We start from the raw sequence: 72,089 nt of genomic DNA on the forward strand, positions 1-72,089 counted from the left end.
TAATTTAAGGCTTTTGATGTAAGTAGATGGATACATTACTATATGGAAAAAAAATTGCAACATAAAGAGGTTTCACCAGGCAAGAGCTGTGTTTAGTCATCCAAATTAACATGAATTTTATGAATTTGATTGATTTCCAGGTCAACTCAAATGCAATGCTTTATAATAATATGTGGTACAAAACTTACTTTGACAGGCAGAGACTGTACATCAGGACTCAAGAAGTAACTTCAGGACTCAAGAAGTAACAGTACCTGGCACACTAAATAGCTCCACTGGCTTTGCAGGCACCGTACAAAACAGCATTCCATTGAACAAATGTTGTGGTGGTATAATCCACGCTGAATAATTTAGCACCGTTCCAAAAATTTTGCTTATTTTTTGAGGGAGGATCAATTTTTGGAACACTTCTTTCTTTGAAAATGCATGACTATGTTCAAATACTGTGCTTGGCTCTGGGATCCACAAGATAAGAAGGACGTGGACCTGTTGGAGAGGGTCCGTCCATGAAGATTATGGGGGCACTGGAGCATCTTTTCTGTGATACGCTGAGATAGTTAGGATTGTTTAACCTAGAGAAGAAAAGGCTTCAGGGAGACTTTATTGCAGCCTTTCAGTACCTAAAGGGGGGGTCTAAGGAAGATGAGGAGAGATTCTTTATCAGGGAATATAGTGATAGGATGAGATTTAACACTTTTGAACTGAAAGACTGTAGATTTAGACTAGATATGAGGAAGAAATTATTTACTGTGAGGGTGGTGAGGCTGCCTAGAGAAGCTGTGGATGCTCAATCCCTGGAAGTGTTCAGGGCCAGGTTGGATGAGACTTTGAGCAACCTGGTCTAGAGAAAGATGTCCCAGCCCATGGCAGGGGGGTTGGAACTAGATGATCTTTAAGGTCCCTTTCAACCCAAACAATTGTATGATTCTATGTTTCTATTCTATTACTTATGTGAGCTTCATTTAGTATAGTTGAGGAGGTACTAGCCTAAGTATTCTTTGAAGTGATCTTTAATTTTTAATGTGCAGAGATAATTTGTAAAATGGCTTCATAAAAATTTCAGATCTTCTTCTTATGAGTATGCAGAATGATAGCTGCTCACTTTTATGCCCAAGCAAGTGGTAACAATGTTTAGATTTGTTTTATGGAACTAAAACACTAATGGGAATTTGTAGTCTATTCTGACCCATGTCAGCAAGTGATAAATCAAAGTCGATCAATTTACTTCTAATACTAGTTCATCTACAAATCAGGTAATGAATTTTGGCTTTCAAGTCACAGTTTTGACTACTCATAGAAGTCAGAAAAAGCAGGATTATCAATGAAGCAAACTGAAGCAAACTTGATGTCCTTTTTCAAAAGTTTCCCAGACTCTTGAAATGCCTTATTTATTCTGAGGGAAGTTTCACATTTAGATATGCATATATCAGCTCTGTGTTGTCCCTTGGTATGGAAGTCAGGAGGAAAGATAATACATATCAAAACTGTGTCAGACTTACAAAAATTATGTTCCAAGTAGAGACTCCATTAATAGTAGTTGCTACGTTTAGCTACAATGTTTTTACTGTCTACCACCAGGCTAAAATTGTCCCATGTCTTTCTTACCCCCATTCACAAAGTTTTCAGCTTTCATCAGACTACTCTTGCTGACTCCCAGGGTACCAAACTTCAGCGATTATCAGAAATTATTAGAGGAACATACAAGAAGCCACGAGAATCATCACATTTGTTACTTTGTTGTAGTTTACATAGACTTTTGGCAAGAAAATTAAACATTTAAAATACTGGTTCTTTGATGGTTATCTGTAAGTATAGCAACAAAAGGGTGATATTTAATATGTCTTTATGGCTTCAGAAGCAGTATTTGGCTGTAAAAATTAGCATTAGTACAAAAATACTTTTCATAATAGCCAGATCGGGAAACCCAAACTGGAATGTAACAGCAACCTGAATTCCTCTTTTCCTGCTTCAGTACCTGAACAGTGCTACTAAGAATAATGTGCGTTTCAGGTCTAATGATAAAATAACTTCGCTGACTGTGTGTTTGCACATAGATCCCTAATCTGATTTAGAGATAATGCAAACCACGTTGTGCAAATAACTATGAAGCTGTGGGGCATAACCCAGATTGTAATCCAATCTGTACAGTCACTGCTACAATGTGTTACCTGAAACAGAATAAATCCAGTTTGGGTTTGGGCTGAGTTTGAAAAGAAAATGGAAAAACATCCTTTTATTTTATGAACTGTGCAAATACGACCTGAAGATACACTAGTTATGGGATTGAGATCACCTGCCTTTGCCTGAAATGTGTCTGCATGAGCTGCCCAATCTCTGTTACAGTTAATGAAGATACAGTCAGTGAGTTCTGTCTGTCACTTCCCCTGACTGATAAGGATGCCCATTTCAAGATAAAATTAATAATTTCCTGTTACTCCATGGACTACAGTGGGAATTTAGAAAATAAACTATGTGCAAACACCTACACTGGAGACATACCAAATTAGGCAAGATTAATTCCTGTCTAGCTATCTAAAGTGAGAGGCTTGAACTAGTAATGAAAGCTCATTCTAAAGTCAATGAGAGGAGATCAGCATCTTCACAAAGCAATTAATCTCATCCTTGGATGTGTGTTTATAACAGATGGAAGGAAACATATCTCCACTACAGGGAACCTTGCAGGTCAATTAAGGTTAGACATCAACTGTGGATTTTGTTCAAAATTGGATGTAGGTAAGTGAGGCAAGTGTCTCAGATACCATTACTATCAAAAGGGTTTCTTCTTTGGTCTAGTGTCATTTGAGATGATGCAGGATATCCTGACTGCTGTCCAGTTGTCACAGGTCATATGCCATAATTTCCAGTCTATTGTAAAGGTATAAGGTGTGCTGAAGTGCATGAAATGACGCTGGATGTAAATGTTTAGGTGAATAAATGGAGTGCAATTAAAATTCAGTCCTCTTTAAAGGAAGAATATTGCATAAAGTAAATGTGTAAGAAATCAACCATTTATGTTATGGTATCTACCATAAAATCAACTGCAGAATATGAACAGAGTAAATACCCTGTATTCCTAATCTCAATGTATTTAATTATTAAAAACCTGTGAGGAAAGACTCATATGTTCATATTTGCTTTTATACAAACATTCTTCTCTTGAATTTACCAGTTTGATTTAAAGATACTACTACTGCCACCAGTACGTGCACAGAAATGTGGTTTGGCTTATGTGTGGAAAACACTATCTGCTTCACTCTCTTTGTTCAGATACAGGAAGGAGGACAATCTCACCCTGCAGCCTTGATGAGTTGCTGTGCCCATAGACAAGTACCATCACTACATCTTCTAAGAAATGAGTCCTGACTTTGTAAGAAGAACACAAAACTACCACTGAAGTAAAAAAAATGCCTCATTTATATGTCCAGGAGCAGAGTTCAGCTCTCAGAACTAAAACAGTTTGCACTCACCTGCTGCTTTACTTCTGAAATGCGTTTTCAATTGCTAACTTGTATAAATCATGAATTGAAAGCCACGAGCTTTATCAAGGAGACGGTATTCCAGTCACAAAGTTTCATCCAAATGGAAAGCCCCCCAAAGTAAGCAAGAATGACCAGAACATCACAGCTGTGTTCTTGGAGTTCTCCAGGACAGACTCTTGCATTGATTATCACACATCTACAAGGTATCAGTTTTCATTTGGTCATTGTTGTTTAAAGCAGGAGAAGGCTTGCTCTTCTGACCATCGGTCCCTCCTTTGGATGTGTCCTGGAAGAAAAGCCTTGGCGTCCACAGTGACATTAAAATCCGTTTGTATTCATTACGAAAATTCTGGTTAAGAAGTCCATATATTATTGCATTAAGGCAGCTGTTGAAATAAGCCATGAAGTAGCTTATGATGAATAACCATTCAGGAACTTTTGGTGCCATTTCCATAGGATCAATGGCTACAGCCAGTCCAATGAAGTTTAGAGGTGCCCAGCAAAAGGCAAAAATCACAAAAACCACAAACATAGTAAGAAAGTTTCTGAAGTCACTTGGCTTCAGTCTTGGCTTTGTTTCTGACTTGACTCGTCTTCTGACTTGAAGCACTAAAACCCAAATTCGAAGGTAGCAGAAGCTCACAATGGTGATAGGGACAATGAAGTGAATTACCACAACAGCTATCGTATAGTAGGAGCTTGCAGTCTGAACAAATGTACAGGAATAGACTCGTGGATCATACTTTAAAGAGCCAACAAAAAAATTTGGCACAATTGCAATTACTGTTAATACCCAGATTAAGGAGACATACAGCATTGTGTTCCAACAGCTGTACACTTTCTCATAGGCAAAACTGTGACATATATAGCAATATCGGTTTATTGCAATTGCAGTGATGTTGAAAATAGAGCCTATTACACTGAGTCCCATCACAAAGCCACTCGCTTTACAATGCATTTCACCCAACGTCCATCCATTGTGGAAAATAGCTAAGAGCACCAGTGGGTATGGATACAAGGCCACCACCAGATCAGCCAAAGCCAGGCTCACCACAAATGCATTACCTGGGGAAAAAGAAAAATATATAGGCATAATTCTGACAGCAAGCATAGTTGTGGAGAAGTAAATATATTATTTTGGCTATCTGCAATGCTAAATTTTTGATGATGTCAGCACGCAGCAGGTATATAGGACCAATAGGTAGAATACCACAGAAATATCTGCAGCAACATGATATTTCAAATCTGTTGGTGACTTGATTGTACCCTCCTTTCTACTTCTTTAATAAACAACCGTCAGCAAGCACATGTTGAGTTGCTTCAGTGTAGTTAACTCCACAGCTGGACTGAATGATGTGAAAAAGAAACAAGTTTAAATTGTGGCAGGTAGGCAGGCCATTATGCCATTCTAATCTATCCCTGAAATATAACAGGCTCAACAGGCATCAAACGAAGAGATATGCAAGTACTAGGTCTGTAGGGATTAGAAGGATGTGTTGGTTTATGTCTAAATTGCTACACAATAGTCTGTTATATAGATATTTTCTGCATGAATGACCTACCCATACTGCAGTTATTTTCCCACTGGTTTGACTAAGAAAGTGGATATTGCCTTCACCATCCACTGCAGAAACACATATTTAATTATACCAAGGAAAAATGCATGAATGCAAGATAAATAATTCAAATTAATGGGAGGAGCCTTTAGGTTATTTTTTGCTGATGATGTTTAAAGAACTTCTAGTGATGTAGTTGCCACTATTGTCTGTCTTTCAACAGTGTCGTTTTCGAAAGTTTGAAATTTCTGAACATTGTATCTAAGGATACTTTAATAAAATATTGAGATAGTAAACTATATTCCCGAAAAATGAGATTCTTACCATGGTAAGCACTGCTTTCCTTGCTTTTTAAGAAAAATATGAAATCATTCTCTAGGAACTCCCCAGGAGACAGAAAATAGAGGTACTAACTTTAGATTCTTGACATTTAGGTAGCATAAAACACATTTCTGGTTTGCATACTCACTTTTTTGCTTCTAGTCCTTCACAGTATGAATAGAAGTGCAAACAACCCAAGTAGCTTTTAAAACTGTGTTTAGAACGTAATTATTTTTTTAAAAGAGCAATTAGATGCTCAGTCCTACAAATTCTGAGCTTTATAGTCATCATATAGAAAAGCATTTCTCCACTTAATTTTAATCACAGAAATAATGCTGTGATTAATATCTTCATCTGGGAGCCAGAAAACCAGCAACTCTGTAGGATTTAACTGGTTGCTCCACCTGCTCTATATCTGTAGCTTGCTTAACCTGAATTAAAGAATGGGGAACTCCCTTTCTCCCAGGGGAAGACCATGCTCATCTGAATCTGTGCAGCAGCAACTGAACTTCACAGAAAGCAGAGTTTTCCATCTGTAGATAGAGAGATATAGCACATCTCAGGAGTGGTGTGCAACTTATTTTACACGGTTCCTTGCTCTACATTTAGCAGCCTGTCTCACACTCTCCTTATACTTCAAAGGCCAAGTGTTATCATAGCTACAGTTGGCTGTGAGGCAATTCCATGCTATTTGTCTTAGAAGCAAGGTGCAAAACCAATAGTATTGCAGTTTTTTGTGTCCTCCCACATCACAGTCCCTCGCTGCTTTAAGGTTGAGGGGGTCTAAGTATGTTGTTGGACCTGCACAAGGAAACATTTCCTGCTAGCTTTATATGTGCTAAACTGAGTAAATTTCAGTAATGTCACATTGTTCTAAAAAAGGTGAACATGATTTTCAGATGCATAACCAGAACTCTTTGAAAATACATAAATTATTTTTTCTGTCTTACTCAGGATTGCTAAGGTGTTGGAGAAATGTCTCTGGTTTGGGGCTCCACACTTCAGGAAAGAAGTAAACCCTAAATAGATCTAATCTAGAGCAAAGAAAATATCTAATAGTTTACTAACTCTGAGAAAAGATTGAGCAAACTAGGGAGAGGATTAAGGGGGACATGATAACCTCAGATAAGTGAAGCTGAAAGGATATTATCCATTCTTACCACTGTGGTGGGCACAAAAAAGCTTCAGTCACAACAAGGCAGTTTTAGATTAGACATTGAGAAAAACATTTTAAAGGCAAGAATAAGGAAGTACTGGAACATCTTGGTTTGGGTCTGCAATTGGAGCTTGAAGAAAAAGTTATATAAACATTTGTCGGTACTGGCCTAGATACACCTGATCCTTGTTTTGAGCATAGGAAGGATGAGATGAGTTTGAAGGCCTTTTCCAGCCGTATGATAAATAAGATAAAGGACAAGACTAGCAATGAATCAGGGGCACCTTTATCAGAGCATATTTACATCATGACAACAAGAATTTATCTTATGTTTTTTCATCACTGTGTCTGACATTAGACGATAGATAAGTCAGGAGAAAGAAAATATACTTTTTACTGTTTTAAAATGCCTTTTGGAGAAAGATAGAGTTTAGTCCAGAGTGTGTGTTAAGAATAATCTCTAAGGCCTCCAGCATCAGTTTATACATAAAATGGAATAGTTCAGTTAAAATCAAGTGGGCATTCAGGTCTTTCAATCATATTTGGAAATTTATTGTAAAGTACATTTGGCAAGAGAATTTCGAAATTGTGTGTGTAATTTAGGACTTCTTGAAAATTCCAGCTGCAATGAATAAGGAGAGTTAGCAATGAACTTGTCAAAAACTTAATATACCACTTTACAACATAGAAGAAAAATGGTGCAATATCTATAAAAGCCTCAAGTGATTTGTCACTTTTACGGCTGTTTACAGGGTCAAGCGTTCACACTGTGCACTGCAAAATAAGGTCCGGTGTTTATTTTCTTTCGATTTGGCTGACTGCAAGATGAAGTTTAACATTATATTACTGCAATGAATAATCTACAAAAATAGAGAGAAACTGTTCTAATTCATTAAAAAGGCATAATCAACATTTTGAGAAATTGAAGATCTTAGAAGTCTTGTAAGTGCTTGGAGAAAGTAAATCTTCCTTGATACACCTAAGACACAGTGGTTGGAGTGGTTATAATTACATTAACAAGGAAATCAAAGAGGTAATTTTTTGCTAACTGTGACAAAATAGAAACCACAAATGCTCATCTAGTTGGAATGATTATCATTATTTCCATAATTTACTCAATGGACTTTGTTCCTGGATTTTGGTTTTATCAGACAGAAGATTATATTCATTTAGAAGAAACACGTGCTCACTGGAATGGAAAGGCTCCTTAATTACAAGCAGTAGCTACTAAAAGCCAAATATCTAACCAAGAAATTGAAAAGATACACATCTGCACTGTTTTAAACATTGATAGCTGGGTGCATAGAAAAGAATATAAGTTCTGATATTCACTTTGGGTGCAATGGAACTGGATCAATATTTCATGAGGCATTCTTGCATATTGTTTCTTTTACCTCAGTTAACAGGAAAAAAAAGAACTTTCACACCCTCTTGCAATCCTGTGACTTGATATTGTAGGAATTTAATCACAGAACAAACTGTTTGGTAAGGTCGAGACTTTTAAGGACTGAGCATCTGCCTTCTGCAAAGACAACTGAGTTCTAATATCTCTACAAAAACCAAACAATTGCAATCATCAACCACTTTTTTAAAGGTTTTGCTTCTTGGTTTCAAACTGGCTGAAATGGATCATTATATAAATCATGAAGTTTTACTTTTTATCAGATGGTGTTTTGATCATTACACTTTTGAATAAGAAATCCTGACACATTGCAAAAAGGTGTCACCCTCTTAGCTCTGTTTCTCCCTGCAGCCACAGTCATGTTTGTCCTCATGTACTCTTCTTGTGCATCCATCGCTGTTTTCTTCTTTAGCATTCAGACGCCTGGTTTCAAGACAGGAAAAGTATTTGAACGCAGCCTGTTGTGCAGACTGTTGTGTTTGTCTCTTCCTCTCCTACTGTCAAACTTGTGTCGTTGTGGAGAAACCCAGGTAAGGAGTAGGGACAGGAAAGGCAGAAAGTGCATGAATCTATTGGCAGATTTTTTAAAATACCGATGACTGATGACTCAGGATAATTGTTTTATTCTTCCATTTCCATATCCTAACCTTAAGGGAAAACTCAGAGTCACTCTTGCAGATTTCTTACTTCATTATGTCTTCAGTTCAAATGTAAGTGGGAAAGTTCTTTGTTTGAGCTTAAGTCTTAAAAACACCTCTAATTATCAGTACTGTGTTTATAAATAAATAGCCTTTTATACTGGTTGAGAATGATAAGAACTCTACGATATCACTACCTGTAGTTATTTTTATGTAGTACAGGAAGAGGAGCAAGATTTTTACTTAAATGAAGTAAATAAGAGTCCTATCATTATATAAATTGTTCCTCTGCAGAGTTCACAGTGATGGACATCCTCAAGAAGGAGTTGAACTAAAAACTAGGCATTTTTTAGTGCTAGCTCACTCTTCAGACCCCTTTTTTATTCCTCTGCCAGATTACTGTAGCCCCTGTACTCAAAATTAACTTAAAAAAAGAGATTTCTTGTGCAACATCATCTTTTGAAAACCAGGCCTAATATAATTTCCAGGCCTACTGAATTCTCATTAGAGTGAGCCTCAAGGTCAGACCAGACAAACCAGGAGCATACTCAACTAACAGCAAATTGGTATAAAAGTGACTTCATGTGTCTATGTCTCCACTCCTGATCGTATTAGAACAACCCTGAAACTGAAACTAAGGACCAATTTGCTCAGCCAAAACATTTAAGCACAGATTGTTCTAAGCACCAGACTGAGTGCAAACTAAGCTGGTTATGAGTGGTTTTCCAGATGAGAGTCCAGTATTTTGACAAAAAAGATTATTACTGTAATGAAACTGTGCAGCTGGTCCCACTCCTGAAGCTACTTCATTATATGTATGCCCATGTACACAGGGATACTTGCTGTTTCTTCACCTGATAATCTTTCCCAAAATTTCAGTTAGTTTTTAGCATATCTTATGAAAGGATTGCATAATAAGACAGAAGGCTATGTCATCAGAGCCAGAACTTCTGCTAAACTTCCAGGTGGTGGCTTTTAAATGGAAGCCCTGACCACTTTATTGCTGGTTCTTGAAGCTGCCAGTGACACCTACCTTTTCTGACCTATCGTATTTTCTACTGTGCTTCAGTTCCTACAGTTCTTGCAGCTCTTTAATGTGGAAGGAAAAACATGACTCTGGAGGGACTGAAGAACTGGCATGAAGTAGGCTGGCAGAACTAAGGACTACGTAGGTTTTTATTTCTCTTTCCAGAGTGGCTGAGCATATTTGGTTCAAATGGCACGCAGGGAGATGTTAGCTGATGGAGAAAGGCTGATGTTTCTTATTTCTTCACTACTATTTTTTGTCTCTCATTTTGGCTAGAGTGGTAATTTTTTACAGTATGTAACCTCTTGTAGTTTTTTATTCTTTGTTTAAATATATAACTTTTAAATCTGTTTAAAATTACCTGTGTTGACTCTTTTTTTTTTCCTCATAGTCCATCAGAAAAATAAAACCTACTACCCTAAATCAGATGAAACTCCATCCGTGTCAGCAGGAATGAAGCCACCAAATGTAGATAACAGCATCAGGTGGAGCAGAGAATTAAGTCTTTCACACACTGACATTTGAATTCCCCATGACACTACAAGCCAAGACCGAGGGTAATCTTTGATTTACTGAGACATGTTAATCTAGTATAATGTTTAACAATGTGTTATTAAACAGAAGGTTTAAAATAATGCTTAAAAAAAGTGACAGATGGGTTTTTGTTTTCTTTGAATATGACAGTTTAAAAATGGTGATACACTCCTTTGTGGTTATGTTTCATTATTTCAGATGTTAGTGGGATATACTGCAGAAATTGATGTAATGGAAAGGGACTGGCAATATATTTTCATTACAACCACAGTACTTTAGAGACTCCAGCAAAATATAACATAGACAATGAACCAAGACTGGTCTTTGATCTATGGAATATTCAGGTTATTTTTTTTTAAGAAAACATATGTTCTATTAAACTGTTTAAAATATTTAGTGAAAATATTTATCCTATGATACGTAAAATGAAAATTCTCTACCACCACTGGTAGTACTGCAGGCAGAACAGAAGGGGAGTATTTACTGTGGCAGTTATCCCTTTGTTGTGCAGCTCCCCAAAGGCTTCGGGAGAGCTTTTTGCTCACAAGTCCAGGCACACTGAAAGTCAGATGTCTGTGTTTTCACATAGAAGTCTGGAATCCAGACTAAATAGGGTTTAAACCTTAGTCATCCACTTTCTGGATGAAAACACTATGCTGTTATATAGAAGATGAGAAGAGGAACTTTTTGTTTTAAGATGAAAAAATACAAACACCCTACAGTGGGATAGTTTAGTGGAGGATGCTCTGTACAGCCCTTTTTCAGGCTGTGCTGCAATGCAACGAATGCAGGATTCACAGGAATAGAAGCTTAGCATGTAAAAAGAGCTTAAGATTGTAGCTTAGTGACCTGCAGACTGCTGGACTGGGACAGACTTGCGTTCTTGGCCCTACATCTGCAACTATGAGTTGGTGCTGGAAGCTACATGTGCAGGGGCTGAATTTTAGGCTTGTAAGCCACAGCTCTCAGATGTCAACATAGTCTTGCTGAAAGAGGCACCTCAGTTGCACTCTTGATTAATATGTTTTTGAGATCATGATTTTGGCTTGCTTGGCAGCCAGATATGGATATAACCCAGTCAACAAAGCCTCCATTTTTTTTCTGTGTGGTCAGGCTTCTTCTCCCTGTGGTTAAATATGGAAGCACTGGTACTTGTTGAGAGTTTGCTACCATGACTTTCATAATAGACTGCAGGTGCAAAAAATATTTCTAATGCTGTGCTGTTACAAACTTAGTAAAGGTTTGAGATTTGTAACTCCTAGGTGTGTAATTTTACTCACCTGTGGCTTTCTCTGGTGCAAGTAGGGGCAGTGGTGACTGTCTTGCTACCTAGTGCACCAACCACAACAGAGACAACACACTGCATCATCAATCGGAGCAGAAAGAAAAGGCAAGTGGTTGGTTCTTTCAGAGTAAAAATCTCATCACTAATCAGAAAATATGTTTAAGGGGTGATAAATACTTTTCTGGGCTCCTGATACTTTCTGATAGTGCAGGAACTTTCCTGCTACTGGGTGTTTTCAGAGAGAAAAGGGGAAGCAGAAGAGACAAGAGAGGATCTTCTAAGAATTCCCTATTGCCTAGTGCTTACAACAGTTCCATGGTAGAAAAGCTTTTCTTTGAGAAAGGACTTGAGCCTATGTCTCCCGTAGTCCCAAGAGACTGCCCTACTCACCAGCCCTGATGCTCTTCTGGGGTTAGCCTGCTTGTCTCTTTCTAGGTTATGCTCAAGAATTTCACCCTAGAACCAGAACACACAGGTTATCACTTATATTGTAGAGTGCTCTTCATCAGTATATTTCAAAACAAAAGCAAAAAATAAAAAAATGTAAAAGTCTCATGATTTAACAGGTGGGAAACAGAGAAACTGAGACAGACAGATGCAGAGACTCTACCAAGACACAGATTAGGAAGAACACTCTAGATTAATGAGCCTTGCTCTTCTCTATTAGATAATACCACCTCTTCTTCATGGAAAAGGTTGTCATGCACTGGAACAGGCTGCCCAGGGAAGTGGTGGAGTCACCATCCCTGGAGGTGTTTAAAAGATGCACAAATGAGGTTCTCAGGGACATGGTTTAGTGGTGGACTTGACAGTGTTAGGGTAACAGTTGGACATGATGACCTTAAAGGTCCTTTCCAACCAAAACTATTCTATGATCCTATTAGGTATACCCTGAAAAGAATGACAGTGCCTGTCCAGCTCGCTGCTCCAAAATGACACCATAGTGGCATGCTGGTACTGGGGGTTGGAAGCGAGAAAAACCTAGAGCTATTGAGCAGAGCTAGTCAAATTCAAAGCAAACAAGCCAGGGTGGTTACTGCAATAGGTAGTAAACATGTGGAAATCCTTAACAGATCCTTAGCAGCTGAAAAAAAAAAAAAATATCTGTATTCAAGGGAAGTCTGGGGAAATACCTGAAAGAGACATCAGTTGAAGGTTGCTAAACAGACATATGTTTGATTCAGGAAATCCTCTGAGCTGGAAGGAATCACAAGTTGAGAGAATGCAGGAGAGCAGTATCATGTAGGGTTGCTCTGTTCCCTTCTTTTTTTCCTGAGTGCCTGCTTACATCTATACTTAAAGACAGAGTATGAGGTGGGGTATGCCCTGTATAGGTCTGTACCTATACATCTGCTTTTATGAGGACAGTAGGCTCCAGTGGTACCATTCAGAAGAACAGCTTCTTCTCAGACTCCCTTGTTGTGGTAATCTGAGTGATATGATGAGATGTTCTCATCTGGGTCCTTCCCAGGTACTCCTCTACACAACCAGCCCAGTTTTGTTGACAAAAGGCTTGAAGGAGCAATAACCTTGTTCTGTATGCCGAGCCTCCTGCACCTGTGCTGCATTTTGCAGCAGGCTGAGGACTGAAGGCCCCTTATACCAATGCCCGCACACTGGAGTCAGTGGCAAAAGGCCCTGTCGTTGCTGCAAGAATGTCTCCAGGGTACTGCTGCTTTTCATGCAGGGAATGAAGCCAAGACATTTACTCCAAGTGCTCACCACTGCAGGCACCAGTGACTGCCCAGCTTCAAAACCTCTAGTTGCTGAGCACAATCACTGAATAACAACAAAACAGACTTTTTTTTTCACTAATTCATGAAAGAAGTTTTGCTTCCTGTATCTGTCAGTACTTATCAGCTTAATTTTCTTCACTTGAAGTAATCACAGCTGTTGATTGCTTTAGCCAAGGAAGAATAGGCAACCTACATGAAAAACTGCAAGTAAGAAAACTCATTTACTGCTGACAAAGGGGCTAATATGAAAAGCTGTAAAACACAACAGGTGCCATTTAGTCAGATCTTATAAATATCTAGGCAACCTGTTATTGCTAATAACATTTTTTTTCAGAATCCCAACACTATATTGCATTTCATAGAAAAAATGAAATATGTAGCATTTTGTAGGATGCTATTTTGTGAGGAAAAAAGAAAAAAAAAAGAAAAGAAAAAACTTGGTTCAGATCAGCTATAAAAGACTGAAGTGTGGAAATAAACAAAGTAAGGACATATCACTGCTATTACCTTCATATTTGCTCCTGCCTTTAGGCTGAATTTGTGTCAAAGGAAATTATGTTGGTTTTTTTCTCTCTTAGGGCAACAAAACAGCATTCAGGTCCTTAGAATAGCTTATCTTCCACCTTCTTTTAGAAAGCAGGACAGGAAATTGAGGAATGAAATAATTTTGTACAAACAAAAGCCAGGTTTTGTGATGTTAAGTTGGTAGGTTTGCAGGTTTTTTGAGTATTCACTAGCAGATTAGTTGAATTAAAAACCAAACCAACCAACCAAACCCAGAAACAGACCCACAACAAACCCCGGAACATAAAATAATCATATTTTGAATATAAGGCCCAAGATATTACAGAATATATATAAAAATATCCAGCAGATATATTAACTGAATAAAAGTGGGACTGTTACAGACTATGGGACATACTCAGCACCAGGAGAATTGGTTAGCTATGATAAGGTGCATCTTGTAGCTCTGCCCAGTAGACTCATTTAAACAGAACAGAGTGTTTTGACCAGTACAGATGTTGGGAACTCCTCTTGTGGAATTGAAGACCTGTAAGTGGTAGCTTCCATCGTGATTTACTAAATTGTTCTGTGGAAGAAGATGAAGGACCCACAGCATGTGACAGCTGCACAACCAGAAACACGTAGATGCAAAGCATGTACAGGTAAACTAGTCACAGCTCCAAAAAGAAATCAAATCTAAGCCCATTATTACTACTATCTATTTTTAGAGGTTCCTATGTTCAACTTCCAGACATGGTGCAGGGTCCTAAGACAGCCTTGGTAATTCTATAAAATGGAGCCTGATACACTGCAGTAAATATAGCATACAGGAACATTTAATATGGGGAATATTTAGGCTGACAAATTGCTAATGTTTCTAACGCTTGCTGGAGTCTCTTCATTATGATCTTCTTTTCCCTTCCCTTGTTTCCTATTTTGTCAAGGAAGAAAACAGATGATACTTGAAAATGTCCATTATAATTTTTCAGTGAGGAAAAGTCTTACCCTTTTTGTTCTGAGCTTTTGGAAGGCCTCACCACTGTACAGGCACAGGGAGATGAATGTCTTCAGAAGCTGTTGTCAGCCTGTGCCATCTGCTGCTTTTGGAAACAAGGTCTTAAAGCAAAGTACACTGACATGATTCATCTTATAATGATACTCATAGGTTTGTAAACAGATGAGTAAATAAACTGCTTTTACAGAAAATGATTGTGTGTCCTCTTCTAAAGTATTGGCTTGTTTGTGTTTCAACTCAATACAGATGAAGTGTGTAAAGATCATTTTCTGAATTAAGGTCTTTTCTGAGAGCCAGTAAAAGCCTTGCAAAATGACTAGATAAAAACTCTGTTCTGGCTGGGCCTGTGATTCATGATAGTGGTGAGATAGTTAAATGAAGGGCAGTAGGCATAGATATATAACCAATATAATCACAGAATCATTTATATTGGAATTGTTCTCTGAAGATCATCTAGTTCAGCTCTCCCATTCAAAGTGAGGTCAACTACAGTAGGTTGTTCAGGGCAAAGTCCCGTCAGGTTTTCATTATCTCCAGCCATGGAGACTCAACCACTTCGCTTGGTGGCCTGTTCTAGTAAGGAACGGGCATATAGGATATTTACTCTTTTCACTAGGGAATGGGGAAAGATACAGTTGGTTTTCCAACAGACGAGAACTCTACTTGATCTAATAAATAGCAGAGGGTATCTAAGTTCATACCTGCTACTATGCAGGTAGAGAAAAGACACGGTCATCCACAGTGAACTAGAGTTGCTCAGTCAGAAGAATAGTTCCCAGCAGAGATTAGAGGAGGTGGGGCTTCGTGTTGTTTATGGTTGAGTCTTCAGATTCCTTGTGGTAGCAGGATCTGAACTGTCTCTGACTGGACATAAAGGTCTGAGCCAAACAGAGAATCTGGACCAACAAACATTCACAAACCTGGGGGGTAGAAGGTGGAGTGTGGCAAAAGCTGCATGGAAAGAGGGAAGAGGCACCAGATCCTAGCAAAAATATTTTTGGAAAGCAATTCCCACTAGCTTTAGCAAGGCCAGAATTTTCCTTCTTATCTAGATACTTAAATACTGGGTCCATCTTACCCAGGCTGCAGAATCCTTTTCCACATGTTACTTTGAGGATCTTTGAGCACTGTGAACTACAACCAGCCATTCAGACTAACTCCTTGTTGGGATTCTGGCTGTAACCCAAGTGAGCAACCTGGTGGCCTGTAATCCAGAAAGAGCAGTGGGTGACTTCTGTTTGCATTAAGTACCGAGTCATACCTGGGTGAATACACCTGCAAACTGGGTCAAACCAATGTAATTTTTACTAAATCAGGCTCAAATGGAAATCACTTTTGTATATACTTAATATTACATGAGAATGTTGTGTTTGAAAGTCATGTACTTCACTATTTTGTTTGCCTTCTGTAAGCAGACCAGTTATTCTTGCCTCATATTTGACCAGGAAGCTGACTGTATAGCAAGTTTTATAATCCTTACTGTCCTAGCCTACCAGACGTTTCATAAGAGTGACTGAAGATTACATGGTTTTGAGCTTATCTAACCAGAGGCATAATTGCAGGATCTCAAATCAATTAATTTTTGCTCAACTTTAAAACAATAAATGTCCAATGTTGAAATTAGACTCTGGATTGTATAGCTAGTGGTTTATATCTGGGACCACAATCATAGGTAAAATCTTTTAAACTATTTCAACCCACTTACCGGTAGATTGTTTTTTCTAGTCAGATCACTATGGTTAAACCATCTTTTTACAAGGCTTGCTTCAACATCTGACTAACACTTAACCCATTTTGCTTCTAATGACTGCAAAAGGAAGCATAAAAAATAAAGGAAAATCTTGCTTAACATGAAAACTGATTCAGAAAAAAATCTGTTGTCCATGGGCTCTAACCCCACCCGTGAATCTAAGAACAAGTATTTTTGCAGTCATTTTGGAGGTCTCAAAGGTAGGCTTTGTGTCCTTGAGTAGAACTGCTCTATTTTTCCACAACACAAAAGTTACTTTCTCCCATTACATTTTATGCCAATAAAATACTTGGAATATGCCAGTGTGCTAATTGACTTTTGGCAGGGGACCTTGAATTTTCAATTTTGTTTCTATCATGACCTCTAACTTAACAAGACAAAGGCATATAAAGATACGAGTCCCTATTAATCAAATAATTGGTGCATTATCTGAGGCCTCTCAATTTAACAGAAAGTTCTTTATGCCATTTTCTGTCAGGTGAATGTGCTGATGTAATTAAAAGTGTGAGACAGTATGTTGCTTTCTTTTCTCTTTTGGAAAATTATTTTTATGTTTTAGTTGATGGTTGGACCTACTGATGCAGAAGATTCATGGGAGTTACCTCCTGGCTGCTTTCAATATCACTGCATACCGCAAACAGAGTTCTGCCAACACAAACTATTATTTTCCTATTATTTATCAAAAGGCTAACCCTTGCTTAAAAGATGACATGCAACCAAAGCTACTAATACTACTGCAAACATATTTCCAGCTTCACTTCACTTTCCTGTTTGGTCTTTTCCAAATTGGAGTAATAAAGGAGTGGAAAACTAGTGGCAGTGAACAATAACAGACCACATTAAATTCACAGGAAATTTACCACTTTTAAACATTTGTGCACTGACAAAAAAAAAAGTGCAAGCTTTTCAGAAATCAGGGATCTCAGAAGTTAGGATGTGTCAAAGCCTACCTATGCATCAGTAAGCCAGTGCTGCCAATTATGTCAAATAAAGGTCTTTCCACCAGTACTTAGGTTAAAATACAAGTTTTTTACAGCAAATTATGTTCTCATGACAGAGTCTTACAGAATCACCATATCACAGACTCTTTCAGGTTGGTAAGGACCTTCTGAGATCAACTAGTCTAACCCCTCCTGCTCAAGCAGGGTCAGTCATATCTTCAGAGATGGAGACTCCACAGCCTCCCTGGGCAGACTGCTCCAGCGTTTAACCATTCACACAGTGAAAACAGTTTTCTTGTGTTCAGATGGAATTTCACAGGTGTTAATTTGTACCTATTACCTCTTGTCCTCTCGGTGCGCACTACCGAGAAGAGTCTGGGTGCTGCTTCTTCACCCCTCCCACCAAGTATTTATACACATTGATAAAATCCCCTAAGCATTCTCTTCTCCAGGCTGAACAGTGACAGCTCTCCCAGCCTGTCCTCATACAGGAGATGCTCCAAGGCCTTAATCACATTAGTGGTCCTGTAGTGGACTTCAGTCCCATAAGTCCACACCTTTCTTGCACTGGGGAGCCCAGAATTGGACACAGCACTCCAGCTGTAGCCTTACCAGTGCCGAGGGAAAGAATCACCTTCTTTGGCTTGCTGGCAGCACTCTCATGCACCCCAGGAAGCTGTTGGCCTTCTTTGCTGCAAGGGTGCATTGCCAACTCATGATCAGCTTGTTGTTCACCAGGACCACACGTCCTTTTCTGCCAAGATGCTTTCAATCCGCATATACTGGTGCCTGGGTTTGTTCCTCCCCAGGTACAGCACTTCGCACCTCCCTTTGTTGAACTTCATGAGGTTCCTGTCAGACCATTTCTCCAGCCTGTCCCTCTGAATGGCAGCATGACCTTCTGACTTAGCAGTCACTCCTCTCAGTTTTGTATCAGACCATTAATGAAGTTAAGCAGTATTGGTCCCAGTATTGACCTCTGAGACACACCACTGGTGGCTTGCCTTCCTACTAGACTTTGTGCCACTGATAACAACCCCACTGATCCCAGTCATTCAGCCAGTTTTTAGTCTACCTCACTGTCCATTTATCTAACTCCTACTTTGTCAGCTAGTCTATGAGGATGTTATAGGAGACAATGTCAAAAGCTTTACTAAAGTGAAGGTAAACAATATCTAGTGCTTTTCCCTCATCCATCAGGCTAATCATGTCATTCTAGAAGGCCATCACATTGGTTAAGCATGATTTTCTATTTGTAAATCCACATTGATTACTGCCAATCACCTTCTTGTCTTTCATGTTTTTGGAAATGGTTTCCAGGATTAGTTACTCTGTCAGCTATTCATTACTTTATTAAGGAATCAGAAGTGGTACCTTCTTACAGCATCCTGCAATTTTATTGACTGCTTGTCTTCCAACCATTAATTAAGTCAATTTTTGCTTAGGTTATGATATAATTGATAAAAAAAGCAATAGCTGAGAATGAGACACTAATTGGAAACATGTCGCATAGGCTGAGGCTACCCACAGCTTGAAATCTTGTCTTGAAAATAAGTTATACAAGAAACTTCCTGGAAGCGTTGTGGAAGATATTTCAACTCTCCAGATAAGTTCTTTTGGCCTCGGTGGCCCTGGTACTGTTTGGGGGTAAAAGAAGGAATACAGAGCTGCACCTCTTACAGTTTCCAAAGTACTTATCTCTCAGTCCTTTGCAGATTATATTTATTTATATATCAGGAATGAAGCACTGGGGATCTGAATCATATTATTTTACTCAGAAGAGAATGCACGTTCAGTGCTGGTGGAGCTTTGAATAGCATAGTTAGCTGGTTTAGTGTAGTTACCAGTTAGTTATCTGGTTTAATGTAGCTACCAGTGAAGTTGCCAGTTTTATCTGGTAGTTAGCTACACTTCAATAGTGTAGTTAGCTGGTTCCTGTAGGAAATCTTCATGAAAGGTCATCTCTTTACTTCAGAATGCACACAAGTATTCCTTGTGTAAAGCAATTCACATCCGCTTTTTGTGAATTCTAACTCTGTAGATAATGCAATTAATTAACTTTGTACATAGGTGTAAGGTGGAGGCTGTTCCTGAACAGCTTGATGTTCAGTAAGTTCCTTGGCTTATGAACACTTTGAGAAATCTGTTCTTTTCATTTCATTCATCCAGGGCCTGTTGCAGCAGGACAAGGGTTAACGATTTAAAACTAAAGGAGGGGAGATTCAGGCTAGACATGAGGAAGAAATTTTTTACAATGAGGGTAGTGAAACCCTGTCCCAGGTTGCCCAGAGAGGTGGTAGATGCCCCATCCCTGGAGACAACCCAGGCCAGGCTGGATGGGGCTCTGAGCAACCTGATCTGGGTGAAGATGTCCCTGCTCATGGCAGGGGGTTGGACTAGATGACCTTTGAAAGTTCCTTCCAACCCAAACTCTTCTAAACTAAATATGATTCTATGATTTCATACTTATGTAGAAGTAATAGCATGATGAGTCTGTGTATCTCTGTGGGTAACACACACCATTCTTGTCGGCTCTTGAACACATGTGGGATGCAGTCCTTAAGCCTGAACTCAGAATTTTTAACAGCCTCGATGAATGAGGCTAAAAATACCATCAGTAACAGGTGGCTTCACTTCAGAGCACTACAGTAGATGTTACTGTGTAGTTTACTATAATACATCAGAATGGGTTTGCTGAGGTGCTTCCAAAAAAACAGAGGAATTAATTTCTATCCGAGAAGCTAAAAAGGGTGGTCATCTATTTTTGAAGGACAACATGGAAGAAAGTACAGAGGTGTGTTAAAGGTGCGTGCTGTCTTGAATTTGTGGACCAGAAGGTTTGTCTGAGTGAAGATGGAAATTCCTGTTAAGGTGATGTGTGAAACTATTTATTTGTAACAATTAAAAAATTACTCCCTGTCTGTTCCATTGAGTAATGCCTGATTTAAAATGAGTTGGCTGGAATTCTCAGTCTTTTGAATATAGATTTCCAAGAGTCTCAAAGAACCGTAAGTTGTACTTCACAGAAGGGAAGGATGGGATAACTCCCAGTTTGCATGTAGTGACTACGCCACCTGCATGTCTTTACTTGTCTTGAAGCAAAGCAGCATGTTTTAATATAATATCTTTTCACTTGTCAGTAGCAAAGCTGAATAGAGTTGTCTGCTTCTAAGAAAATATTTTAAAACATCTAAAGACTACAACACTGATGAACTTCTCCATAGACAGGGTTTGCACAGCATGAGTATCTTGAAAAGACACATTTAAAAAAACACAACACCTATGCAGATAATATTCAGTAAGTAGATTACTTTTACTGGATTGAAAAGTAGGAAATAAAAATAGCTGGATTGATTGCAACAGATTACACATATTCACAGGGGATAGACATCTGACGTAAGGTCCTTGTCCTTAGCTGAACTAAAATAAAATGCTGTGTATACAGATGTAATTAGAAAATTTGCACTGAGTTCAGAATGAGAGGATACTGAGAATTCCAAGGAGGATTTGAGCAAATCTTAGACACATGAGGATGCTATTTATAGGTCACTGTCTGTTTTGCAGTGATATATTTTACAATTTGATGCTAGCTCTGAGCTTATAATTAGTTAACATATTTACAAGGCTGATGTGTTAAGCAGATATTTCTCCTGTTAGCCAGACTGCCAGCTCCAGTGGCTCTATGTGATATCTTCTGACAACAATAGTTGCCCTCATTGTGCAAACACGGCAATCTAAACCAACAGATGAACAGATGTTGTTCTATAGCAAAAAGATTACAATGTTTGTAGAAGTGTCGTGTAATATTATTACAATCTTCATACAGGCATCTAAACATTGAAAATGAGCCAAATCCATAAAAAGCAGATGAAAAAATTAACTTTGTGAGGTTTATGGTTTTTACTTCAGGCGTAATTTAAGCAGCATTTATTAAAAAGGGTAAACAAATACCTTCATAACTAATAAATAATTATAAATAGATACATGAATAAATGAATAATAATTAAAATTCATTAATAAATAAATAATTAAATAATAATCCCCGCAATCAAGATCCTTGTCATTTGATGAATATGTTTAGGCTGTTTTTATGTGTTATCATATGAAGATGTGACTGTCCCATATGCAGCGGAGGTGTCAGGGAAATTCCGACTCTGTGATATAGCTCAGTCCTTTTCAGTATTGAGACCAAAAGTAAACTAGAAAATTCCAAAGCAGCTAATGTTGTTAAGGAGGACAATGGAGTTGCACCCACAGTGTTTGAGACACATTTCTGTTAGCTTTTGCTGTCAGGAAATATGTTTCATGACTGTGTGAAGATGGTAGCTTAAAAACTAAAACAACCACTCAGACAGTTTTTAGGAAGATGAAAATTACCATAGCTTTTCTTCCTTTCTGCAAAGGAAAAACTTGGTTTTGTTTTATCAGCTCAGGATAGCATAGTTGTTTTCATGTGCATTCTTGGGAACAAGGCGATGTACTTGACAGTCTACATCAAGGTACTAATATGTGCTTCTAAAGGATAACTTATAAGAGAGCATATCTAAAATACTGGTACTCAGAATAGATGTGAATTGAAATAACAGGAGAATTTACTCCTGGAGGTAGAAAAAAGGTTATTATTGATTTTATTTAATGAATGTATTCTCCTATAACATCCCAAACAGAATGGTTCAAGTCACCTGGTGAATACATATCTGCTAAGAACAGATGAAAAAATTAGACTTTTAAAATGAGCTGTCCTGGCTCTCTGTGAGTAGATTTGGTCTCTTAGCTCTTTGGCTCATTGTGTTGAAGAGCGCCATGAATCCTGGAATTGCTTTTGCTGGTCCATCCAAGAACAGAGATTTACTGCAGAGAGGTCATGCAGTCAGTGTATCTTGCAAAAGCAATGCCAGTCCAGAGCCCAGGAGAGAGCTGGCAGCAAAGGGAGTGCTGCTAGGGCACATTGGAGCTGCCATAATGCAGCTGCTAAAAGGTCCTTCTAATTTCCTGTATCTGAGGGTATGTTTGCATTTGTTATTTCAGAGAGATGAACGAAAACTGTGAGTTAGAAGCAAAAAAAAGAAAAAAGCTTCTGTGACCTATGGAGAGCCTGGCTATGGTGTTGCAGGCAAAGCATCACACTAACATCACCCTCTGCTCTTCCTTTTGCTCAGAACATGGGTGAAGTGGACTTGTGCCAAATGAAATACACAACATAAACATACCATTAGATTATTTGTTTCAAGAAGCCCATTATACTTCTTCAGTCTAACTAGCTGCTTATCACTCCAATTCCTCTAAAGATAGGCACAGCAACATCTCCTTTTACCAAGTGGAATAGAACGTATCATTATATTCTAAAATAAAAGTGTCTTGGAGCTGATCTTGGCATTGCCTGTTCACTTACCAATAAATTGACCACATCGTCTACAGGATAAAAGAAAATTATAACTGAGAGCTATCATCAAATGTGGTATTGCCAGGTGCTTCAAAGTGGGATACAAAGTATGCTATAACTGTAGAATAAAATTCCTCAAATTACAGTTTTACTGTAACCCTTAGGTGCTAGAATTTGTTTCACACCTGCCACTAATATATTCCATACTTTCTCCAATTTTTGGGAGCATCAGCCATTATGGCCTTGAACACTCAAAATATTCACAGAAGAGGCAGTAGATCTTTAAATTTACAATTTCCTGACTTCCACAGTTTACTGAGCATTTCAGAAAGTAACCTCCATTTTAACATTCTCCATCTCCAGATTATGCTGAATATGTCCTTGGTCTTGTGTCATGATCCTCTGGATGATGAAGAAAGATGATTCTAGCCTATCTACTCTAAGGCTACACATTATTTCATATACAGTGTCATATAAAGCCATCTCCTATTGCTTTTGAAGAAACTGTTTATCTCCTCAGGATTCCCTGTGATGCAGACTGATACATAGGTTATTTTTCTCCTTTATGATGTTTCTGTACTCCTAAATGCTTCTTTCAGTCCCTTTAAGATGATAATTTCCTTACAAACTTTCTACTTCCAAAATATTTCAAAATTTGGTCTTCTTTAGATTTCTTCTCATCTAGAACATTCTTAGGTGTCTGATTTTCACTTTTGTCTGAATTTACTTGCAAGGTTTACTTCCTTGCACTGAAGGATACCTCCTTTGTTAAAGTAAGTTTCCTAATTTCCAAATGACCAATACTGTCTTTTCACTTTTGTCTTCTACCAACAGGTTAACAAAGTTTAAGGTCATTCTTTTATAAGTAACTGTGAAGATTTATTTTTTTCAGTGGGTTGCTGTTTGAACCAAGTTTCAGAGAAAAGAGGACAGAATTGGCGATGAACTTACTCTGTTTCCTCTCCAAGAAGAGATTCTAATTAGAAGTATGAGATGAGTCATGGGCACATGACTTAATAATTCTAGAAGTGATGTAGAAAGACTTGGAGTATCTATCATTCAGAGGTATTCTCTGAGAAGTGGTTTCATATCTTCATGGACAGACTTCACCATATGGGAAACCAGCTGGCAATGCAAGTTGGCAGAATGAACAAAAAGAACTTGAAATTGAGAGGTGGGAAGAGAGCCTGAGAAGCAATCATATCATAACACCCAGGGTAAGGGGAATTTTGGCTTCAGGAGGGTGGTGGCAACCAATATAGAAAACAAGAGCTCAAAGACTGAGAAGTTTGACCTGAGTGGTAATTAAAAGTGCACAGAGTCAGCAAAAGAAGGCCTGGAACTAATGCAACAAAATAGGGGATCCAAAACCAGTGAACAATTCAAATCAAACTTTACAGAAATAATTATCTTAGAATGGAGTTGCATCAATGATCAGAGAAGAGAAATATAGAACTGAAAGGTGTACAGACTTCATAAAAGGAAAGAAAAAAAGAAGAGGATGATGTCCTGGTGGAAGCAAAAATTACATTGGGAAAGAGTTGTAAGGTCTGACCTGGTTTGGACTAGGACAGAAACAATTTCTCTTTCAGTAAGTTTTCTTTTCAGTTAAATTTCTCCTAAGTAACTACACATCTGATGTTGACTACCTGTTTTTCAAAGTGTCTGCTTCTAAAATTGATAACACCTGTTTACAGTTGTTACCAAGGTGACGGTAGGATTGGCATGCAGAGAGATCCATATTTATATTTATATTTATCTCTACAGGAACCAAGGTCACTGTTAAGTATCTTATGTTCCACAGTGAGAGGGTGTAAAAGAGTCACACCTATGGGGAGGAGTGGACAGAACAGCTGACTCAAAATTGGCCAGCAAAGTATTCCATGCCATACATGTCACACTCAATTTAAAGCTGAGGGATTGTGAGGGTCGCCCTCCTTTCATGGCTGGTGTCTGAGGAGGACTCTGCCTGTTCTTCTGCCTCCAACCCCAATCCTGATCCATGCATTCCTCAATCCAGTTCCCATCTGCTGCTGAGTCTAGTCCAGGACTTCCTGGAGCCTGCCCCACAGCCTCAGAAGTGGGAGCCTCCACACTGCCAGTTCCATCATTGGGGAAGCTCAATATTGGTTTTGTATATTTGCTATTATTTCTCTTATTATAGCTAATCACACTCATTTTTATTGTTTTTTTAAAGCTGTCTTAATTTTCCAACCCATAAGTCTCTCACCCTTTTCTTCTTTCCCTTTCCCTTCTGGGAGAAGAGAGCATCTGCGCTTCATTTTAATCGCCAGCCCAGCCTTAAATGGTGATGAGACAACATGCAGGGAAGTATTAATATGCAGAAACCTGCAGCAGGATGAGATCACTTCTGTCTTAGTAGGGAAATACTAATGGAAACAATTTAAGATGGGACACTGGAGCTCCTCGTATGCAAAGGAGATAATAAACATACTAATGAGTATTGAGTTCCAGACATACACACAGTAGATTTCTTCAACATAGAGTCTGTCTGCCAACATATCCCAGCCTTTGTTTTGATAAAGAACAAAGACATCCCTGAAGAGCCTGTCATAGAAAATAAGGTTGCATTGAAAGCAGATGAGATTATTTTGTTTAAATTAAATGGAAGAATAGACAAAACAGACATAACTAAGAAGGGGTTTTGCATGTTTCGATAAATAAAAGAAGCTAATTAGGAAAGTGATGTCTGCTGTATTGAGGAGCTGAGGGATTTGAATGTGGAGGAAGCCTGGCATTTCTTCATATTGAAGATACAAAAATGCTCTCTGGATCTTGCGTCCAAAAGAGAGGGGAAAATATAAGAAAAAGTTCCAGATCTAGCTGGAGGAAAAGTTGTCTCAGCTTGGATACCAGGGCAAGAAACAAGGCTAGAAGAAACAGCAAAAGATATGTCCATCAAGGAAAACTGCTGGCACGAGGAAAAAATGATAAAATGGGAAATGACAAAAAAGCCCTAAACTTCATTGGCTTTGCAAAAACTTCTAAAATGAATAAAATGCCCTTTCAACACATTAACAAAATGAAAAAGGAAAGAAGAGTTACTGGGGGACAGAGAATCTGAAAATCAACTTAAACTGGTTACTTGTCTGAAAAAAGATTTTGCTACACTTTTTAATAAGGACAATAATGGACTTGGGAACAAGGCACGCTGGCAAGTAAGGAATTAACATATCTACAATAAAATAAAAACGTCAGAGAGATTGAATATACTAGGTGGCAGGAATTTTCGAACATGTTTTCTCAGAGGTAGTGCCATGGGTTCTGAAAGGACAGAGAACTACCTGTGGGACATGTAAAAAGGGGCCAAGTGTGTTCTCTGGTTCTCATTGCCAGTAGGGAGGCACTGATTTCTCTCAGACTGTGGCACACAGAGCTTGGCTCCCACACACATCTCAAAGAGCAGTTTTGCCATGACTCACCTGCAGCTGTGGTGCTCTCACACTTTACTACTCATTTCCTCCTTCCTTGCTATGGTGCTGGCACAAGTGCTGTTTCTTTTTGCATGAATGGTGCTAGCAATAATTCAAAAAAAACAATTAGGGAGTAATGAGAAAACTAACAGAGTTTTGCCACGTCTGGAAGATTTATCTGTCTACCACAGAGTATGTGCTAACGTGGCAGTTGTATTTAAGGTGGTGAATTGGTTGCAGAGGAAGAATGAATTGAGAAATCTTCAGGCTTTTTAATCTCATCTGAATTGTAGGCAAGGCAAGGCTGCAGAAACAAATTTGGAAGGAAATGAAAATTAAAGATGCAAGTAAAGACAAATGGAATAAAATTCAATGTGAGCTTATACAAAGTGGCTGTACCAACTAACCAGATCATTTTTATTCAGTAAAAGCTGGACTTGGACTCTCTATACCTGGGAGGTTGCTCTAAACTCATCTAGTCTTGGAAGAACATATGCTTGGGTATGACACACAGCCTATTGCTACCACTGCCTGGATGGTGACGAAAGAAAATGGTTGGACTGGACCGGAGGGACATAACCTAGACTGAGCGAATTTTGTCTGATTCAGAAGTATTATGTCACAAAACACAAAGAGAACTTATGAAATATTGTGATAATACAAAGTTGAGAGCCCACATTGATACAGGGAAATGTCAAGATCTTTCTTTTCCATTAGGACTAAAAGAGCAGAAAGTGGATAGAGTATAACAGCATGAGGCATGAGGCCAGGTACTGAAGGAATAATAATTGTGTGGACTGAATAGACAAAAGAAAGAGAAGAGCTGCATTAGCAAGTGACTGCACCAAGAAGAATAATCTATATAATGTTGTCACAGAAAATCAAAATGTGGCTCCAAGGTACATCAGGCTCATTTTGTCCATCCAGAGAACGACAGAGCAGAAAAGAATGTCAATATTATTTTTTGAAGGTATTGGTGGTACTTCACCTGTGTTACTGTGAACAGTTCCATTTTCTCTTGTTCAAGACATATTAATTCAGCTGGGATAGGTGAACTGGAAGGTCTAAGACAAGGGAAATGAAAAGCCTGGTTAATTAGAAGAAAGTAAAAGCATTTGCCTTGTTTACCATGAAGAACACAGGTTGAGAGGGAAATACATGTTTATTCTCCATTAATACGACACAAGACTTCTCACCAGCTAGAGAAATGATCCATCCAAGTTAAACAACAATTATAGTTATACAAATAAAAATATCCACTATAAATTAGCAAGTAATAAGCACAAAGAATAAAAAACATGTTTGAATCCTAGTATTATTGTAAAGAGATAGAAGAGCTTTATTTTAAGTGTTGGGTTCAGTGAACTTTTGTAAATGTTGAAGTCACGTTCCCATTAATTTTTCAGTATTGAACAGCTTCAAGGCTAGAAATCCTGAATGTGAGAGAGAATGTGAAAGCAAAACACACACAGTCCCAGGGCTAAGAACTCCATGGATCCAGGGTTCAAGAAATTGGGAATACAAAAGCTGAAACCATAAGAGTGGGGTCTCGGGCTCTGCTCATCAGAATATATTAGTGTCAGCACTACTGCTGATAACAAAAGACAATTTCATCAAGTGGTTTCAGGACCCAAGAAGCATTTGAACATTTCAGTTGTATTGGTAATGCCTTTTTTGTTTGTTTTAATGTCAGCCTTATTGGGATCAATATGATCTCTTGGAAGACATGCAGTGAAGAGGAAGAAGATGTGTTAATTTAAAAATGGAACTTGAAAAGTTACTGGAAGAATTACGTTATGACTTCTGATTTCATATATTGATCCTTTCTCACCCAAATGTAGGTGACTACATTGTGATAGTTCTTCTTGATTCTCTTAGTTTTTAGTAGAAATAAATAAGCACTTTTATGGGCTGAATCATGTCATCCTAATGTAGATGTCAAAAATAAGTTAGATTAGCTATGCCCTGAAAATGTTTATTTTTCTCCATTGCTTATAAAGGGATCCCAAAGGAAGAAGTTCAGAAACAGGTATCTCCACTGTAGTCTTCTAAAAGATTAATTTCACCCAGGAGACAACTGTCCTCTATCCCAGTGGACAGAAATAATAATAAAGGAGGAATAAAGAAGAGAAAGAGAACTGTTGTAGCCAAAGAGATTAAGAATAACTGAAAACAGCACATAACAATGGAGAAAACATCCCCTCAGCTATATTACAGAGATGTGGAGGGAAGGCTATGGAAAGGGAAATAACATGGAAAAAGAGTACAAGTCTTGGTTATATTGCCAAACATGTTTATTTAGTAGACAGATGACTACCAAAATTACAATTCTATGTGTAGGAATGTTTTATTTTGTACAAATGTTCATGTAAGAAGTATTTTCCATCTCTACAGCCATACACACATTAGATAGAGTTAAATATGCAAATACACCCATGTGCTTACAGGTAAAGAAACATGATTTTTTATTTAATTTGCGTTGCAACAGCACCTTGCTATTTGAATGGAAATTAGAGTCTCATTGTCCCATGTTAGTTTTTATATATAGCAAGGAAAACAGTGGAGAGAGTGTAGAGGGTTGACACAATGCACTAAAAATATCACTTAGTGCTAATGTATTCCTTGGCAGTGCACCAAGGTTAATATTAGGCCTTCTGCCAAAAGTCAAAGGGTCCCAAGTCCTTACTACACTTTGAAATGATATTGAGTTAATGTGCCTAATTCTCACCCCTCAATGATTTTATGCTGGCTTTAAGGCCAATGAAATACAAATCGTTTGCTTTATCTCCTCTCTCCTGTGGGAGATGCCTTGGCAGTTCCCACCTTCTGAAGTGCTTCCTACTGGGTTCTTAGCCCAGCCAATAATGTAATGGTTATAGCTACAGCTATGCATCCTGACATTCTTAAAAGCATCTAGTGGTTTTGATTGACTTAATGCACCTTCAGGACACTTGACCATCCAGCAATCATTGAGCACATGTAAACTTTAGCATGTCAAAAGTTTAGTATTTTAAGAGCTGCCTTCAACTGGGCACACTTAATTGAAGACACCCAAAATCAATAGTTGCTTTGGAAAATTCAGAACACATTTGATATTTCAAATAGAAACAAAGGCTAATTTATTTTATTAGTTCCATATACAGAGTTTTGTTTAACTTTGTAGTGTGTTGGACAAAGTTACTCCTATCCCAAATTAGAAATGACAAAAGCATTAATTTCTGTAAATCAAATCACTTTTAGAGCTCAGGAGTTGCTCAGCCTCTCACAGAAAGACTGGGCGCCATTAAGTAAGAAGACAAGCATGTTGATTCATACCAATTATGCTATGCATTACTTGGAAGAGCCTTCACAAATTTTCCCCTCCCCCTCCAAAACCAAACTTAAACGTGGGAAAGAGGCTTCTGCATGCTATGAAACAATCCTTCTCTTGTAAAGGCAAAATTCCCACTGTTTAAGGAGTGAATGAGCAATCTTTAAAAGCACCAATCCTACTCATTCGCCATTTCTCTCATGCTGAGAATAATACTTACCAACATAAAGGCTAAAGGGTCATCTTATTTCACTCCATTCTTGTACCTCGTAATATATAATAGCATTAAAATAGATTTGCTTTTGATCATGCTTTAATTTTAAGGAGCGATGCATAATCACACTGTTTGCAATTACCAGATTTCTTTGTAAAGCCTCTGACAGAATAGTGTTGATAAATCCTAGAAATATGCTCAAGCCCTGTTTTGTCTTCTGAAGAGATTATTATTTGTACTACAGAAATGGGCAGAACTGCTTAATTCATTCCTCATACACCTGCAGCTTATTTGAAGTCCCAGACTCTCATCCCTATCCAAGAAAATATCTCATTAGCTTCTTCAAAGATAATTGAGTGTTCATGGCGCTATAGCTGTTTGTTTCTTCTCCATTCAGCTGGACCCCCGCCATCTTGTCACAGCCATTCCACTGGCTTCATCTTGTCTCTTTGTGACATCCTCTACCACAAGTCTAACCCTTTTCATGCCATGTTTCCTCACCATTTTACTTTCTGCCACATCTGCTCCTCTTGCATGTACATATATGTTGTTTCTGGTTTGCTCAGAAAGGAAAACCTGTAAATCCACCTGCTTGTCCATCTTCTTTCCTTGTTGGAGGCAAAGGGCTCCCAAGCACTGCCTTAGCTTTCCCCCACCTTCCCATTCCCTCCATCACTTCACTCACTTCAATTTGCAGTCCTCTTCCATCCTGCTCCTTCCTTAGGAAATTTTCTCTTGAAAGACCTCTGTGGACATTTACCAAATTATCCTCTTTCAGTTTCATCCTCAAGAGCCGTCTCTTCCTGATGGAAAACTAAGAATTGGCAAATTAAAAGGTATTTAATTGTATGAAGATTATCCAGAAGGAACTCCCTGCTATTCTTCATGGTAGTTATCGAAGATGAAGAGATCCTTGGGACAGGGTCAGTGACATCATGTTAAGGATGAACCTAGAAGGAGATCAATTAGTAGGTATTTGAATTAGATAAGAAGACCACGTCTTATTGCAACAGCCTTAGGACTCCACAAAGCACTTTGATCAATACCTTGAAACTTTTTCTTCCAGGCGCCAATCACTTCCAGTCCGACCCCTCCTCTCCGCTGCCGTTCGAAGGAAGGAAAGGGTTCCGATGAGAGCTCCTTTCTTGCTCCTCCTCGGCCGGGATTTGACACCTCGAGCCGGCCACGCTCACGAGTTCCCTGGGCGCTCACCTGCCCAGAGCCCAGGCTCGAATCCCCCCGGGAACGCACATTCCCCGGCGCCGAGGAGGCCGGGAGGGCGTCGGAGACTTGACGGGGGCTCCGTACTGAGCAGCTCCCCGCTCTGCGGCGGTGCGCGCAGCTTCGCCCCACTCCGCTCTGCTCGGCGGCCGCTGTTGCCGCTCTGGGTACGGAGAGCTGCGGCTTCCGGCACTGCCGGCTGCCGGGGGGCACCGGGTAAGGCTTTACCGACCTCGGTACGGCTCCGCTACCTTCAGCAGCGGCTTGGCTCCCTCGGATGTACAGCCCAAAGAAGCGTGCCCGGTGAGACGAGCAGCCCCCTCCGTATTCCTTCCCTTGCTCACCCAAACCGCGCTTTCAGACGTCCTCAAGTTTGGCGCTGCCCCGCTAGCATCCCTCCAGCATTTAGACTTGTGATGACTAGGGAGAGGAAATCTCATCCCTCTATAAACTGCTTCTGTTCCTAAGCATAATTTGATTTAAAACAAGGGCCAATGAGTGCCTGTTTCCAGTTAACAGGGGCTCTAGTCACTACACGTGAAACATGATAGCGCTGGGACAGCGAGACCCGTCCAAAAAAACCCACAAACAAAAAGCACCCGGGGAAAAACAAGTCACCAGTTCTTCCTTCTGACTCCTGGTGAGGAAGCATCCTGCCGCCTCTCAGGTGTGAAGCTGGACCGATATGATACAGAGCGCGCTGGCTCCGGTAGCGCAGGGGATGCCATGCACCTGACTTCCTTAGCTCCCGGCAAAGTTTTGTTACCCCCACCTGCGAGTGCACCGCAAAAAGACCTGAAGAAGCGAGCAGTTTGGGGAACTGTTTGGTGCCACGGGAACTTGAGTAGATACACCCCTATTTCGGGGATAGTGCCTGGCACTGCAGCAACACCCAAGAGACAGCCGAGCTGCACATCAGTTAACGACCCGGGGCAGCGGCTGCATCAGCGCGGGGGGCGGGCAGAGCATCCGCACAGAGCGGGGCAGCCGTGAATCAGATAAGAACTCAGCCGGGACAAGTCGGTGCTGACTCCCGAGTTTTGTAGTTTAAGACACGTGCAAAGGTGAGAAGAGAAAGCAAATGAGTTTACCAAATAAATCACGCAGAGCCACATTCTAGCGCACACACACACACACACAAAGAAAAAATATAGACACGACTGAAGGAAAATATCCCACTTTATTCGCTGCTTTCTGGTTGAAGGACATTTGGTGAGGGACAAGAAAGCCGATGCTGTGAAACGCTGTTGCAAACTCCGATGAAGATTCCGGAGCGAGGGCTCAGCCGCTTTCCCGCACACGCCCAGAGCCCCATCTTCAGAAGAAACCTCTTCAGTAAGTCTTAAAGTTCCCTCTTTCTTCCTCCGACCGTTTTGGCCACGCTCTTTGCCTCCGGTATTTTAATCGCATGGCACCGATTCCCCTAATCCACAGAGACTAGACAATGCCTCATTAAGAGCCACTTAATGACCTGCATTCCTCCCTGAGGGGCTGGAGCAGGATAGAAAACAGGCTAAGGGGAGCGCAGGGGCAGCTGCCAAGGACTGCGGGCTTGGAGGTCCCTGCACACGTTACAAGGCAAGAGGGGGACCCTTTGGTTCCCTGCCCTGAGCAGGTGCCCGCCCGGACTGCACGGGCGGGCTGGGCACCGCAGGGCAGCTAGAACCGCACCAGGGTGCCCGTGGGGCTCCGGGTGATCCTGACCGCCTGCCGGGGCTCGAGCCCTTACCTGAGTTCCTGAGCTTGCGGTTCTTAAAGACGGAGATGATGACCAGCAGGTTGCCCAAGATGTCCACCACGGTGGTGAAGATCAGCACGCTGGACAGCACCGGCACCACCCAGCCGGGCCGCGGCGCGCCCGCCGCCTCCCGCTCTGCCAAGCCGAAGCGGCCTCGCCCGCCCGGGTCGCAGCAGTTCCTCAGGGAGCCATTCTCCAGCATCGCGCTTCGGCCGCCTCCTCGCCCCGAGCGGCCGCTGCCCCGGCAGCAGCGCGGCGGCTCTGCTGACTGGCCGGGCGGGCGGGCGGGAAGGCTTTTAACGGCCGCGCCGCGCGCGCTGCCCCGCCCTCCGCCCCGCGGGGCTGCCGGGGCGGGGCCAAGGGCGGGGCAGGGGCGGGGCCAGCGCCCCCCTAGGCTGCACGGGGAAGCCCGGGGGCGGGCACTTCGGCTGGGCCCCGCCCCGTTGCGCGGGAGGCGGCTGCGGAGGCAGGCGCGCGGGGGCGGTTGGCGGGAGCGGCGTCCCCGGCGGGGAGGGGGATCCTGGGCGGGCGCGCGCCGCTCGGTGCCGGGCGGGGCAGAGCAGCGGAGGCGGCCGAGCGCGGCCAGCCCCGGTGACAGCTGAGAGCCCGGGAGAGCCGCGGGGAACGGCGAGGGCTGCGAAGGGCCGGGTGGGGGCGCCTGGCGGAGAAGCCCCTTAGGGAATCCCCGCAGAGCCCCCGGCCCCGCCTGGGTGCAGCGGCGCCCGGCTCCGCCGCAAGCCTCATGGTTTTGTTTTTGTTTTTCTCTTCTCTTGTGTTTTTTGTTGCTGTTTGTTTGGTTCGGTTTGGGTTTTGGTTTTGCTTTGTTTCGGTTATGTTTTGTTTCCCGAGGCTCACCCCAGCATGTTCCCGGCAGTGCAAAACCCGGGACCCCCTTCCGCTCACCGCCCCCACCCAGCCGTTTTTTTCTGATTAATTCCCTCCTTTACTCTGGGCTACAGATCTATAATAAAAAGGCTTATACACTTACGTTGACGCAGACTTACGCTTCGTGTTTGAATGAAACAGGGTCAGATCAAGACTAAGGACAACACCGTAGGGTGATAACTGCAAAAGTCACAGACAGATCATGCTCGGAACGAATGTCAGCTTTGGAAAACGTGTGTGTATCAGGGGTTTTCCTTTTCAAGCTGCAGGAGCAGACAGTAGGGCACCGAGGGACTTATCTCTGAAATTAATTTAGCAGCAGATAGCTTCATTTGGGATCCCAAAGTGACATATGCCATATGTCAGTAAGCATTAAATAACTGTGATGCCTGCGGTGGGGGACAGACCCTGCCTGTGCCCGTGCGTGGCTTGCAGGGGGGCTGGCACAGTGACCCGCTGCCGCTGACACTGACCAGTGGGTTCCCATAGCATGTGCTGATCATTAGGGCTGCAGACATAACTTGTAAGGGTTTTGTGTCCTACTTTGCATTGTTTTCAGGCCAACCAGGCCACACTGGATCATTGTCCTTTTTTTTGCCCCACTTTTGAGAACGATGCAGCAGCTACACCTGTAGAAGATGTTACTGTGTAGCTGTTGTCTTCCTTTTTGTGTGGCTGTTCAACACAGAGATAGGTATGCCCCGTAGCTTTTCAAGACTTAGATCTTGAGGTAACCTGCCTCATTGAGTTACTTTGGAATAATGGGGCAAGTGTCTGTCCTTTCTAAAAGCAAATAATTTATTATGGCACATTGCTTGAGACTTACTTCTATGCAAATATGCACTCGTGTAATCAAAATACTACAAATTATTATGTGGACTTATTTTTCCAAATTAAAAATAGTTTATTGTTGTTCAATTTTAATGTATTCCTAATCAATTTTAGATACACTGAAGTAGTCCTGGTTGGAATGAACTTAAAAATGTGCATATGGATTTTTGCACCAGTATTATTTACACTGATTTAAAAAAAAAATAATCATACCTCGCATGCTTTCTGTTTAAGGTAGACAATATGTAAAGCATCATGATCTTTTTCAAACTACAGAATGAGTTATATTGGCTTCATGTCTTAAACCAAAGATGGACTGCCTTATGAGAATTATCACTCCTGAATAGTTATTTTGCAGTTCTGCCATAGGAAGGTAATAATTGCACACTTGACAGAATAGGCTCGTTCTTGATGGAAGCAAAAGTTTACTTGATTTTCTTTCTCCAGAAGTTTAAAAGTAAGTTTATCCAAGGAAATGCCTATTTTCTGTATTCATCAGTGCAAAGAAGGATTTTTCTCCAGTGAATAATCCACCTTTAAGAAGAACTTTTGCATTACAGTGTCTCCCTTTATCTACCTTTGCTGCGATTTCCCTTTTCAGAAAGTTAGTATCCTCACTGCCCGTTATCTATGTACTACTTTAGTCTTATTGCCTTATTATGGAAAACTTACAGATATTATCATTTATTTTTATGTCTTGGGCTCTTTCTGGGCATCCTTCCAGAGTCTGTGTAAGTGCTTTTAGGAGAAATTCAAATTTTGTTTTCTGTTATTACTACAGGATTTATTTTTAACTGTTTGTTAAAGACAGCTTAAACTGTCTCTGAGCATAAAGGTAACTTTTCAGGGTAAGCTTTGCTCCTGTCATTCTCCAGGTTTGCAGTTCATCCACCCAAGAGGAACGCTATATATTTCCCCTGTCACACACAATTGTTATGTATCATCACTCATTTTGTTTTACAGCTCCCAAAAGTGCGCCAACTGATTTAGAGAAAAATTAGAAAGCTATGGCCTCAACTTGGCCTGATACAAAATGTGAAATAAAATAAGCGTTGCTGGTTTTGTAACACCGGTCTGTCTTTTCTGGCTGCGCTGGCATTTGGCAGGAGGGAAACAAGTAGGTAGGAATAAAAATGGTAGCTGTCCTGCCTCAGCAACCTGTAAAGGGCAGGTTCTTCATCTGATCTGAATTCCCACTCTCTTCATTTATATCAGTTACAAAGGTCAGAATTATTCTTGACACTTATCTGTAAAAGGATAAGTTATAAATGTTATAAATTTGCTTTTTAGAATGATTGATTAAACTGCATTAAACAATCTATGGATGCTCTTGCTCGGCGTTTTAGTAGCATTATTTCAAATTAACTAAATTCCCTTTGAAAGTGTTTAAGCATGTTTAAGCCTATTGATTGTTATAGTTAATATGAAATAACTGATCGCTGCAGAGAGCACTTCATCTCAAAGAAAAGGGTATATTCTTCACAGTTGGGTTGTTAAGACCTTTCTATTTTTCAGTTTGGGAAACTTTCTTCTGATTCTGTGTCAAGGAAAAGTAACTGTTACATATTTCTTTCTGAGAGCAATCAAAGTTTTCCAAGGTAAACTATATTTGTGTTGCAGCGTAAGACCAGGAATTGTCTTGATGGTGGAGCAATCAAATATTCCATGCATTGCTCTGCTGCCAGGGGCTGTACTCTCTTCTTTGCCCTCCCTACCCCCCCCTTTTTTTTTCCCTTTTCATTCCAAAGGTAACTGTCTGCTTCCTCAAGATACATTTATGTACTTTGTTTTCTCTCTTTTGTTGGTTTGATTTTTCTGAAGGGACCCATCTCTAATTGTTCATGGAAGTCAAAACTTTACATAAGCATGAATGAAATTTCAGGGCAGAGGTTCTTATTGGTGACATCTCTTGAATTTTGGCTATTCCAGTAGAACAGAAGAATAAATTCTGTCTCTTCTCTGTTTGTTATATCAGCACACATTTCTACAAGAAGCATACCCTTTTAAAGAAGCACATGTTTCTACAAGACCAAAGGGCAATTAGAGCTAAAATGCACAATCTCCAAAAAAAAGTTCCTACTTTTAACTGTCTCAATTTGAGCTGACTGTTTTCACATGGCGGAGGCTGGAGTTTGGATTTCTGTACCACTTCCACTTCTATCCAATCTTGACTTTTTTTTTAAGTAGTTCTTTATGTATTTTTCTGTCAACTCAAGCCCAGCCACTGTACAAATGAAAGCCTGTTTGCCTGTCCACTGCTGTCATGAGCCCATACAGAAAAGTTGTATCTCCTTTAATAAAGAAGAGTCTGTCTTTTCTGTAGGAACAGAAGATTCACTTAGTAACGTTTTACGGTCTGCATTTAATCTTTTGCCTTGCAATGTTAATGTTTTTCGGGTACAAATCAAAGCTTTACTGGGTTATTGTTATAATTTTTGAACCATTTTTTTCCTGCTAGAAATTTTACATGAACTGAGATCTATCATTTCATTCTTAATAATTTGTTGGGTTTTTTTAGTCACATTGAATTTCCACGGCACGTAACAGGATCCTTTTACTGGGACTTGTCAATAAAAAGAGTCATCTTGTTTTGAAACTTTAAATAGATCGGGCAAAACAAAGATGGGTAGTGGGAAGGGATTTCAGTTGGGTACATCTCTACTTCAGAGAGAGATCTACTTCCAAAGGACAGTGTGTTCATTGTGCTATCACCATTGGCTTCAAGTCACTCCAGGGGAGGTTTAGATTGGATATTAGGAAAAATTTATTCATGGAAAGGGTTGTCAGGCATTGGAACAGGCTGCCCAGGGAAGTGGTTGAGTTCCGATCCCTGGAGGCATTTAAAAGACATGTAGATGTGCTTCTTAGGGACATAGTTTAGTGGTGGACTTGACTGTGTCAGGTTTATGTTTGGACTTGATGAACTTAAAGGTCTTTTCCACCTAAAATTATTCTATGATTGTATGATAGGTGTGGAAGGCTGATGAAATAGATAACCTTGTGCATCCCTTTCTGCTAAAACTGAAGAGGAGCTTTGATGACTTAGACCAGATCCTTCAGTATCAGGTGATTAAAGGTGACTCTCGCTTGCTGAAGATTACTCCAAGGCATCATAACAAAGATAGAACTAAACCTCAGTCTCCTGATTTGGATTCAGTGTCAACATTTGAAAGCCATCCTATCTCTAAACATGCTCACCTATTCCACCTTCCTATTCTTTAGCGTAGGTAGATACACACACACACTGTATATGTCTACTTGTATATGCACTACTGTTGCTATTCCACTACTGGGACTGTTTTACAATTTGTGTCGTGCTTTTCTAACATATAACTGCTAGGCTGGAATGGAAGAAACTGATTTTCACTCAGGACCCAAACTAATACTTGAGCTTACATTTTCCAGGGGTGAAAGGCTAATTCCATAATCCCACATAACCCTTTGACTAATCCTGTTTAAAATGGAAAACCGAAACAGAAGAAAATAATTGGTTTATTTTATTAAAGTGAGCTACCACAATCCCTTGTTCCTGCAGCATTCAGGTACTGTTATCTCTGTCCTTCAGCTTGTTTTTGCAAGCAGCTGCTAGTTTTGTCACAGCCAGAAGGCCAAGATGGGCTGGGAGTGAGCACTGGCAATCAGGAGGTCCCCAAGTCCTACTGGTGACTGTCCCATGGATTTGCATGACACTGTGGATAACTAACTTCATTTCATTGTTTCCTTTGTCACATTAAAATGAGGCTAAAGAAACTCTGTTATGTACTTCTTGCGAGGGAATTGAGAGTTAATCAGTTAATGATTTAAAATGTATTTAATTTTGCTATGCAGCTTATTGTCTTGTTTAAGTCAATGCAGAGCTGTCATGGATGGCCTAAGCTGAATAAAGACCAGCCTGTATCTCTCTGCCAATAGCAGCAGTAACAGATGGTCTGCTTCACAGGGTTGACCATGAATTCAACATGAGCTGAAATTTGGAACAAAGGAATAACTGGGTTGGGTGAATCAAACTAGTTCACAACTTAAATACCATTTTTTTTTTGTAAAGAAAGGGGTCAAGTTTCATACTTCACCAGTTTCTACCAGTGCTGTCCCAAACACAGTATGAATTGTGCTGTCTTGAACTCTGACACAGTGTCAAGCTATCAGCTGAGATATGAGGTTATCACCTGAGATCTGTCAAGTGGCTGACACAATATGTACAAGACACAGTTACAACTGTCATTTTACCAAAGGGTTAGAAGTCTGGCTCTTTCTTTTGTAGCCTACTCCTGATTTTCAGAAAACCTCTGGAGTATAAAAACCTCAAACCTTTAGGCCATGACTCAAATCCAGTGGAGTTTACCAAAAATTTGAAAGTTGTTGGGAGGGGCTAACAAAAGGACAGATATGTTGATAGAAGGCCTGATTATCTGAAGTCCCATTTCCATGGAAAGTTTAGGTTAGAGTGCCCCAGTACTCAGGTTGCCACCATCTACACTACCTAGTGCTACATCTACTTGGTTCTTGTATGCCAGGAAAATCAGGACTGGAGCTGGAACATGATGGACTGATGGTAACAAAAAACAAGTTAGACTTCGTGACTGCTTGATTAGAATAGATGATTTTCTGATAACCACCACCACACCGATCAAATAGCTTAGCTGGATTTGTTTTTCCACTGTTGCCTCTGATTCAGAGCCAACAGTCTCACCCTTTCACTTTGATAACTAACAAGAGTAGCAGTGAGTCAACCGTGGCTGGTGGTGTGGTACCATTCAGTTGCAACGTAAGACAGATCGGAAGACAGAACAATAGAGCATCGTGTGAACTGGAACTTATTGTCTGGGTTCATTGCCTTGCCTGGATAACAAAATCTGACCCACTGAATTATCTGCCACCCTGTTTGGGGGTAATGCATTTAGAGCATGTCACTCTTCAGTGACAACCAATGTCAAGTCTAAACACCACTTCAGTTACTGTAATGGTGTTCAAGAGAGAAACATTATTGTAGTACCTGAAGTGGTGTAGTGCTCTTGTGATGATCTTCATTACAGGTGAGTTTCATCTATTAAAGTCTTCAAAGTGAAGTGTGGTTTTACCCGCATTAAATCATTCAGTGCACTAGAGTCTTCTTCTACTTACTGTTGAAATTATCTAGACTAAGTTTTGAGTGTGTCAGTTTCAGAAAGTGTTAAAAAGAATCTCCAACTACTTTTTCATCTCAGGTGCAGTAATCATGCTTTTCTTCTGGCACTCTCCCAGCACAAAGGACAAAATCATATTAGAGGACAAAGTTATATTTATGGTAAATGTTAACTATTCATGCATTGACTGGAATTCATTAACTGGACAAATGCCTAGAGGTATATTTGTGGAAGTGGTTCAGAATTGTTTTTTAACTCAGTATGATTATTAACTCAAACAATAAGAAATGAAATTCTGCTAAACTTGGTATTGCTGACATGAAGGATATGGCTGAAAGCAGAACATAAAATTAAGAATTCGGGAAGCTAATTGGAATATGCTGTGCTGGCACTACATTTAAAACTAACAAAAAGGAGAAAAATTAGTGTGTCTAGCTTGGCTTGAAGTAGGTAAGGGCTGCATGGATTATAGAGAAATGGTATGGGGCATGGATGAAAATTAGGAAGAGATGACAATCCTACACTACTGAAAACAGGATACTTGAAAAATGCACTAATGTGAAGAAACAAACAGGTCTGGAGTATCATAAGGGGACAGACAATTAGAACTATTAGACATGTAAGGTTTTTTTCACAGGAGGGAAGGAAAACCAAAAAATTCAAATTTTAAAAGTTAAGGTCCTGAAAATAGCATATAAACAGAAATAGCATATAAACAGTCTTTTTCAGTGAAGAATTGTTTTCAAAAAAGCAGTATGCTACTGAGATATGCAAATTGACCTTAAGCAATTATTTTGGCAGGAGAAGCCTAATTATCAATTCCCCCACTTTTGGCATGGACTAAACTTGATTAACTTGTGGAACAAGTCTAACCCTTACAGATATTGAATGGTCATACAAAACTGTGTCATACAGTAACACAAAAAGGTTTGAATTTAGACTTTACCAACTTTAATTTTGCTATTTGTCTGACACTTTATCCACTTGAAACCTTAAGCTGCAATTTTCTTGCATTTTTTATATGTCATGTCCTAGTTTTTTTTTAAAGAAAGAAAACTGAAAATTGAATATCCTGTCATTTGGAATTTATTGACCTTCCTCGGGACTGTCACTGATAGCGAACATTATATATTTAAATTTTCTCTACAGCTCTCTTCCCTTCAAATTAATGAGATAATGACTAGTCACAATTAGTTGTCATTCTCTCTTTTTTTTTACCAGCATTAAATCAGTCTGAGGTTATTGACTTTCATGGCTTTCAGCAGAAGACGGGAGATACGTAGGAATCTGGATTTCATTCTGGAGCTGGGAAAAGATTTGTTTTTATGGTTCTGACCTTTCAGTCTTTTTTCTCCTCTAATTGTTGCTTTCTGCTCTATCCTACCCCATTCCTCCATATTTTCTCCCTTCTGCTGGACCACACCTTGTTCCTATTCTCGTCTCTTTTTCTTACCCCACTTGCATTGTTTCTATTTGCTTTCTCAGGCAATCCTTGTCTCCCCTTTTGGGATCTCTCTTTAAGATCCCAGTACCTCCCTTTCCTCATATGCAGGGAGTCTCCTTGCCTGGCAAAGTCCGGTTCTCCTTTCACTGCTGTGAAAGTTTTATCTTACCCTTTTCCCTACTCTATAGTTTCCCAGTATCACCTTCCTTTTCGTGCATTTCAATATCAATCAGTCTTGCATTTTCTTTCTCCCCTGCTGCTCTTTCTGTCCCCAAGTACCTGTACCTCAAAGTATTTTGTCTTACTGCTTTGTTCACTTTTCATTTACGAAATTCTAGCCTAGGTTTCTAGAGCAGGCTGGTCTTTGTAACCGCTTTGCCTAGCAGGTTGTTCTAACCTGCCTTTACCTCTCACTAGGTCCGGCTTTGGACTTGCATTGGATTGATTTTCGTCCTCTCCACATTACATGAAGAAAACATCCTTTGTGTGTTTAAGGGTGTTAGAATGGTTTGGGTCCAATGAGCTGAGAGGAGTCTTTTTGCTTTTGTTTCCAGTCATAAACCCAGGCCAGTCACTCTTAGAAGAGGCATTTCAGGGGAGACCTTTGGCAGAAGCTGTAACCTTCTATTGAGCTGTGAACAGTAAGGTGAATGTGAGTGGTAAGAAGGGGATGAAACACACTCAACCAATATCTTGAGGTGGCATTTGTAAAAGTCACAGAGGGGAGAATGCAGAATCTCTGCAAGTTTCGGGGTATTCACATTTTGGTCAGAATTAGAACTTGACGAAATCTCAGACATATTCAAATAGAATAGTAGCTACAGACAGGTTTGCCCTGTACCTTTGGGGACAACATGACATCAGCCTAAAATCTGGGTCTTAGCAGTTCAGTTCCATAGGATGCATCAGCAGCAATTTATGGTGTGGGACTGTGGTGGGGGTCAGTTAACGCATGTCTTCTTGAGGGTCTATAGCAGAAGAGTTGATAAGCCTTGAGTTTATTGCATCTTCTGGGAAAAGGAGGTAGAGGCATTCTCTCCTAATCAATATTTGCCTATCCATAGTGTCTGTGGTCTGCAATCTTATATCCATATATGCTTTTGTGTCTGTATGCTCTGTCATCTTAAAGCTCTTGTTTGCCATCCTTTGGAATAAGCTGGACCCCTTTGTTAGTAACCATGATTACCCTTTCTTGGCTTCACTCTGCTTCTGTCTTTTTTTAATAATAGGGAGCTTTGCCATTCGTGAATTTCCATCTGAATCCCTGAAGAAGCTTTAGTAATTTCACAGGGATTTCCTTTATTTTCTTATTCTTTGCCCTATAGCCAGCCAAACTTCAAGCTGGTCATAGACAATGCTGGTGCTGTAACTGTAAGAGCAGAAAACTACGAAGCCACCTTTACTGCACAGCAGCTGATCATGGACCAAACAGAAACAAACTTTTTGATCTTGGTTTTCTTGTTTTTTTCACCACCAGCACAATTGTAGGAAGTTGTTTTAAAGGCTTCCTCAGAGACCTTTGAAATGGCAAGCTTTCTCCTATCTTTTCTCTGATGTTTTAATCAGGATGGCTCACACTGCTGTGTATGTTTGCTGTTTCAGGTTTCCATTTATGATTGTAGAGGCTGCATTTTTTTCAGAGACCATGGGACCAAGCAGGTGAAGCTGGAGGAGGATAACCTAATGTGTGTAGCAGAGTGGCAGCTTTTACATTAATTTGTGCAGGTGTAACTAAAACTGTGTCCCTGAAACAGGACAAAGCTGTGAAAAAAAAAATCTAATTGGAAAGGTTAAGGAGACTACTGTGAGAGGTGATCTTATTCACCAAAATAAGATCTTATTGTCTTCTGTGAGACTGGAAAGGCTTCAAAATAAAAGGAAAAAGTAGCCCTGCACTGCTGTGTCATAGGACTTTCCTGGTTTTGTAACTCCTGCAGAAAGACTAAAAGTTCACTACACTATTACTGCTACGTTGCAATGAGGTTTTGGCACTTAGAGAATAGAATCATGGAATCATAGAACGTCCTGAGTTGGAAAAGACCCACAAGGATCATCAACTCAAATTCCTGTCACTGTGTATGACAACTTCCTCACAAGGGGTGGAGGAGGGGCAGGTGCTGAGCTCTTCTCTCTGGTGACCAGTGACAGAACCTGAGGGGATGGCAGGAAGATGTGCCAGGGGAGGTTTAGGTTGGACATTAGGAAAAGGTTCTTCACCCAGAGGGTGCTGGAGCACTGGAACAGGCTCCCCAGGGAGGTGTCACGGCCCCAAGCCTGACAGTGTTCAAGAAGAGACTGGACAGCACCCTCAGACACATGGTGTGAACTGTGGGGTTGTCCTGTGCAGGGACAGGAGTTGGACTCAATGATCCTTGTGGGTCCCTTCCAACTCAGGACATTCTATGATTCTATAAGCCCATAGTAGCTGTAGTTGCCATGAGATCTCCCCTGAGTCTCCTCCAGGCTAAACAAATCAAGTGATTTTGCTGCTCCTTATATGTTAGGGTTAGTGTTATGGTTAGGGTTAGTGTTATGGTTAGGGTTAGGTTAGGGTTAGGTTAGGGTTAGGGTTAGGGTTATACCTTATATGCCTTATGCCCTTTGTTGGTGTTTGTTTTCAAACTTGTCCTTCTTCTTTCTTTTTTTTTCTCCTGATTTTGGCCACCCTGCTAGGTTTCTTTAATGCACATATTCACATGCTTCAATGGATTTAACAGTAATATCTGTAAGCTTGAACTGCTTGTATTCATGTTAATTGTGTTGCATTTGTTTGGATTGTTCTGCAGTTTTAAATGTTCTACCTCTTCTACGAGTTAGGTATTCTTTTGTATATGGCTCTCTTTTTCTTTCAAAACTTTTCAGAATGCGTTTTAGAGGAGCCTCAAAGCCCTTTCACTTCTTGTTTTCTGGTTCTGGGGTTCATATTTGGGTCTCTTATTTATACGATGCTTCACTCTTATCCTTCTTTCTTAGGTCTGATTGCTGCAGATCATTGTTAGCAAATGTTAGAGCTCTGACTCATTCCTGTGTTTATTTATCCCTTCGAGCTTTTTTTAATCTCTCAAAACTTTCTTTGCTTGTTGAAACCTCTGTGCTGATTCAACTGAAAATATGATTACCAATCTGATTCAGTGGTTGCTGCTGCTCAAATTGGGTTCCTATACTGCTATCCCAATGGTTTTCTCTCCTTGAACCCACCATTCCGCATAGGTATCCCTGTTTAAGAGCACTGTCATTTTTGTTATTGCTTTAATCTGTTTGGGACTTCAGTTCCTTGTGATAGGAATTTGCTCTTACATCTCTAGACCTTCCCTTTTGCTAGTCTTGATTAAAAAAAGAGATACTGGTTTTCTCTGTGTGGCTGTCTATATTGCATAGCTGGTTTTGCAATAGTGTGTATTTTGGTGAGTAACTGTTGTTTTCCAGATTCCACAGAACAATTATTCATATCAGTTCCTAGTTGGGGTGGGTCTGGATCACTCTGTCTGTCTCCATCCTAGTGTTCTGTGTCTCCCAAAGAGCTGTAGCAAACCTGTTATGACTTTGAAACTGTGCTTGCAGGGCTGCTGTGTGTTTCTGTCCTCCTGTGTGGTCAGCCCCTAGGTGGCAGGGATCTGCAGCCTGGCTGATTCTAATGGAATCATAGAATCATTATGGTTGGAAAAGACCTTTAAGATCATCAGGTCCAATAATTAACCTAACACTGCCAAGTCCACCACTAAACCATGCCCCTAAAAACCTCATCTATACATCTTTTTTACATCTCCAGAGACGGTGATTCAACCGCTTCCCTGGGCAGCCTATTCAAATGCTTGACAACCCTTACCATGAAAAATTTTTCCTAATATCTAATCTAAACCTCCAGTGGCGTAAGGTGGGGCATTTCTTCTTGTTCATTGCTTGTTACTTGGGAGAAGAGACCTACACCCTCCATGCTACAACCTCCTTTCAGGTAGTTGTAGACAGTGATAACATTTCCCCTCAGCCTCCTTTTCTCCAGGCTAAATACCCTCAGGTCCCTCAGCTGATCCTCAAAAGACTTGTGCTCCAGACTCTTGACCAGCTTCACTGCCCTTTTCTGAACTCACTCCAGAATGTTCAACTTCTCTTTCTTATACTCCTTCACTAAAAATAACCAAAACCATAACATCCCTTTAATACTTCATTAGATTCTTGTAGTTTCTCCACCAGAGTAGCTTCATGATTGCAGTGGGCACAGCCTGCCCCTGATATTCAAGCTTCCTTTGTTACATTCATGAATGTGCTGGTATCTTGCAGGTTGTTTTCTGGTCACCCCTTAGCTCCACCAGAGCCCTGGGCCTTCTCCAGTGATTCAGTTCTAATTTGACCATGAGCCATGGGAAGGGGAAGGCCAGGTCTCCCAAGACCATGGCTAGGAGGGAGAGGATACAGGGCCCGCTTTCCTCTTTGCTTGCTCTGATGTCCTACAAGCAATACAGCAGAATGCTTCTTGGGGTATTATCCCAGAAATCCAAACCCTCCCAATGCTTTTGAAGTAGTTCATATATATCTGGTCTTGCTGCATATCTTCTGCTGTGTTATTTCTCAGCACTACCTTAGGAGTTGTGTTATTCTGCCACTCCTTACTCTACCACCACACTTTCACCACTTAAACTGATAAAGGGCATCGAGGGAGTTATACTGTCAAAGGTAACAGTTCATATAGCCTCTGATTTATTCCTCTCCCTAGATTTTTTTATTTAAGTTCCTATTATTTACTTGGGGTTTGTTTGTTTGTTTGTTTGTTTTCCCATATCATTGCTGTGTCTCTTAACCAAGCTTCCAGTTTATTCTGGACTGGCTTCCACAATTACAGACCATGAAGTTGCAGACCCTTAGTCCCCAGAGAGAGGCCATCCGCAGCAGTTGTTTTAAATATGACATAGTCATAACTTGCGACTTATCTGCCTTATTGTTCAGAACACCACAAACAGAGCTTAACAACTTTTTCAACTCCACTTATGCCTCTGTGCTCTTATTTGGCTTATGCTCATCCAGGTAATACCATTATTCAACTTCTGATCTTCCATTTAAAGCTTGCACAGTGCAAGACATCTACTCAGCCTGCTAGCACTTCCTTCAGTGGTTTCTAGATCCACCATACACTTATTTATCTGGGGTATTTTGCTTTCTTAAACCAGTTTTGCCTGACCCACAAGGTTGCACTCCTTTAGTGATCAGTGATTGCCTACTGTGATTTATGTTTACAACCTGGGCCTGCGATACTGTCTTTCCTTCTCACTCTGCTCCGTCTCATTGAACATCCTGGGAGATTTACTTAGTCGCCTTACACCATTTGTATTTACAGGGTGAAGAAACAGGCTTCTGTTTTGCACAGCCACATTCCCACCTGGGAACGCTAAATCTGCGCTCCCCAATTTGGCGCATTCTTCTAAATGGAAGCCTGTCTTTCTAAAATAGCTCCTCTGACCAGGGTCGTTTGAGTGCATCTGAGCAATTGCCACCAAGCACATGGGAAGCAGTGGCATCCTCACAATAAGGTTAATCAAGTTCTAGTCCAACAGTGTGACAGGAATGGTCTCAGTCCTAGACACAAGGAAGCACATGCAACACAGATGTACATTAGCCTCAGGCAGCTCTTCAGCCCTGTCTGCACATGGTCTCACAACCAGAACAAGCAAACGCTGCTTTCTTGTGCTGATGTCCTCACAAACACTTAGACTTTAGTTTTGCTTCAGAAAATGCATCCCAAGAGAAATGGCCAGGCAGAGGCGTGCAAAGAGGAGCTGGTATTTGATCTCAGAGTGATGTAAATGTGAGCAAAGTACTGTTTCTGTCTTCAGCTGGTTTCTGACTTGGTTCTTTCCTGTCAGCGGTGGGGATGTGTGTGGCAGGAGAGATTGCCAACTGATTATAAATGGAATGCTTTCACACATTAATATTTACACAGTGTGCCTGCAAATGGCAAAGGAAGGTTAATTTTAGATTAAGTTGTGTTGCAGCGGAATACAAATCTGAAGGGGTATTGTGAGACTTCAGTGGCACAACTGACATGAAAAGGTGAGGTTTTTTTTCTCTGATCACTAGGCAATGGAGTTTTATCATTTTAAATCTATAGATTTTCAGGAATGGCTGAAGGTGCATGAATTCCTTCATCACTTCCACAGCCTATTGCAGACAGATTTTAGTAAAACTGGTTAGTGTGCTATTAATTATTAAATGAGACCATATTATCCTTAATGGTCTTGAACCACCACCAAAAATGTTTCAGCTTTATTTTCAGCCATACTAATAATAGTCTCACCTGTTTTGTTGCATGCCAAAATTACTCTAATATTTTACTTTCTGAATACTCTAGAAGCAGCAAAACTTATTTTGGTAACATAATGGTAGGATATATACAGGTTGCAATACAGTTTTGATCTTTATTCCCTTTTCAAATGCTATTATATAAAATCCATTAAGGGCTTGTAATGGACAGGCTGAAAAAACTGCTGTCAGAGGAATATGAAGAGGTGTCATATTTCTGTGTCTCAGTGACTCAGCAGCAGATCTGCTGACTTGACAAAAACCCCTTAATTTTTAGTCCTGCAAACTCAATTTCAACTCTGATAGTCAACTGGGCTCTTGATTTCCCTATTATCTCCATCACTAATAAAAAAAACCTCTTTGAAATGAACACCACATTCTGTGTTCTTTTCGTTACCTGTGGAATTGCTCTGACAGACTTCTCCTTGAAGATATTTCTGAAATGACTGTGAGACTGTGATTAGCAGGGACAAACCTCATTGTGGTTTCTAGAATCCCTGTCAAATAAACAGGATTTACAGTTAAAAACCCCAGTGTTCTTAAAATTTTGAACTAATAAGTGAAAGAGTAAGTGCAGAATTCCAGTCACCTTGCAGATTTCTGTAATACACGAGTTGTTTTATCAGCAGTTCTGATCCAGAAAAGAAGTATTAAGTTTGAATATGCTTTAGTTTGACTGTGTGCCTGAACAGCTCTACAAGAGGTAAGTGATAATCTTGGTAGTGATCTGAATGCCTCAGAGCATAGACGGCTGCAGTGAGCAATCCCTTCATGAGGTTGTTTGATGATAAGCTCAAAATCACATACCCCGGATTGCTCTCTTATATATATATTTCAATAAACTAGAAGGATGATTTGTTTTAAATAAGCTAATTACCTATAGGTGAGAGATCAATATTGTTAATGGTGGAATTAATGCAGTTCCTCTACTTAATCACACCCATTTTCACAGACCAATGCACCTACATGCAGCCTGTTTAATAAGACACATTCCCTATCTACTAGCCACAGAGATTAGACAGTAGCTGGATCAGAAGAAAAATGGTCTTTAATTCTTGCTCGGTTAGAAGCTTCTCTTTATTTCCACAAAATGGCTGGGTGGCTGGACCCTGAAAGGCAATGATTTTTCTTTCTTTAAAAGAAAAAAGATTGGAAAGGGCACTACAGGGTGATAGTTAGCTACTGCTTGTGGATTGTTCTCCAGTTTTAATTTTTTGAATATACAACACAAGCATCACAAGGGTCTTGTAGGGCTTGTGTTGAATTCTTTCTGTGAACAGGCAAATAACTGCCTTTGCTCTGAGCTCTGTTATTCTAATTGCTAACCTGCATGTACTCGTGATTCAGAAGGAATTGTTCCAACAGGGCATTCTCAAAAAATGGTATAATTTTTATTAAGTCATTAAGAGCCACAAGCAGCACATTTTCTGGATTTTACAATTTTTTTCTTATCTAATAGAAAAGAGGAAAAGGAATAAGCTTTTAGTCAACCATAAGTTTAGGTTCATGATTACCCAATTTACAGGACTGTTTGAAGATGGTATACTGATTCCATTAGAGTCATTGCAGGAATATTCTACAGTCATGGCTGCCAAATTCTTAGCTCAGAGGACATCTCAGAGTTTCTTGTGAGCTCCCAGCATTGCAACATACAGCAGGTCCATAAACCCTACCGTTTAATATGGTTTTGCAGACTTCATTAGATTACACACTACAGCTTCAGGGTTTCCCAAAAACTAAGGGAAACCAAACTGACAAAAATTTCCCCTCTATAGATTATAGATTGTAAAACTGCTCCCAAGGTAATCTGAAAACTGGGGGGCCATAGCTGTGTTTTCATTGTGAAGGGTTCAAGCAACGGTTGGCTCTGCTTTATCATCATGTGGTTGAGGTTGGAAGGGACCTCTGGAGATCATCCAGTCCAACCCACCTGCTAAAGCAGGTTCACCAGAGCAGATCACACAGGAATGTGTCCAGGTGGGTTTGAATGTCTCCAGAGAAGGAGACTCCACAAGACTGTTATGGCCGTATCTCTTTATTGTTTCCCCCACATGCAGTGCACCTGTGACTTTGTCTCATCAGACAGAGTTAGGTTCAGCAAAGCTGTTCAAGGTACTTGGCGTTTTTACATGCCAGCAAACTGGAATCTGATAAATTGGTGTAATTTACACAAGAAAGCAAAAGTGATGAGAAATGGCAGGAAAAGTAGCCAACAGGAAAGTACATACAAAATAATTCAAGACTGTAAGAAGACACAGAAAAATGATTTTACAAATGCCCTTTTTATCACCCACCAGAGCTACTTTTTAGACCAGTTTTGTTATTAGCTGACAGAAAGCCAAGAGCTTGCTCTCCAGTTAAACTTTATTGTCTCTTCAGTGCTTTGGAAGACTGAGCTAGATTCTCATCATCCTCATCAGCCAGTGAGGAAACAATGGGATTTTAATTGTTGAATCTTCATTGCTGATAATAAGAGAAGAGGAATAAAGACCATGGGTGATTTTCAGATAACAGATCTGTGGTTGTTGATAGTTACACAAGTCATTTTCTAACTTCTAAAATATAACTGGCTTGTTATCTTTGAAATCCTGTTTTATCTTTCTTCCCTTTTATTACATGAAGGTTGTCACTCTTCTTTGTACCTTTAGGATCTTGCATCATCAAGTCACTTCTATTTCATTTTGTAAATTGTTAAGTTTTGCCTTTTCTATTCACATAGCACATCCTGCCCTAGGAGTGATTTTTTTCTGAGTTTATCTATCAGCCTACAGATCTTTTCTCATTCAAGTACTTCTCTAAAAGTTATTTCCATTCTTACAGAAAGTCAACCAACTACCAGTGAGTAGGAGACACTAAATAGTCACTCCACATAAGAAAAAAAAATTGAATAAACAAAAGATTGTTTTTTTCATTTCCCCCCAGCATATATGTTCCCCTTTCCTTATTGTCTTGCCTTTTATCGCTTTAGAGAAGTATTCAAGATTAATTATTTCCAGGACTTCTTTCTTTCCAAAGAATTTTCCAGACATTGTTGGAAAATTAAAAATGCTAATAATTGATAATACTGGGAAAGTCATAATACTGAAAATGGAAGTAGGAAGAAACAAAAATAATCTCATTTTTATATCAATACAGTAGCATTTTAACAGCTCATGTCAAACACAGCACCTACTTCTGAGACTTCCCATATTTCCTCTGTTATCACAGCTTTTTACTACAGCTCTTCAAGTCTAGATTCATATTTGGACATGAATAGTGAGTTTGTACAGCATTCTAGGTGAGTAATGCTCCATGCTCTGTATGGAAGACTCATGGACTGATTTGACTTTTCCACTTCGGTGGACTATGTTTATCCTGAGGAATAACTGGAGTCTTCATTTGCTTCCAGCAGATGACCTCTTAGCTTCCAGACAAAGTTCTCATTAGCTGACTGGTAGCCAGAGTTCTGTTCTGTACTGTTCAATGCTCACCCAGTTTTGGTTATTCAGGGTCACCTATTTCTTCACCTGTACCTCGGTCTCTTCCACACTGCTAAAGCCAGCTCAATTTGTGTTCATGTCAGCATATTTGTCCACTCTAATCTCCTTCCAGTTTATCTTCCTTCAACAATATTCATTGTCACTCACTCCTTTGCTACCATGCAATTTTTACACCTCACCTATGATACAACTTTTGTGCCACTACTTGGAAAGCCATGAGCTTATGAAGGTCTCTATTTTGAAGTCCAGCAGTTGAGAAAAGCTCAAATTAATTTCAGGAAAGAATGGATGTCTGGAGACAAGTGCAGTCCAGAAAATGTGAGGCAAAGAGCCAGAGACTTCTTGCACAGATCCTGAACCACTGCTATAATGTACATAGGCTCATCGGCAAGAGTGAATCATCCTAAAACCAAGAAGGCCACCTTACACAGCAAAATCATGGAGGTGTTCAAAGGTAACATTGTTCTATGAACAGAAGATTACAGTGAACAGTTGGAGACCTCAAGCATCCACAAGAAAACCTCAAGAACAGTGGCTGTTATATTGATATTATCTTACAACAGGAGAAGTCACTGGAAGAGAAAGGTCAGGAGAAGGTGAAAACTATGGCCATGTTGAAGAAAGGCTTTTGACACTATCTTCCATAACATCTTAGAGAAGGGAGACACGAGCAGACAATGTCTGAAAGACTGAACTCAGAGCACTGGACATGGACAGTGGGATTGAATGCAACCACAACAAATTTGCTAATGACACCAAGCTGTGTGGTGGGGTCAATCCCAAGCAATCCCAAGTGCAAATACAGCCTGAGCAGAGTATGGATTGAGAGCAGCCCTGAGGAGAAGGACTTGGGGGTGCTGGTTGATGTGTTGCTGGTCAACATGATCTGGCAATGTGCGCTTGTAGCCCAGAAAGCCAACCACATCCTGGGCTGCATCAAAATAATTGTGGCTAGCAGGTTAAGGGAGGTGATTGTCCTCTCTACTCTGGCCTGGTCAGACCCCACCTGCAGTGCTGTGTCCAGCTCTGGGGCTCTCAGCACAAGAAGGACATGGACCTGTGAGTGAGTCCAGAGGAGGTTACAAAGATGATCAGAAGGATGGAACATGAGAGGAAATGCTGAGATAGCTGGGACTGTTCAGCCTGTAGAAGAGAAGGTCCTGGGGGACTTTATCAATATCTATGTACCTGAAAGGAGAGTGGAAAGAGGTTGGAATCAAGCTTTTTTTCAGTTGTGCCCAGTACTAGGACCAGAGGCAATCGGCACAAAATGAAACTCAGGAGGTTCCCTCTGAACATCAGGAAATAATTTTTTTAGAGTGAGGGTCACTGAACGCTAGAAAAGGTTACCTAGAGAAGCTGTGGAGTCCAAGCATGGAGGTTGTTGGAAATTGTCAAGACACAATGGGATAAAGGTCTAAATAATCTGACCTAATCTTGTAGCTGACCCTACTGTGAGCAGGAAGTTGGGCTAGAGATCTCCTGAGGTCCCCTTCAAACTTTTATTCTGTGATTATATGATGCTCAAATATTTATCTTTGAATCTCTCAGAGATAATTTTTGGATTTGTTGTTCTAGCCCATGGCTATTTTCCCTGTGATTAAAATCTTTCAATACAAAAAGGCACCCACGACTAAATCATTGCAGAAGCAGGGCAGCAATGAGCATAAGAGTCCAAACATAAATTATGACAGTTGCATGCTCTTCCATATCTCTCCTATGTTTTTCAGATTTCAAAATATGTATCTTATAGCCAGCAACAAACTCAAAATCTGCAAAAAAGAAAAATGAGACTGTCTTCTTCTGGACTATTTTATTATCTTCACTAAAAAGAATTAAAAGATTGTGATATTGGAATTTTGCTTTCAAGTCAGGAGACCTGAATGTGTCTCTGTCTTCTTTAGCACTTCAGAATCAATGCAGCTTAATTAGAAAAGGAAGATTTTTTTTTTTCTCGGTAAGTACATATTCTGCCATCTCAAAAAGGGGGGGAGAGGGAACAACTCTGCTAAGTAAGAAAGTGACATTATTATATATCTTCTTGTCTGACTTTGGTTACATTTTAAGCAGACTGGAGATGAGAAATAAGTGTTTTAGCTGGTTGATGTCTCATTGTGATGACAGACCTACATTTCATTTTTAAAAGGAAGGATAGTCTGCACATTCGCTTGCTACCTGTATTGTGTATTTTCACCATGGTAGCAGTGAAAAAAAAGGAATGATGAAGAGGCACATATGACTGATGCTGTAGAAATGACAGAGGTACTCAGTGATTCATTTGAGTCAATGGAAGAAAAAGGGAATGTCAACAGCCACCAGGTAATTAAATTAATTTTAATGACAATATGGAGGTGCAGATCAAGATAGAGCAGGGAGGCATTAGAGACATTTAGATAAGTTAGATGGATTCAATTTGTTCAGACACACTGAAATTCACTCTGAAGTCATTAAAGAACTTAACCATTAAAAATTGCCTGCAGGAATTTCTGTAATTGAGGAAATCCTAGCAAACTGCAGAAGGCAGTTTTAAATCAACAAGATTTTAAATCAACAAGATCATATTCAATAGAGGCAATCGTGAAGAATGACCATTAGGAAGAGGAAATCAAACACACAAATATAAAAATGGTGAGTAACGCAGATGAAGAACTGCAGAAAAAGGATTTAGAGGTGCAATAAATCAGAAACAAACCAAACAAGTTAACATATCAGAGAAACTGAGGCACACTGCATTTTTTTTTTCCAGAAATGCAAGTTGTGTTCTGCATTAACAAAAGAGGAAATGTTATAATAGAGATATTTTTTTCAGCCTGCTAAGTACTTAGCTAACCCAAGCCTTATTGAAATACCCTGTCCGGTCTGAGCACCATATGTAAAAGTAAAATGTAGACCAATTCTGGTTGCTCTTAGAATTCTCTCCAAGAATAATTAAAAGATTATTTAACAAGGCCAAAGAGGAAGGTCTAAACAAATAGAATATGTTTATTGAAGAAAAGAAAACATGAGAGCAAGTATGAAGACGGCATTCTGGTTGTAACAAGTTCCTATAAAATAGACAACGAACAATTCTTCTCCACATTCACTATGATTGGGGGACACAAGAAGAAGAAATCCGAATAATTGCAATAAAGAAAATTGAGTCAATATTTTAAGAAAAGTTTTTAACTGGGGTTGGAGACAGCTTTCTGTGTGGAGATAATAAAAAAATCCAGATAAAGAGAAGCAAACCAAGCTCAAAGAGGTGGCTTAAGTTTTGCTACAAGAGACTGAGGTCCTAGGAACAAGGCAAATTTGTACTCTAAAACAGAATTTATGGAAGCACTTTAGTATAAATCAAAGAAGGTTATAACTCTTTCATGTCCTCCCACAGGCAGGCCTGTAAAATGTGCAATTAATTACTAATGTGCCTGGCAACACTGATGTTAAAGAGGGTGGCTGTGTAAGAAATGACATACTGCATGAAACGTGGAGTGTGATATGGAGCAAAATGCACGTTAAACAATGAATGGACAATGAATGGAAATACAGAGTGCAAGATGGCCCATTAGTTCTGAAAGAAAATGGAAATATTTTATCATCACTACCACTCTCTTCCACGTTGTAATTACATTCCCATTTTGTTCTGTTGGCAGCTTACTCCAGGAGTCAGCCTCGTGCAGGAAGGGGAAAAGGGTGGAGGACCAGGAAAGCAAACTGATGGAGAAGCTGAGATTGTGTTTAGGACTGCGCTCAATGACAAGGTTTGCACCTGTGAAGGCAGGAAGGACTACAGAGCTCTTACAGAATCCTTTAATTGGAAGTGATACTGCTGTCAAAGTAACACCCATCCCCACCCCATATGTCTGCCCATGAAAGCCCATGAAATATTACTATTAAAGAGGTTTCTGTGGTAAAAGATGCCTGGGTCTATTGAGGAAAGGAGGGATCTAGGAGCAAATAAGGGAGGGACAGGCTCTATCGAAGTTAGCTGCTTTTGCTAATAACAGAACAGCAGGTGTTGGAAAAGATAATTAAGGTGTGAAGTTTACAATATTGTGAAATATTCTGTAAGGATGGATAATTGTATTAAAAAACACCTCTGATGCTCAGTGGGGAGAAGTTCCATGCCTGAAGAGTCTTCAGAAGTGTGAAATATTATGTATAAGTAAATCTAATGGATAAATGGCAATTAGCTCAAACTTCGATTTACAGGAGGAAGACTGACATCCCTGTGAATCAGGTATGTGCAACTCATGTGCAGAAAGGATTTAGTTATTCTTTGAAGAATTGCCAAGGTTAATGGAATCTTGCCTCTGATATGTTCAAAGAAAAACTTCCTCCAGAATTAAATCTGGTTTGTGTGTCTATAGGTCTGTATATGAGTATAAGTACATTCTATTGATCAACAGGCTGCATTAAGAGCTATTGTAAAAATCAGGGAATAGGAATGTATCATTTAATATCTCTTTATATTAAAAAAAATGTCCAAGTTTGTCATTTAAAGAAAAGTAGATTGTAGTACATCTCCATGCACTGCAGAACTCAGTCCTTCCATCAACCAAATAATTTTATCAGTGACTTCATGAAATAATTTATGCTGCTAAAGGAAATAATGTGTTTAAAACAAAGTGATTTTTTCCCCATTTTGTTTGTATAATGGATGTATCAACACATTTGTCCAGAGGACATGGATTATTTCTCTGTTAATAGGGTGAGAAATGCTAAGAAGGCAGGTTTATTATCCTATGAAGATGAGGTTTTGTGATGTCAGTGAAAGTTTACAAGAAGCCAGTGTGTCCGTGTGCCTCGAAGTCTATCTACCAGTGTCAATGTGCTTGAATGCCTGTGCATCCGTTCTGGATGACAAGTAAATCCGAGGTCAGCATGAGTAATCTCTTCCCTGAAGGATAAGTTTATGAACTCACAGCTAAGCTGAGAAGCAGAATGATTCTTCATTTTCATTGCATTCTTTTTTTATTTTCTGTCCTGGGTAAGGGGTGGCAGGTTGTACATAAACACAGAGAACAAGCCAGAAGGAATTTGCCTTAATTCAGCACTCTCACTCATGCTAATTCTTTGATGTCTTGAGTGGTGGTTCTTCCAGAATATCTGCAAGGTGATTTGAAGTATTTATGAATATTTGCAGAAGGTATTTTGCTCATTGTGATTATGCTGATGCTAAACAGCTGAGAGAAGCAGATTAGTTTGCTGTATTGTCACTGTGCTGATAGTCACTGAACTACTATTCCAAGGGAGATTGTGCAATATCTTTGCTGTCTCATTGTCTTGCAAAGGCTATCAATACTACACACTGTCTGTTGAGCATTGACCATGTTTAGTGTTGTTCAGGACATGAAAAATGAATTCTCCTGTTAGAAATTAAAATTCTGATGGGATCTGATAGGCAATACGCAATATCACTGTGAAATTACAAAATAAAAATTATCACGACTTCTAATTATGCATTTTTATAGCCTTTATTGACCCTTTTCTTGAGGCCAGTATGGTTACATATAATGCAAGTAGGATAAAGCTTAAGAGAACTGTGTAATTCCATTTATCTACATTTTTAGAAGTTTATTCTTTAGCATAGCAGGTTAAGTGTCTTCTACGTTGAAAACAATGTGTCAGAGAAACCTATGGACCGATTCATCTGACTGTGATATTTTCAACTACTATTGAACCACTTATTCAAAGTCCTGTTAACTGTAAATTGGTGAAATTAGTTTTTTGCTGAAACAGATATTTAACATAACTCACATGAACCACACGTCAAGAGTGCTTTCACCATAGACATCTACATGAGTTGCATTAGATCCTGATGGCTTGCTCATGATGACTGATGGGTTGCTCTTGCTGAATGTAAGAAGAGGCATTCTGGCCACAGCACAGACCTTCAAAGAAGCAGATGAATGGGAAAACTGGGAAGTAGGCTAGCTTTTTAATGATAATTATGTACTAGATGTTGCCAACATTATTGATATGCATTTAACTGCTTTCAAACTATGTTATGCGGGTATTAGGTATGAAACCTGTAATAGCGAGTCTCTGCTAGGGTAGAAACATGAGGTGAAAACATTTTGCCTAAATTGAAGTCTACACCTGAAAAATCGGTTTCTCTCTTTAAAGGAAGCCGAGTCTCCCTAGCTCCAAAGTTAGGCAAGATGTGTCTGGCTCAGGGAGTGCTAAGAGATATTGTAAAATTGTGACTGCAAAGATTAAATTGAGGCTGGATATGGCAGGGATGATGTAGAAGAGGTGAGAAAGGCAGCATTTGTCCAAGCTGAGGGAGGAAGCAAAGATCCACTGAGTGGGGAAAGGAAAAATTCATCTACCTTTGCTAGCTTGGTCCAGGGCTCTGCATGTAGCCTTTCTGTGATCTGAGGATCCAACAGCCACCACCGAGGAGGCTTTGTCTTACTTCTTTATTAATGCTGCTTCTTTCCAGACACGTATTGCCCCAGATGTACCTTGCTCCAGTATAAACAGCACTTTTTTTCATATAATACAGCATATGATAAATATCACCCTCCACATTTTTTTTTTCTGTACCAGAAAACAGCAACACAGCTCTGCACAATTCAGCTCTCTCCCATTTTAAAGATGACAGCCACAGTCTGGAGGGGGAGAAACCTCAACCTTAAAATACCTTAGGCAAACTGATAGCATGTGCTCTTGCCTTCAAGCATACTCACACCTGGGGTTTTTTTTGGCTTCTCAAGTCTCTCCAGGGGTTATTAAGGTTTTTGCTGTGTACCCGGAAGAGTTATAAAGTAAGTTTTAAAAAAGCTTATGGCCAGCGCCCAAACATTGATCAATACGCATGCATGGACTCTACTGTTGCACAGGAACACAAAACTGGGGTTATCAAATCAAATCCCATTCTCTGTAACTGGGGGCAACCGTGTAACCTGTTAAACACATGAGATCCCACAACATCTACTTGGTGCACAACATTCCTCTCTCACACTGCAAAAACACTTTAGTAGATGAAATACTCATAAAAAATGAAGTGTGTCCAGGATGATTCATCAGAGCAAGAACGGTTTGTCAGTATATACCTGTCACAAACCAGTAAGTATTTTCACCACGGTCCATGTGATTTTGGCAGTTAGAGCTCCGGTAAAATTTACTCCTTTAAATGATGATGAGAAACATCTCTCACACAATATAGCTGGGTTTATCACAAATATGACCGAACTGAAGTCCATCGTGTCAAATTATAGTTATAATTCAGTCTACATGGAAGCTGAAGAGTTATTTTCTTTGATGACTTGCTAATTAACTAAGCCGACAGATATGTATGACAGTGAAGAGGGTGTCTGACTGACCATTTATTCTTGACAAACAGAAATGTTTCTCACTCTTATTTTTCTTTTTTATTTTTCTTTTCATGCTTTTTTGTAGAAATTAGTTTTCTAGTCAGAACAGCAGCTAAACAATGCAGTTTGCAGAAAGTAGTGACTAAAAGTTCATGTAGTATCTTCGCCATGGTCTAATGACTCATATGGGTGTTAATGATGAGTGGGACAGGACTCTTAACTCAAGATCACTGGGTCACTGGGTTCATGTATTTCACACTCTCTTCCTCAGACTGTCAGCAAGAGTGTGATCATGTACCACAGTCATCACTGCTCATTACATTGAGTGTCACTGCTCCTCATTATACAATATAATGGGCATGAATATAATCTCATTGCCTCCCCTACACGGCTACTAGTTTTGCTTTCTCTTGATTTAAGCATCATTGACTGTTTTAGGCCATTCTACAGTTTTCTGAAGTTGGCTGACCTCATCTGTGGCATCTGGGTACACCAAGATTGGTAAAGTGCACACCACAGTTAAAACAAAGCTGCAAAGGATTCAGTTTGAAATTAAGTTTTTAAAATCAGGGTGTCTTCACAGAGATGTCTATATGTAAGCTATGTGTCTAGGCTCTGATTATAGTTTGGAGAGATCTAGGTCTCCTTTCAGTTGCCTGCACTTCAGTACATGGTGTTATTTGAGATCCTTGAAGATGCCCAAAACTTCTGCTCAGGGCTGGCAGATGTGACAATGGTCACGCAGCAAACCTGCGTCCCTTTGGAGTGGCAGCTCCAAATAGCACCCTTGTACTACCTCAGATGGTATCTCTAGACACCTCTGCTTAGGCAGATGAATTGAGCTCCTTTTCATTATAGTCAAGGGAGCCTGGAGAGACTGATTAATTTCATCCTAAAACAGGCACCTAGTTGCTAGCCATTCGTTAGGACTTCAGTTGTTGCAAGATAGCTCACCTACTTTGAGTATCCAAGGTATCCCACCTTCTTACCAGCTACCAGTCCAGAAGGAATGACTTCTTCAGGTTCTGTGTTGTATTAACTAACTCACTCAAGTGCCTTAAATGCTACAGGGCATCTGCAACAGCACTAGAGATTTATGCTTAGACAAACAACTTTAGCCGCGGGGGACCAAAGACTGTAAAAGGAGCTTACTTTGTATGCAGACATGCACAGAAGTGTCTAAGATTGGAAGTTAGCCTGTGATTGCTCTCATCTAGCTAAATCTCCAAATACTAAGCTTTCTAGTTATGAACAAAATTCAGTATTTAGAGTCTCTGTAAAAATAAGCATTGAATACCATTTGAGGGGCCCAGATGTCTGAGATACCAGTACCTGGGGCTGGCAGGTACAACAGATGGAGTCCAGGCAGGATACACTTGGAAATCTCAAGTGGCACTAGATGCTTATGTTATCCATGTTAGTGGTAATCTTCAAAATCTCTGCTCCACTGTTACCAGTTGGTAACTCCCCTTAATTAGATTTTTTAAGTGCTTCAAGGTCTCAGTAACATTTTTGTTATTATTTCCTAGAACACACAAAAAAATGGTTCCAAATCCAGAAACTAAGAACTGCAATAAGTCATATAGAATCTTCATATATTGGTATGTTTTGAAAATCACTATGTTTATTTGCATCTATGCTTAACTGATTTATCCCAGAAGTTTAAATTATAATCAATCGCAATTAGCATTTTTTTTCCAAAAGAGAATGTTGGAAGGCACTTGCAAAAGGGATGTGAGAGAAGATTACTTTTAGCATTTAATCCACCAGCCATTATCTAAAACGGCAATTACCATTTAACAGGCAAATAACACTTATCTGATACACTGTGTTGGTACTTAGTGTGCTTCCCTACACTCTTTGGTATTAAAGCATTTAGCACTGAGCATTCAAAACATAAGGAGCTGCTGTAAACTCATAATAAGACTCAGAACTATCAGATGATCCCACTTGTTTAATTTTTATTATCTCAGGAGGAATGCTAGGTCCTCTGCTGGCATAAACTGTTGCAGCTTAATTGACTTCATAACATATACCAGATGGTGATTTGCCCAATATTTTTGGTTTTCTAGTGCTTAGGATTAGAGTATTAATCTCTCAGTTCTGGGCAACTTGGATGAACAAAAAATTATGGCATAACCTTACTGAAAAAGGTTATTAGGAAGGCGCTGGAGAGAGACTCGAACTCTCGTGGGTTACTCTGAGCAGTATTTATTGTAGAAGATTCGCAGGAACAGCAGGGTTGGATCACCTCCTCAGAGAGTGACAATCATACAGCAATACAGCCAGTCATTATATAGGGTTCTAACAGGTATTATGCAACTAAGCAAAATTTATCACTGTCTATCACTATTGATGTCTTCAGGTTCCTTCCGTCCCAGTGGTCTTCATGTTTCACTTCTTTCTTCATGTTCCACTTCGGCAAGTACCGAACGGAAAGTCCTTGGTTGCAGGACTAGCTTTGAAGTTCTACCTGCCTCATTTGTTATCCATAGTTCATCAATCTAGTACAAAAATCAGCAAACCTAAGAATAGCATTTATCAATGTCTAAGGATACAAAGCAAGCATAAGGTAACCACGCTCGTGGTTCTGGGAAAGGGCTATACAGGAGACAAGGCTGAGACTTGCAGCCTTAGCAGCACAGCTTATAACACTGATATAGGCCTAAAATCCTAATTTCCTATTATCCTATAACACTTACAATCTCTACTGATTTTTCTAGAAGCTGAGGAAATGACTTATCTCTTGGACTTGGCAAGATACATTGTGGTTTGAAATTAAGGTGAAGTGAAAAATTACCATATTGAAGCCTTTTTTTTTTTTTTTCCCTACGCCTCTTTTCTATGCTAAGTTGTGTCAAATGATTTCATTTAACCAAAGAATTTATTGAGGAAGTGGAATGTGTGAATGAGTTGGGAGGCTCACTAAAGTCACTAGCACACCTAAGCACCAAAAGGTACTCAGGTGTCATGTGCTCTGAACTCTGTTCAGGCGAGCTGCAGGATGCAGCATTTAATCAGTTATGAGATCATTAAACAAACATGCCTCTTAGAGATGTTCTGTGTTGGATCAGGCAAAATCATCTGGGAGCAGGATGCATGCAAAGTGGTAAGTTCTTTAGCTTAGGCTCCATATGAGAAAATTAGCAACATATTAATGATAAAGTTTAAAATAGAGGCTGATATGAGCTTCGGAAAAAAGTGTACCTGGTGCAGAACTGTTTTAAACTGGAGGATATGAAAGCACAAATGTTTCATATTACCTCATTCTTTTTTAAACTTAAGTGTATCTTTTGCCTCTTTTTGAACCTGCCCTTCTATAGAAAATTGAATTAACCAGCTTTCATAATTGACAAGCGAACATCTTTTTCATAAACTGTCTTTCAAATCAAATTTAAAAGAAATTGGCCTGACTTACAAAAAAGCTGAATTCAGTAAGAGTTTTTTTCCCATAGGTTGCTTTTAATCAGGGCTCAAGTTATGAGTAATACTGCATGGCTGATTCTTTACTTCTGTAATTCCATCAAAATCAGGCCCTACCAACTTACAGAAGTGCTTCACAGACTGTCAGATGTTTCAAAATTCTTTTCTAAATGGTGGGTCTTTTATTTATGTGAATGTTCTTTTCCTTTTTATAACTTAAGTACTGCTTTTGCTCCTCTCCACTTAGGAAAAATTGGTTCACAGATGACAGACTCCATATAATTTCTAACGTGAACTCCATTGGGCTGTGCTGACTGAAATTAATTTCTTAATGTGTCCTTTCTGCATTCTAGCCCATAGTCTTATCTCTTTGTTGAAATTCACATTCATCATTAGTAAGCCTTTTTGTCCAAACAAAAATCTAAGAAGCTACTGAATACTTCAGCCTTCTCTGCATCATCTATTATTTGCTGTGTAAATGATCCCAGATCTTACTAGACTATGTGCACTCCTTCTTTTGTGCTCATTTCAAACACATTTGTAAGAGTCTTTCACTAAATAAAACTTTTTTTCCCCAGTTTTCTGTCCGTTATTGTTTTCTTCTTCCTTTTTTTTTTGCTCTGTTTTGGTTTTTATTTACACAAACTTATGGCATTCTGTATAATTTGCAATAATCATGCTCTCTAGTTGCCGCTTGGTATGATTCTCTATTGATTTTTAAGTATTTAAAGACCTTTGATGCAATAATAACAATTTCTGTATTTTTATTCTTCAGTAGGATGGTTTGCTATGTTACATCTATTTCAGTAACTTCCAGATCTTCTGCTTTCGTGTATCTCTTGGATTATCCCAGGAAATTGTACCTCATAGCTCCCTGCATTTGACACATACCGAAGTCTGTTGATTGCAAGAAAACATGAAGGCAGCAAAAAAATCAAAAAATTGTTCTGGTTGGAAGGGACCTCAGGAGATCACTAGTCCATCCCCTACCAAAAGCAAGACCTGCTAGGAGACCAGACCAAGTTATTTAAGTCATTCAGGGTTTTGTTCAGTTTGATCTTGAAAAACCTTCAAGGATAGTGATTGCACAGCCTTTATGGACCACCTTTTCCAGAACCTGACTGTCCAAATATGGAGAAAGTTCTTATTATATTCAGTTGGAACTTTTCTTCTTACAGCTTATGAACATTTTTTCTTGTCCACATGCCATACACAACTGTGAGGCCCTGGCACACTCTTCTCAAAAGCCCACTCGTAGGTACTGGCAGGCTGCTGTTAGGTTTCCCAGAAGCCATTTCTTTTCCATCCTGAAGAAGCCCAGCTTCCTCATCCCCTGCTCACAGGTCAAGTGCTCCATCTCCTGACCATTTTGGTGGCCCTCTGCTGCACTTAGAATCATAGAATCTTTTCAGTTAGAAGAGACCCTCAGGATCATTGAGTCCAACCATAACCTAACTCTAGCACTAAACCATGTCCCTAAGAACCTCATCTAAATGCCTTTTAAACACCTCCAGGGATGGTGACTCCACCACTTCCCTGGGCAGCCCATTACAATGCCTGACAACATTTTCCGTGAAGAATTTTTTCCTAATATCCAATCTGAACCTCCCCTGGTGCAACCTGAGGCCATTTCCTCTTGTCCTATCACTTGTTACTTGGGAGAAGAGACCAACCCCCTCCATGCTACAACCTCCTTTCAGGCAGTTGTAGACAGTGATAAGGTCTCCCCTCAGCCTCCATTTCTCCAGACTGAACAGTCCCAGTTCCCTTAACTGCTCCGTAAGTCTTGTGCTCCAGACCCCTCACCAGCTTTGTTGCCTTTCTTTGCACTCTTTCTAGTCCCTCAATATATTTCTTAGGATGTGGGGCCCAAAACTGAACACAGTATTCAAGCTGTGGCCACACCAGTGCTGAATACAGTGGCACACACTTGATCCACAGAGCCAGAGAAGGTTCCTCTGGAGATCTAGTCCAACCCACCTGCTAACGCAGGTTCACCCAGAGCAGATCACACAGGAATGTGTCCAGGAGGCATTACTAAAAAGCCAACATGACTTTTCACTTACAGCTAGGTGTATTACAGTTTATATGCTCTCCTGTCAAGCATTGTTGGGATAAGTGTTTAAAAATAATGTTTACCAATTCTAGCTCATCTAAATGCTCATATCACTTCGTTTTGGTTAACTAACGGCAGGTATTTGCATCTTGGCTGGCTAGTATAATTAAATCACTGTGTGAAAGATATAGGATACTGCTCAGTTACTTGGGGAAATCTAAACAAATTATGAGTTAAGAAAAATATATAACAACCTCATAGAACTGCGTGTATTTCTTTTGTTAAAGAATTTAACTAATCTACACTTTAGATTTAGTGATGGCACAGATTAGAAGAGACCTGGGTTACTTAAACAAGATCTTGTTCAGTGCCAGGCTTTCTGAGCATTCCCCTTACTGTTTCTCTACTCTCTGTGAATAACAGCAATGCCATTTTTGAAGGGGTAGCATATGGCCATTCTGTAGAGTTCCTGGAAAGACACATCTAGAAAGATGACTGTATGGGTTTTCCCAGATGCTCATATTTGAAACCCTGTAAAAAGGACAGCACCATGTGTAAGTGGCAGGAGCCAATGCAGCTAAATCAGAGTTCACTCACAGAGGCAGCTGTATGTCACTAGTGGCTTGTCCTCCATAAATACCGCAGGTTGCATGTGAAGTTAATTTTACCACAGGCAGTCTTTCGCTTGATGACAGTCACAGTCATTATGCAATCACAGGAAGGGAGCTCAGGAACACTATTTTGTGCTGTCGGTGGTATCAGTTTAAAATGTATTTTAGAGGAGCACACAAATGCATCATCAAACAATGTGAGGTCAGTGCATTCAGGCTTGAGTGGACGCAAAGGGAAAGCAGATGGCTCCATGCCATGTGAACAGGAAAATTCTGACATCAGGAAGACCTAAGGCACATGAATACCCTCTCTTCTCCAGTAAGCATCCCTGGGTCGACCCTTTCTATATTCCACAATGAACTTCAATCTAAGGCTTCTTTAAGTCTTCAGAGCAACATGTAGGATATTGTATCTACTTGTCAAAATCTTGCTTGAAATTCTGAGCTCTGAAGTTTGTTTTGATAACTGCTTCATTATGTAAGTTTTTATAAAGATGGAAGAGGAACAGTCTAATCAAAGTTAGTGCAGATTTACATGGAAGATTTTGAGTTGAAAGTATTTTCTGTTCCCTACATTTGGTGGGAATAACGAGCACAAGACAGCATCAAGGGTCTGTATACATCTCCGGATGAAAACATATCCTTTAAGTGAAACCTTGGTGAGGGGGAGGAGAAATGGTTGTGGTCACCTCTGGGAGGACACAGGGAACACCTCCTGGGCTAGAGGAAGCAGCTTTGGGAGAACAAGAACCAGGCAGTCTGGGTTACCTCTGGAGTCCTGGTGTTCATACCTGCTGAGCTTCAGACCTTTGCCATGGAGGATGCTCATGTACCAAGGTGTAGGGCCTCTCTGGAGACTTCTCCAGGCTGTGGAAAGACCCTCCATCAGAGCAAATAACTTTTGGAAACACTGCTGCCTCTTCTCCTGTCAGTGCAAGGGGTATTTCTGTGACCAGATGTTCTCTAACAAAGCAGATAGCAACATACAACAATGAACAACACATTCCAAAGCAATTAACTCTGCACACATCAGAATTGCCTCAGGTGGGAAGGCACACTGATTACACTGATGAGCACAAGCTAAAAATTTACCAAGAACAGGAAGAGCTGAAATAAGACATGTGTTTCTCCATGTTTTATTTTTTCAGCATAATAATTGTGTACCCAAAATCAAAAGAAATAAAAAGTTTTTTGGCTGTTTTGTTTCAGAATTCTGGCATATCTGCTAGGAGATTACCAATGTCCTGAACAAAAGTGGGGTGAGAATTTACTATTTGTTTCTGTGTCAGCTTTTAAAATTCTATTTGGATAATTAAATTGACAATAGTTTAAGTATTCCCACATTAAATCTTGCCCAGTTAAAACAGCCAGAGGAATTAGACTGTAAAAGCCCTTTTCTGTGAACTGTGTCAACTTAATGTTAACACACATAAAAACTCAGCCACCAACTAACCCCATTTCAGCAGTGCACCTCAGGAACTGGCTGGCCTATAGACCATATACCCTTTGAGCTGTGAAGCCACTAGGTGGGGACCTCCATGTGGTAGTGAACTCTCTTCACTTCTCCTTGGAAGCTAAGAAGAAATACCAGCGGCCTACAACTGCGCTTGTGAAACCTGGGAAATGGCATCAAAATACAGAGAAGTTACCTGTCTGTATGATATAACATACTCAGTAGCTCTGCTGGTTAAGCATTGCCTGAGGAACTGAAAGGAAGGTATCCCAGTAATTTCCGCTTTGGCTGGTACCTCTGTGCATACTTCTGAATTGTTTTTTAATAACATCAGGCTGCCTGACGTCCCTCTGTTTTTCCTCCTTTTACTGTATAAGTCATAAAGCACTGCTGCTGTCTTTTTCTGCACATCTTTTTGCAGTGGAAATACTAAAACATAGATTATGGCCTCCCCATTGTAGTGAAAAACTTTGTACTGATTTGTACTCACACTTATACAAACAAAACAACCTGTAGTCAACACTGATAAATGGATACACCTTAGTGCATGGGTGATCCTTGTTCTACAGTTGTCTTTTGAATCAGATGAGACAAATTACACCTTTAAAATGCCCATTTTTCCCAGATAACTGAAATTTTTCGCTGGGGGACGAGGTCATCTCGAGCCATCTGCACTGGAGGTATACACAGTGAATTCCAGCTCAGTGCTTTGCAATGCTAAAAGCTTGATACCATGGGAATCACAGGACAATAACAGTATTTTAGGTTGCAAAGGACCTCTGGAGAACACCAGTCACAACAGGGCTGACTTCACAGTTAAATGAGGTTGCTAAAGGCCTTGTCCATCATTTAGTTTTTCTCGTCTTTCCTTGCTTTTGCAGATTTTCTCATGGAGTAAGGTGTGCAAACAAAGTCCCAGGAGCTGCAGTCACCAAACCTGCTTCCTGTTCTCTCACCACAGGCTGCAGAAGAGTAATGTCATTCAGTATTTAGTCAGGATGAATGAATCACAACTTATTTTAAGATCACTTATTGGGGATTGTCTCTCTACCTTTTCCCCCTAACATTCACATTAATTAAAAGGCAAAGGTTTGGAGAGGTCAGAGTATTGCTGTCTTATATGTGATTACAGTCAGCAGGGAGCATCCAGCTCTGGGTTTCATGACACAATATTTGGGAGGCAGAGGAGAGCTGTGGGAAGAGAATAAAAAATGTGATCAGCATAGGGAAAATGGGTAAAAGACAGAAAATGAAAAAAATAAAATAAATTGGAACAGCAAAGAGTAAGAATCTGTTTTGTAAATAGACACAGAATGTCCTGAATTGGAAGAGACCCACAAGGATCATCGAGTCCAACTCCTGTCCCTGCACAGGACAACCCCACAGTTCACACCATGTCTGAGGATTTTGTCCCATCGCTTTTTGAACACTGTCAGGCTTGAGGCCATGGCTGCCTTCCTGAAAGCCTGTTCCAGTGCTCCAGCACCTTCTGGGTGAAGAACCTTTTCCTAATGTCCAACCTAAACCTCTCCTGTACAGACCTGAAGGAAAAATATATATACTGGCCTCAGCAGAAGCTGAAATAAGAGGGGAAATCAATAATTTAACAAAGGAAAAATTGCACCTGCAGAATGACAGCAAATGAGGGAGTAGCTCCAGAGCAACTCTGAGAAGCACAAACTTCCTGGGAACAGCTACTACAAGCAGCAGGAAAATAATAGAACAACAGTAAAACAGGCTCACAAAGTCAACAGCGTATCCAGCTGCTGCTTCATAAACCATTTAGCTGAACACATACACACACACACACACACACACACACACACACAGGTTGGCCTGGGAAATTATGTCATTTCCACAGTGTTTGGCTCCAGCTTGAAAATATGAGGTGCCCCTTCCTGAAACAGAACATTTGAGAACTTTACTACCTGGCAAGCAACCAGCACTTCAAAACCACTGAAGATTTAGGTATCATGCTGTCTTACGGAGTCATGTCCACACCACAGATACCACCTTGAGAGAACTTTCCAAAACTAGGAGCTATGAGAAATACATTATTGCAATTCAAATGCATCCTGGGCTTGAGGGGAACTGGAAAGTTATTTTATGTAAACTCTGATCTTTCTTCTTTCACAGTTGCTCCAAATGTAAGAGTTGGGAACACACAAAGATGGAGCCATGACTTCTAGCAAAATTGAATTGATGAAAAGTGCCATTAATGACTGGAGAAGCAAGGAGGAACTATGAGAAACTGCAACCAACCTTCAAAGCTCCAAATTACCCTAGCATTCTCATGTCAAACAACATCGCACAACTCTTTAAAATAAGAGCTGTGCAGATTCTTGCAAAATACATGTTTTCTCATTTACAAAAATAAGTGATAAGTGGTGCGTCCCAGTGGGTTTAAAAAGGATAAACTTTTTTCTCAAATTATAGTCTATAAAACAGTGGAACAATCCTGACTGAATTTACACTTTCCACTCACATTTCCTTTAGAGTAGCTGATGCTAAAGACACATGCCTGGGAGTATGGCTGAACATGGACGCTCCAACAAGTAAAGTCCTTTTGAATCATTTGGTGATGACTTGGTGACATTTTGATGAAGCAGAGGTTGAGCTGAACTTGGATGTATAGTAGTATTAGCAGAAAGAAAATTTTGCAATTACTGTTTTATGTAGCAATTTTTGTACATCATGACCTTTACATGTAATTGACAGGCTTGTGGTTAAGATTACAAGGCTTTTTGGGGTCAAGTTTGCCAGAATGACTCAAAGTCTTAGATACATGTGCTTTCTGGATGGAAGAAATGTCTTCTATGAGTAAATGGACTTCACTGATCTCTGCAATTACAGATAAAAACCGAAACTTCTAAGAAACTAAGAAATGTTGTAGCAAAGCAAAGAAAGTGAAATGTCTGTTAAGTGCTTTATTTTATAGTATTTTACAGTATTTTGCTGCTCTGCTTCTGTTTGTCCTCAGGAAATGGTCACATATGCAGTATTTATCAGAACTTGGATGAACAATGTTCTCTTGACATGTATAAGGCAGATGTAGCAGCATCTCCTGCCCATTCAGTCTTTCATGCTTTATGGATAAGTCTTTAGTCATTAAGTGGTTGCAAAATATGTATGGGAAGACTTTTTTGCTTGTTTGTTGGTTGGTTTTGTATTTATACCTATTGCCTGTAGCTACCTTACTTTCAGAGTACTTTTTCTGGAAAGTGGCAGCTATCTTTTTGCATAAATCAGATTCAAGCCCATTAGTTAGGCTGAAAACATATGCCAGCTTCAAACACAGTTCTTCTCCTTCATTTCTTTCAAGCTGAGTTTTTATATTGTACTGAAGTCCTTTGCCTCTTTGCCAGCAGGGTTACTGAAAGATCCAAGAGATGGGCTATTAATTTTCTTTAGCAATGTATCTCTACCCCAGTCACTTTTCTATCAGTAGTTTTAAAAAAACTATGGGTGGTTGCCATTATATCTTCAGCTATTTTATGAAGTTTGGTGAGTCAAAAGGTGATGATACCTTCTAAATTATTTTTCTGACTTTTAAGGTAGATATTCATCAGAATAAATAAACTACCAGGAAGCATCGTAATAGATTTATATCTGAAAATAAGTAGTTTTCAGTGTGTATTTACTGCTGTTTTTCTTATTTTAAGGGTCAAATTAAAGGCCATTATTTAGTTTCCCACCTTCCTGTTTCTGTCACAGGATCATGCTGTCCATTGGTTGTATGGTGTAGCATCTGCCTCAGCCAATTCTATAAAAGAGATGGAAACATTAATTCCTTCAAAAACATGCAATTCTAAAAAAATTACCTAAAACATTCCTACTGTAACTCATGTTACTACACCTGAAGTATCTTACTCTGTTGGAAAGTGGCATGAATTTTAGTTTGTCTAGATCAAATGGTATATGAATAGATAGATACATAACCAGACAGACATATAATCCTGAAGGGTCTGATGTCATCAGGCCTTTGATATTTTGATCTCTTTTCTCTGTTTTCAGTCACAAAAGAAAAAGACTAGCAATAATGTATAATATATAAAAAGTAACTAAGCTGTCAAAGGCATGTTAGCACCATCTTTTCTTCCCCTTCAAAATCAGACTTTGATATGTTTATCTGGTGGTCCTTCCATGTCTCACAAACCAGACCAGTCTTGGTGTTGAACTTTGCAGACTTTATCATATGACCCTGGAATCCAAGGGCAGGATCATTCTGCTGCCACAGCAAAACCCACCGAGGGAAGCACCCCAACGTGAGCTGTGTGCTCTGGTACCTAGTAGAACTCAGGTTATGAATATTCCACATGTGTCTGCACGTAAAATATTTTGAGAATTGACAACAGATTACAAATTAATACTGAGGTTACTGAGCCACTCATTTATGTGAATCCTTTCATTTCTCTTGTGTAAGCACATGCTCTACAGTTGTCCAAATTATAGGTAATTGTCTAAAGCTCACCTCAGTCAAAATATAGTTGTTGTATCCCCAGTTTCTGTGAGTTGCTCAGAAGCAGTGGGACAAGGCTTTGTGTCACTGAGGTGAGTCAATCCTGGTGTCCCTTCCTCACATGTGATATTATGGCACATTGCACTGCAAAGTCATTGAGTTCTGCCGACAGATTGGAAGTCTAGAGTCAAAAAGGCATTACCAGACTTCAGCAACACATGAGGAATTTATCCCAGTAGAGCCACTTCATTTCTAGTTTTAGTTGATGGAACTGTTAGTAGCACAGGGGGAAACACCTGCAGCACATTTAGCATGCTCGAAGTCTTTCTCAGATTAGAGTTTGTAGATAAAAGGGGTGAGAATCTGCTGATAAGTGGATTGCTGCCCTTAAGCAAAATGTAAGGTACACGTTATTTGCTGCTTAAGATAGCATCTGGGTGATAACTGTTCTGGACTTGTGCATTGTTTCCCTGTTCTCTGCAAGTTGTAGGTAACTCAGAGATCAATTCTCTGCAACTTTGACTTGTTGTGGGAGGGCAGCAAACACATGAAGAAATTTACCAGACCTTTATATATCATCTTACCCTTTCTGTAATTAAAAAAGGCATAATAGAAAATAATGACAGTCAGAAGAAAGGTCATTCAATACTTTCAAGAAGTTTACTATGAATAAATAAGCTTCAAGCTAAAGGTCATTGTTGAATTGACTAAAAACATTAATTTACATAAAGCTTTATCATAGAATAGTTAGCATAGTTTGGGTTGGAAGGGATCTTTGCAGATCATCTCTTCCAAATCCCCTGCCATCTTCACCCAGATCAGGTTGCTCAGAGCCCTGTCCAGCCTGGCCTTGAATGTCTCCAGGGATGGAGCATCTACAACCTCTCTGGGCAACCTGGGCCAGGGTTTCACCACCCTCAGTGTAAAAAATTTCTTCACCATGTCTAGCCTGAATCTCTCCTCCTTTAGTTTAAAACCTTTGTTACTTGTCCTATCATAACAGTCTGTCCCCACCTTTCTTATAGGCCCCATTTAAATACTGCAATGCTGCAATAAGGTCTCCCTGGAGCCTTCTCTTCTTCAGGCTGAACAACCCCAACTCTCTCAGCCTGTCCTCCCAGGAGAGCTGTTTCAGCCTCTGATCATCCAGCCTCTGGCTCCTCTCCAACAGGTCCATGTCTTTCCTGCACTGAGGGCTCCAGAGCTGGACACAGGACTCCAGGTGGGGTCTCACCAGAGCGGAGCAGAAGGGCAGAATCACCTCCCTCTGCCTGCTGGCCACGCTCCTTCTGATGCAGCCCAAGACATGATTGCCCTTTTAGGCTGCAAGTGCATATTACCGGCTCATGTCCAATCTTTCATCCACCAGTACCCCAAGTTCTTCTCCACAGGGCTGCTCTCAATCCTTTCATCCCCAGCTTGTATTGATATTGGGGTTGCAATGAGCCAGGTGCAGGACCTTGCATTTGACCTTGTTGAACCTCATGAGGTTCACCTTCTAGACCTTGTCCATGTCCCTCTGGATGGCATCCCATCCCTCAGGTGTGTCATCTGCACCACTCAGCTTGGTGTCATCCACAAATTTGCCAAGGATGCACTGGATCCCACCCACTGTCTGTGTCATTGATGAAGAGATTCCATTTATATAAGCTACTGATGTGTGTTTAGTATATATATGAAACTGTGTATATTCTTTTTATTGAATCTTCGTGCACCATTGTCCCAAAGTTGACTGTTTGGGGAAGTAAACAAGAGAAATTTGATTAAAAATTTAGATATAAGGATTCAAAACTAAATTTTAAAAGGTGCATATTCTTCTTGCATCTTGCTCTCCTCCTCCTTCCATTATTAGTTTTAGGCATCTTGCCCTCTTTATGCCTCCACTTGTTTTGGGGCAAATAACTTCCTTCATGATATGCACACTGTGGGGGAGTATGACATAAATGGAGGTCCATGAGCTACTCTATTGTAAGAAATGGAGTGAAAACAAGTCTGACTCTAGTCCAAATAAGAGTTCAATAGACCTTCTACAAGACAAAAATAGTTCCTGAGCATTAAGACGTGCAGGAGTTGAGGATATATATAGGAA

At 40.0% G+C, this 72,089-nt stretch overlaps 1 protein-coding gene across 1 annotated transcript; it reads right to left on the bottom strand.

Annotated features, from left to right (window-relative positions):
* Positions 1 to 3,675: 3,675 nt before the first annotated feature.
* Positions 3,676 to 32,846, bottom strand: MTNR1B (melatonin receptor 1B; the record flags this gene model as incomplete). Its single annotated transcript, XM_082062196.1, has 2 exons — positions 3,676 to 4,544; positions 32,636 to 32,846. The coding sequence occupies 2 exons, from the start codon at positions 32,844 to 32,846 to the stop codon at positions 3,676 to 3,678; spliced, it is 1,080 nt and encodes a 359-aa protein (XP_081918322.1).
* Between the last annotated feature and the right edge of the window lie 39,243 nt (positions 32,847 to 72,089).

The sequence above is a fragment of the Streptopelia decaocto genome (genome assembly GCF_964273445.1).
Source record: "Streptopelia decaocto genome assembly, chromosome: 1".
Classification (NCBI taxonomy): Eukaryota; Metazoa; Chordata; class Aves; order Columbiformes; family Columbidae; genus Streptopelia; species Streptopelia decaocto.